The sequence below is a fragment of the Aedes aegypti genome, chromosome 3, assembly GCF_002204515.2.
Source record: "Aedes aegypti strain LVP_AGWG chromosome 3, AaegL5.0 Primary Assembly, whole genome shotgun sequence".
NCBI classification, from domain to species: domain Eukaryota; kingdom Metazoa; phylum Arthropoda; class Insecta; order Diptera; family Culicidae; genus Aedes; species Aedes aegypti.
Genome location: NC_035109.1, coordinates 230,583,016 through 230,654,145, shown reverse-complemented (window position 1 = coordinate 230,654,145; position 71,130 = coordinate 230,583,016). Strand labels below are relative to the sequence as shown.

Here is a 71,130-nt window from a genome sequence, read left to right as displayed (position 1 = left end):
ATAGATGCGGTCGAACAGGACGAGCAGGCAATAAGGGATTTGCTTGGACTTTCTTGACTCACGAGCAAGGGCGTTATTCTGGGGATATTATACGAGCCCTCGAGTTGTCCGGTGGCACAGTACCCGACGATTTACGTAGTTTATGGGATACATATAAAGCAGCCCAGGAAGCCGAAGGCAAAAAAGTACATACCGGAGGCGGGTTCAGTGGAAAAGGATTCAAGTTTGACGAGCAAGAAGCTGCCGCTGTTAATGAGCGCAAAAAGCTTCAGAAGGCTGCTCTTGGACTGCAAGATTCCGATGACGATGACGATCTGGAGCAAGACATTGACCAGCATATTGAGAGCATGTTTGCTACAAAACGCATCGTGAAGGAAGTTGAAGCTCCAGTTATCACACAATCAGTTTCTACACCAGCGCCAACGACAACAAATTCGGATAAATTAGAACTTGCTAAGCGATTGGCATCGCGTATCAATTTGCAGAAAAATCTCGGTCTAGAAGCTAAGGGCGCTACACAACAAGCTGCCGAAGCCATTCTCAAAGGCGGAACCACCCAGCAACTTATCACGGCTAAAACTGTTGCTGAGCAATTGGCTGCGAAGCTCAACACCAAACTCAACTATCAACCCAAGGATGAAGATGAATCACCCGTCGAAAGCAATGAAACTGTCTTCCGGAAATACGAGGAGGAGCTGGAGATTAATGATTTCCCACAACAAGCAAGATGGAAGGTCACTTCTAAGGTAACAATTTATGATTTTTTCTTGTGTATGACAGATTGCGTTACTTTGATTTATTTCTACTCTTCGCAGGAAGCGCTTGCCCAAATCTCCGAATACTCGGAAGCGGGTCTTACGGTGCGCGGTACGTACGTACCAACTGGTAAAACTCCCCCTGAAGGAGAGCGTAAGCTGTATCTGGCTATCGAGAGCTGTTCTGAGTTGGCAGTAACAAAGGCGAAGCGAGAAATCACCCGACTTATCAAGGAAGAACTGCTAAAACTGCAAGCTTCGTCGCATCATATAATTAACAAATCCAGATACAAGGTTTTGTAAAACAAGGCATATATTCCGGTTAATATAAAGTTTAGATACCTGCTTTGGAAATAATAAAAAAAAACTATTCCAACTTTCCCATGGTTTGTCTCAGTTATTTAGTTTTCCGAAATGAAATAAATAAGCAAAATTGTGTGACCAGATTTGAAGTTTTGCTCTGTGAGCCTGTCCAGCTTTCGCCACTTTCTAGGCACTGGGTTCGCCAGTGCCTGTAAATCGATGAGACCCTTTCTCTTTAAAGCTTTCTGTCAGTGACCATAGTGGTTTCTGCGTTCGTGTACATACACGTTACATGTCACCAACACTACTTAAAAATTGCTGGTTGAAAATATAAATAAAGATCAGCTGTTCCCAGCGAAATCAAATGGCAGTATTTTCAACCAGCAAATTTGCGCATGTGTTCGTGACACCGCTCGGCGAGAGCTCAATTGCACGACACTAAGTGACGACACCAAACCAAAATGTATTCCTCAAGAATATTCTTAAGAATAATACTCAACAGTTCTTGTTTACAGTATGGCTCTTTAGAATGCGGTAAAATCAATAAATGTACATAGAAGTCGCATTATAATGAGTAGACAGCAATTTTAAATCGGTATATCTCAAAATCCAGATTATTTCGAAACATGGGGTCTTCTGTAAAGTTGTTCTGGAAGTGGAGCGCTATCTGATGATACCTTAATTATTTCGGAATTTGACAGCTAGGTGGCATTAGTAGGCATGGAACTTTTACTTTTGTTCTGCAGATATTTCAGGATCCTGACCATTTAGAAGGATGACATCTTCGGCAAAGTTGTTCAGTAAGTTAAGGACTATCATTTGTGCTCATTCTGCGCGGCGTTAGTGATCATGAAACTTTTGTTTTGCTGATACTTCAGGATTCTGACATTTTAGAAAGATGATATTTTCGACAAAGTTGATGTGTACCTCAAGGACCATCATTATTTTAGCTTGCCTCGAACTTCAAGAATTAAACAAAGAATGGATTTGAGCTACTGAACAACTTTGCCGGAGATGCCATCTTTCTAAGTGGTCTAGATCCTGAGATCTGCCAAACCAATCAACCAACTCGATCAATGATAGCCCTTGAGCCACTGAACAACTTTGCCGAAGACGCTATTTTTCTAACTAGCGCCTGAATGGGATCTTTCTAACCATGAACCTGAATGGGATATTCGCAAAATCAAGCGTGTTGTACAAAGTACAACGCGCACTTGCGTAACAAAAATTCGCGCGACAACCGAAAGGTTAAGTGGTGTTATAGTTGGCTTCTAAACATTTTCACCGCCGAATGCAGATCAAATTACAATATACCGTAAAGTGCCGTAAAATTCCGCTTATTCGGTCCAGAACTTATCGAAATTAAAAAAAAAATATGCCTATGCCGCTCTCTGTATATGTTGGTAACACATCACATTTGCACTTAAAATTATCGGTAACAATGATTTTCATTTCGAAAATGCGCGGAATTATGGTATACCTACGGTGCACTGAATATGGCACTTAACGATAAATGTGATTCAATAAAAAAATATTCACCATTTTTTTTTTTTTAAATAAATCCATTTGGTTTATTCAGTTCACTTATCATAGCGTCATAAATATGTTTGCATGGTTTATATCATCTTTTGGTGGCACTCTAGAATGACTGATTTAGCTTCATATCGTCAGTGTGATAGACCAGCACATCCTTGAAGTACATGTTCTTGGTGAAGAAGTAGGTGAAGTTGATCTCGCGGTCGAAGGGGAATCCAAATGGCAAATCATCGATGTATTTCGAACCAGATCCAACTCCGCAACTGTACGAGTAGTCATAGGTGGAGAATTGTTCTACCTTAGGAGCGTAGTATGGTGTGACAATGAAGTAGAAGGTCATTTCAAATCCGCTAGGAAGACCCTTTGGTAGGAGCAGACGATCTGGGAATCCACAGTGAGCCTCAGACATATCTAGAACGAATTTGTCTTGTCCCTTGCATGCCATCATGACTTTCTTGTACAAGTCACTGTAAGTGGTTCGGTCGCGGACGCTCCAGTAGTAATCACGAGAGTTACGAACAATGGTATTTTTACCAACGACGAAGTCATACACGTATTGATCAACTTCTAAGAAGTATTTCTTCAGGTACTCCAGTTGCTTGAAGTCGTAGAATTTCGGTCCCATGTACATGCGGACCACACCTTTGCCAGCAAATTCGGAGAAGATGTCCATGGTGTATGTGAATGGCTTATGGTTGATTCGCTTCTGACGAGCGAAAATAGAGAAGTCGAAGAACTTGTCCGACGAGAAGCCCATTGGAATAGCGTTACTGATGTCAGCATCGAAGTACTCGAAATAGGTCATCAGTTTGTCAAACGCTACATTCTTGATTTCTACTCCCTTGAAGTTCAGCTCATCAAAAGTGTAGTATGGCAAGTAGCTCTTGAATTGCCAGTAGTAGCTCAGAATTCTGTAATACAGTTGATAGAAGAACGGATCACGCATCGATGTTTCGAAATGCATCAGTGCGCTTGGCCACACCTTTGAACCACTGTAGAAGTAATCCGATCCACTGTACATAAGACGGGCAAAGAACTCGATGTACTTGTAGTAATCCGTATCGTAGCTGTCTGGATTGGCGCTTACCAAATTTCCAAGATAGTCGATCGATTCTGGCTTACGGAAATCAATCTTAGTTCCATCATCCAGATACATGTATCCTTGGTCAATCACTTGTCTAATTCTGGCTTCATAGTCCTTAAGCTTGTCTAACTTGTAGTACTGATCTTTAGGGAGCGAATAGTAATCGTTGCGTCCGTAGAAAGGCAGTCCATTCCAGTAGCTAAGTTTTGGCGAATATCCGGTTTTGATTGGTTGATCCCAGCTGAATTCTTCGATTGGTCCCAAGAAGTTGGCTTGACGTTCCAGATAGTAACGGGCGATGAGTTGTTGGTACATGTACAAATACAGCTCTCCACGGCGATCCTTGAACAAGTTGAATTTGCTTTCTCCCACGAAGAATGGATAGTCCATCATGAAGTAGTAGTAGTAAGAGTTGAGACCAATATCTTCCGTGAAGTAGCTCAGTTTATCTTCTCCGAAATAGTCAATCGGATAGGTGGCGGTAAAGTTGGAGTACACTACATTGTATTTGCCATTGCTCACGAATCCGAACTTAGGTTCATATAATTTCTTGTACATTGCCTTGTGGACCATGTCGGTATTGAAGAAATAATATGGATAGATTTCGTAAATTGCAGGCAATACGATGCCCTTGAGGTCTGGACGATGGAAGGTGGCCATAGTCAAAGCGTAGATGAACATGCCTTCGTTGATATTTTCACGTGCCCAGATAACGTTCTTGTAGAAAGTTTCCCAATCAGCGGCGTTATAGAAGAAGTTGAACAAAAGATAGGTTTGTTTCATGTAATCCTCGTTGTAGATGGTGAAAATTTCGCCCTTTGGCAGGAAACCTAGCTTATAGTATTCGAAAAACTCGACAACCTCCTTGTAATTCTGTAATGTAATAAATTGAGATCAACTTTAAGACAGATGTTTGTTGAAAGTAAATTTAAAATAAAGTCTTACCGTGTATTTGGTTTCATTAAACACCCATGTCTTAGTATATGGCATATATTCCTCGAACGTGAGAGGTAGATGGATATTGCGGAACACTTCGAAGAAGAACTTCTGTTTCACCAGAAACTCCTTGTTAGCTGCAAAAATGTTTTATGTAATGGCATAACTTAGGCTTGGTTTTCGTAAGTGTGAAATTACATACCATATTTAAATCCTGTTACCGATTTTTCTACAGGAACGTAAGCTGCGCTGGTCAGTGCGACCAGGCACAGTGCAATCGCTGCAACCGTCAGTCTCATCTTGTTCTCTCCTGATCGAGCTCAACTGTGAGCATGTCCTTCTGATAGAACCGACAGTAGCTTTTATAGTGCATCCAATTTCGTATTATCAATTTCTTAATATGTTTTGAAAATGCGATAGATGAGCACCTGAATTTTTTTTTCTTCTTGTCCAGTACAATTGCAATTTTGATAACACGCGAGAGCGATTATCACTTTATTCTTTCGAGTCTCAATACCTTCGGTCGGTAGTGACTTATTGATGAACGCACTATCAAATTCGACAATTCTATAGCAGCAACATCAATTTAATATAACTATTTTTCCTGTGTAGCTAGAAGCACTTTAGATACAGTAGAAATCTCTTTTTAATTACTTAATTAGAATCATTTTAAACATTACATTCATTTCTTATGTCTAAGTGTTCTGGGTTAAGCAACACTATCATCCCAATTTGGTAAAACTAAATAATTTAGGTTAGGGATAAGCGGAGCATAGAGGCCCTCCATTATCTCCGTTTAGAATTGTATTTCCGAAGACAGTGGATTTCGATTTCCAATTCGGGGAAAGATCTTCTAATGTGAGAATTTTAAAAGTAATGGCTATCAGCATTCGTAATCTGGATGTTGGATGGATTCTGACAAATCGTTGAAAGTCCAAACTATCAAATTGTGGTAGAAAACCCATTAATTCTGAGTACCTTGTACTTTTTAATTCGGCCCTAATTCCTAAATTAGGGCGGAATTAAAAGGTACAAGGTACTTAAATCTACTTTTTGATTCTCTTTTCTGCTCAGAGGCTTCGAATACATTAAAAAACAGCCAATTTTTTTTTTTATTTTGATGTGTTTTAAATGGAAATTTAATTCGATCTCAAACGTGGAACTCGTGAGCCTTCAATATCACTGAACTTAACTACAGTTTAACAATAACTTTAAAGCAACAATTAGTGTTTCAGTATTGTCTTTAATTTTAAACAACCTCTTTGTTGAACAACTTCAAAACTAATTTTGCTAATCGTACTGTTTTGCGGAACTATTATACTTAAAATCCTGATGACATTATGATTTTAAAACAATAATTATTCCAAACACTCCTCAAATTGGGCTTCGTGGCCGTGCGGTTAGTGTTACCAAGCATTTAGCCGCATCGAGTCAAGGGGTGTGGATTCGACTCCCACTTCAGTCCGGAAAATTTCTCGTCAGGAACGTATTTCGACTATTCCACTGGGCGTTGCATGCTAGTCCGTTGTCTAGTGTAGTGCTTTCTTCAAAGGGCAAATCGTCCACTGGAAGCATTAACGTGTCGGTGTCTATTGAAAAAAAAAAAAAAAATCCGTGAGCACAAATCTACAGAACCGGATATATGTTCACGCTGAAAAATTGATAGTTTGACCATCACCAGCAAGTGACCAGAACAATCGATTAAGTTTTCTACTTGAACGGTTTTCTGGTTGTACAGATTTGTGCTCTTGAAATTTGAAGTGAGACTTCGATTCATCTTCACATTAAAAATATTTCATAGCTCAGTTGGGCCAGATAGCCGTAGCGGTAAACGCGCAGCTATTCAGCATGACCATGAGGGTCGTGGGTTCGAATCCCGCTGGTCGAGGAACTTTTCGTAAAGGAAATTTTCTCGATTCCCAGGGCATAGAGTATCTTCGTACCTGCCACACGATATACACATGCAAAAATGGTCAATCGGCAAAGAAAGCTCTCAGTTAATAACTGTGGAAGTGCCAATAAGAACACTAATCTGAGAAGCAGGCTTTGTCCCAGTTGGGACGTAACGCCAGAAAGAAGAAGAAGCTCAGTTGAGATATTTGATAGTATTTCGATTGATTGTTTTTCATTTATTTATGTAGCAGTCCATCATTTGAATATGATTAGCATGTTCCCATCCATATTGGTTTTATTATTGTTTAAAATGCATTAATGTAGACAACTTTTCTCGATTACTCAATGAAGGGGAAATGATATGTTAAATTCACATTTGTTAGCTATTAACTCAAGGTGATACATGTCGGAATCCAAACTGGCTGTCACAATGTTGAGCATGTGTCCATACTCACGATTTCAAGGGTACTTATCTGCAGAAATAATGAACGTACGAAGTCGATCTTTTTATTTTAAAATTTCTGCTAGTGCACAAAGCTAAAATAGAAATCGCAATGTCGAAGTGATGCTTTTTTCCAGAGATTTGTGCCTTCAAACTTTTGTGCATTATTCAATGTTAATTCCAAGCTGTTTCACAATAAATGTTTGATTATTCTAAAACTATCAGGGTTTTTAAAAGTTACAATTACAATTTGTGGATGATTTGTCATAGCAGTTTTTTTAACTGATTGATTTTTAACTTAGATCATTAAAAAATTACTAATTTCAAATAATATTGAGAAAAATGTAAGCAGTTTCATACGATTGGAATTATTAAATTAATTAATTAATGAATCGCGCGACAACCGAAAGCTAAACCTCCGGCTGCCGATCGATTGGTTACTGTTAGAACTAGCTTCTTATTGTATGCGATAAGCGCAATGTTTAACATTTCCGTTGCAAAAAATAACGTGGTACAAACAAGCTTCAATATCCTGGAAGTTTGATTCACAAAATTCTTTTTTTCAGAATAATCCAAATAATGCTGTTTCACCATGAAGCATCATATTCACTGCATTCTAATTTATCATGTTTTTTGGGGGATATACTGCTCAAAGAAATCAATACATTATAATGTGTATGTTATAACTTCAACTCGTATAATGTTTGAAAAAAATAATTAAAAAATAGACAAACTTACTAAATGAATTTCTTAGACAGTACATAGCGCAAATTTTTGTCGAAAAATAAGACTTGACTTTCAAACAAGCCAAGTTTTCTTCAAATGAATGACAGAATTTTAAATTGGTGCGAAATAATGTAACAATATCGACCATAGTTTTTTCGCATGAATACATTTATTGCAACTATGTTTTTCCAAGAAAACTTATTATTTCATAAATTATTTGATTAATTTTCAACAGATTTGAAGCAAATTTTTCAAAAAGCTTTTCGATATTCTTTATACAATTTTACTACAATTAAATTCTTTAGGAAATATTGAAGGGTTGCTTCATAATTTTTGAAACTCATTTGAAAATTAGTCAAGTAACATTGTGAAACTTGTTCATACTTTCAAAGCAAATTCCTTCTGATGGACATCCATTCTTTCTATTTTTTATTAGCAACTTGACTCCGGAATATGTTCCACAAAGTTGTTCAATTTCAGAAGTCACACAAATTTGCAGAACACACCAACTTTCCACGACTTACCGTTTTAGAATTAAATTAAAAAGTCTCTCGGTTACTTACTTTTGTCTTTGAACAACCCTCTGAAACTCTATGTAAAATGACTGCAATGTAATAATTCCCTTACAGGCAAAATTTCAATTTATTTGTAGTTTCATCCAAATTTCAGCCAATTCGGACAACCAGAAGCTGAGATACAGCATCCCAAACTTGGGCATTTTGTATGGAAAAACAGCATTTGGTTACTAACTTATATCACTGACTGTATGTTCATCTGATACTATGATGAAACTGTCGAGTTCATACAAAATATTATCAAAGATAATAAAAATACTTTCAGTAAAAAAATCATTTTTCTTTTATAAAAGACGAAGGAAAAAGAGTAAGAATTTTTGTAGTAAATCCTACATGGACTACTTAAGCTTTTCTCTGAGGTACATTGTCAACAAGTTTTAGAAATTCTACGCTATACACTGCCCACACTATTATGGGTCACCTAGTCATGATTATTAGTCACTCTGTTCCACATGCAATTCAAATGGAAATGACCCATGTTAGTGGGTGACCCATAATAGTGTGACCACTGTAATTCTTGAATTTTACGACAGGAATTTAGTTACTTTTTCCGAATTATATTTAAGCTGCAATTATTCAAAATATTATCAAAAAAGTTCTTTCATTTTTTTTGTATGTTTATTTTTTATTTTATTTTATCATTTGGAAAAATGGAGTTATTTCTTGAATCCGAAGGAATACTTGATGGAACTGTACCGCCCATAAAGTAGGCGTTGAGTAAATGGAATAATAAGTTTGCATTTTATGGCAGTATGGGAAGGAATTAAAATCTCTAAAAATCACCAAGAACTCAAAAGTGCTTATTTGAGGCTGAAATTATGTACAGCTAACATCACATATTGGGTGAATAATCAGAATATAATTCTGATAGAAATTTCATGGCTGTCATGTGTAATCTCCTTGTAACTGTTATGCGGTGGGTATTTCCGAATTTTCTAGAACAATCTAACATATTTGAGTAAGTTTATCATTTGATGACTCTCCACGATATTAATTCGAAATTGACTAAAATGTCGAATGTGACAAATATGCAGTTATGAGCAGTGTAACTCTGATTAAACATTTCTTTAGACAATTCCCAATCGTTAAAGAAAATTTAAAGAAAAAAATTTTCTGGAAAATGCTTAGATGCACCTCTGGTACTTTTTTCGGAAGAATCTTAGGGAAACAATAATATAATTCTCTAAGAACTCCCTGAACAAATTACTCGGGGAATCTTTGAGTATTTCCGCGGAAGAGTGAGAGAACAGTTGAACGTATTTCACTAGGAATTTCATAAGAATTTTAGAGCTCTTAATTGGGCATTTCTGAATAAAACTATTTTTGAGAGGATTTAGAAGAACTCGTGGAATGAATCCTTGCTTAGTGATCTTGGAGATATTTTTAGTGAGATTGGTGAGGAGTACTATTTTTTGGAGAAATCCTAAGTAATTCCTAAAAATCCTAAACAAATGATTAATGAACTAATGGGGAATTCTTTAAACTTACAATTGGAATTTATATGTAATAAGTACGTAGAGGACCTTCAAGGAGAAATCATTAGAAGAATTTCTAATGCATACAGTGAAGGGATTCTTCAAGAAATTTTTAAGCAATTGGATACATTGAGTAGTTTTCTGGTGAGCATGAGCATTGATGACCGTACAATTCTTAGTTGCTACTCCGTGATTGACCAGAATAATCGAAATTGTACAGGGAACCAATAGATGTAGCTTGGAAGTAGTATACCATCTTCAATGTACATTTTTAAGGACTTTGAAATTAGTAATGTCTATAACTGCGCCGACCACGTCCGTTTTACGGTCATCGGGGAAGGGAAGGAATGTTAGTGTGATATCCATTGTTACTAAAGACCGAGTATACCTCTGCATCTTCATGGTTGCCACAGGAAGGAGTTTTGTTAGTTGCTTAAAAGCTACATGATCAGGATTCACCTTCGTAAGTGATGCGATTCATGTAACCTCTGCTTAAAAAGTTATCTATCAATGCGTCGACATCTTAAACATCGAACTATTCAATGGCATGAATCTCGATTTTTTTTTAACATGAATGTGTTATTACAAGCATGAAACGAGCTCACCAGTTGGTAATCCATCCTCGACTGAACAGTCACAATCTTAGCATCAACACGCTTAAGCAGAAATACAAAATCACGCGAATGAAGTGCTAACTGAGAAAAAAACCGCTCCGAGCGCGAGAAAAATGAATCGGACAGCTTGGGCCTTTACAAAGCACTACCCAAGCGAACAAAGCTAACCGAAAAAACACTCCGAGAGCGCGAAAAACGAATCGAACGACTTGGGTCTTCGCAAAGCACTACCCAAGCAAACGAAACCAACCGAAAAAAAAAACACTCCGAGCGCGCGAAAAACGAATCGAACGGAGTAGGTCTTTGCAAAGCACTACCCAAGCTAACGGAGCCAACCGAAAAAACACTCCGAACACGCGAAAAACTAATCGAACGGCTTGAGCCTTCGCAAAGCACTCCATTTGAAACATTGTATCAGAATAACTTAATTTTAGTATGTTAGGACTATGCTCTATCAGCTTTTTCTTATAGTTTAATCTAGATCGAGAAATTTTCTGGTAAGATCAAAAAGTCTAGGAATGTTATTTCGTGGGAATTTAAGTTCTTAAAGAAAGCACTGAAAACTACAAGAATAATTCATGAAGAAATCCCCGTAGGAATTCTCAGAGGAATCTCTTCAAAGCACGTATTTTAATGCCTGAAAAGTTCGTGAAAGAATAACAAAGAACATTCTTTGTGATTTTTTTTTTCTAGAATTCTTGAAGACTTTCCTGAGAAAATTTGAGAGAGAATGGATTTTAGAGAAAGGAATTGGGTAGAATTTCAAGTAAACTCCAACTCCAATTTCTACAGGAATTATGTATAAAAAAAAGCAGAGTGAATTTTACAATAACAAAAGAAGAAAAAGATTGTGAAGAAATAAAGAAATACCGTAAACTCGGGTGAAATTGATCCCCGTGTCATCGAGCACAAATGTCAATGTAACCTGCAGTGAATGAACGTTGTTTGTCGTAACTATTGTTGAATTGTGTGTTGTAAATTTTGTTGTTGTTTATTTTCATAAAAATAATGTAAAATTTCATAATCATGTACGGTGTAGACCAGAAACATCCATACATTTCTAGTTCTAAACAAATATTTGAACAATTGAAACCTTGTCTGAAAATTCGTAAGGATGCTTAAAATATGTCCCCAAACCAGATTTCATCATCAAAATTCGTACTCATTTGCTCATTCGGTTGAAATTATTGTATTTCTGTTAGATATCAGGCGATTCTTTTTTTTTAAATATTATTCGCACAGTTGAAACCCGGAATTTCCGACACGCGAAAAACGGATTTTCGCCAAACCCATGCGTCGGAGTTACGACAAGCAAGGTGCGCTGTATATCACACCAGATCTGCTGTGCAGCGCACTATGCCCGACGTTAGGTTCAGCGCATAGATTTAGAGAAAAATCGGTTGTTCGCGGCTTTCAACTAGAGACGCGATACATTTTGGCGTTTTCCGCGTAATTCTTTAAATTTAATTATTCATTATTTCTATAAATGTTGTATTGTTATTGTCGCGCGCCCACCAAATCGGAACGCGCGTGTGGGACACGCGACGTGTGACTCGTTCCCGACATAACTGTCATAATGGCATGTGTGGCGCTGCATTCTTACGATGTTTATGAACACAGCGCACTATTCACATATTAGCTGCGACGCACGGGGCCCGAGAAAACAATAATAATAAATAAATGTTGGTCTTGATTTCTACCGGATACATAATATTGCAATCACATTAAAATTCAGGGAGCTCAAATTCAGTATGTAGAGTCGTTTCAAAAACTAACAACTAAAGCATTGACAAGTGATTAATTTCACCCCGACATGGGATCCCCGATTTTTTGTTTAAAATATTATTTTGAGCATAAGATTTGTTAGAAAATTTCTAATGAGCTAATGAGGTTCACTGTCGTAGGTACTTGTTTTCTTGCATTCAGTTGTTGGGTATTGTCAATATTATAGGAAAAACGTGAAAAATGATCAATTTCACCCGAAAATACGGTACCGAGTGTAATTCCAGAACGAATGCAATATCCGTTGCGGACTAAAACCTACGAATGGTGCTTTGTAAGATGTTTTGAATTAGCTTGATTGTTTGGAGAACCCACTTTCTCCAAGAAATCTTTCATGCTGGAGTCAACCTACGAAAATAATCTATGATGCTGGATTGAAGGACAGTTTGGACCATTTTCTATTTCAAACTGGTTTGTTACCAAGCCTCGATTTCGATAATGCGTTCATCAATATATTACCAATTCGAGGGAAAATAACACGTGATTATCGCTCTCGCGTGTTATCACAATTGCATTTGTGCTGGGCAAGAAGAAAAAATATTTCAGGTGCTCATCTATCGCATTTTAATAACATATTAAGAAATTGATAATGCAAAATTGAATGCACTATAAAAGCTACTGTCGGTTCTATCAGAAGGACATGCTCACAGTTGAGCTCGATCAGGAGAGAACAAGATGAGACTGACGGTTGCAGCGATTGCACTGTGCTTGGTCGTACTGACCAGCGCAGCTTACGTTCCTGTAGAAAAATCGGTAACAGGATTTAAATATGGTATGTAATTTCACACTCACGAAAACCAAGCCTAAGTTATGCCATTACATAAAACATTTTTGCAGCTGACAAGGAGTTTCTGGTGAAACAGAAGTTCTTCTTCGAAGTGTTCCGCAATATCCATCTACCTCTCACGTTCGAGGAATATATGCCATATACTAAGACATGGGTGTTTGATGAAACCAAATACACGGTAAGACTTTATTTTAAATATATTTTCAACAAACATCTGTCTTAAAGTTGATCTCAATTTATTACATTACAGAATTACAAGGAGGTTGTCGAGTTTTTCGAATACTATAAGCTAGGTTTCCTGCCAAAGGGCGAAATTTTCACCATCTACAACGAGGATTACATGAAACAAACCTATCTTTTGTTCAACTTCTTCTATAACGCCGCTGATTGGGAAACTTTCTACAAGAACGTTATCTGGGCACGTGAAAATATCAACGAAGGCATGTTCATCTACGCTTTGACTATGGCCACCTTCCATCGTCCAGACCTCAAGGGCATCGTATTGCCTGCAATTTACGAAATCTATCCATATTATTTCTTCAATACCGACATGGTCCACAAGGCAATGTACAAGAAATTATATGAACCTAAGTTCGGATTCGTGAGCAATGGCAAATACAATGTAGTGTACTCCAACTTTACCGCCACCTATCCGATTGACTATTTCGGAGAAGATAAACTGAGCTACTTCACGGAAGATATTGGTCTCAACTCTTACTACTACTACTTCATGATGGACTATCCATTCTTCGTGGGAGAAAGCAAATTCAACTTGTTCAAGGATCGCCGTGGAGAGCTGTATTTGTACATGTACCAACAACTCATCGCCCGTTACTATCTGGAACGTCAAGCCAACTTCTTGGGACCAATCGAAGAATTCAGCTGGGATCAACCAATCAAAACCGGATATTCGCCAAAACTTAGCTACTGGAATGGACTGCCTTTCTACGGACGCAACGATTACTATTCGCTCCCTAAAGATCAGTACTACAAGTTAGACAAGCTTAAGGACTATGAAGCCAGAATTAGACAAGTGATTGACCAAGGATACATGTATCTGGATGATGGAACTAAGATTGATTTCCGTAAGCCAGAATCGATCGACTATCTTGGAAATTTGGTAAGCGCCAATCCAGACAGCTACGATACGGATTACTACAAGTACATCGAGTTCTTTGCCCGTCTTATGTACAGTGGATCGGATTACTTCTACAGTGGTTCAAAGGTGTGGCCAAGCGCACTGATGCATTTCGAAACATCGATGCGTGATCCGTTCTTCTATCAACTGTATTACAGAATTCTGAGCTACTACTGGCAATTCAAGAGCTACTTGCCATACTACACTTTTGATGAGCTGAACTTCAAGGGAGTAGAAATCAAGAATGTAGCGTTTGACAAACTGATGACCTATTTCGAGTACTTCGATGCTGACATCAGTAACGCTATTCCAATGGGCTTCTCGTCGGACAAGTTCTTCGACTTCTCTGTTTTCGCTCGTCAGAAGCGAATCAACCATAAGCCTTTCACATAGTGGCTGCTTGGGCACGTCAGGAGTTAATCATCAATATTAACCTCCTTTTCCCGAGCAGCCTAGATAGCCGCGTAGTGTCGGTAGCGGTTGTTTCAACTGGCTAAGAATTAACACTACGGATTGCCTGTTCCGGTGGTAAAAGTCCACCTCACAGGTGACCCCTAATTTATGGTGTGATGCGTACCGTGCCTAAGAATGAATGGTTAGGGGGGTCTAAATAAAACCTAACCGCAAACGGAGCCTGTGGGGTACCAGGGCGCCCTCCACAGTATTGAGTCCTTCCTGTGCTACCCGGAGCAATGGTGCAGGTGACCTTGTGTTTCTCCGAGATAATCGGCTACCCTTCTTCAGTCTCTATCTTGAGGCTTAATAAGGGTGGGATTATGAATATGTTGACATTTAATTTAAATTATCACCTATATGGATTCGCATTATGCGTTTTACACAGTGTATTCTGTGCTCTTTCGCCTTTGGCGACTTTAAATAGATACCGATCTGGTTTTTTCGTTGCTGGTCTTTTTCGTGCTGAGATTGCAAAAAGCTTAATCCTGCCTAGTTTGGGTAGTGGCTACGGTTAGGTTAGCTCAGATCAATCTTCAGCATAAAAGAACAGCAACGATCAACCTTTGCAGACTCATGCAAAATGGTGCAGCCCAAGTGGCGCTAGTTCAAGAACCCTACTTTCGTAGAGGGAACTTCTATCTAGGTAACCTTGTGGACCCAGTTTTTGCTACTTTTAGCAAGCTTGAAATGGCAAACTCGCGCTCCATGCCCCGCGCATGCGTGCTCGTTAATAAAGCAATCGTTGCTACACTCATTTCTGAGTTAACTACCAGAGATGTATGTGCTGTCACAATCGATGTTTCTGTTGGTGACCTCAACAGGAAATACGTCTATTGTTCGGTATATTTACCACATGATGAACCATCCCCAACGGATGACTTCAAACGAGTTGTCGTACACTGCGTAACAAAAGGCCTTCCGCTGATTGTGGGCAGTGATGCCAATGCTCATCACATCATCTGGGGCAGCTCGGATATCAATTTGAGAGGCTCCAGTCTGATGGAATACTTAAGTAGTACAGACCTTGGATTACTTAACATAGGCAATCGCCCAACCTTCATGGTTTCTAATAGAGAAGAAGTGTTAGACATAACGCTCTGCTCGAATAGAATCAGTCACGAGTTGACGAATTGGCATGTATCAGATGAGGAATCATTATCTGATCATCGCTACATCTTCTTTGAACATTCAAATGTAACTGCGCAGACTTTGCGTTTTAGGAATCCCCGGTCAACAAACTGGGAACTCTACATTGAATTGGTTGCGACCAAATTTCATGGATATTCTCCGTCCATTGAAAATCCAAGTGATCTGGATGATGCCGTTGATACTACAACATCCTACATTATGGAAGCTTTTGAAGAAGCATGTCCTCTGCGGTCTGTAAAGACTACAAGAGGGACCCCATGGTGGAATTCCGATCTGACTAGACTCAGGAAACAATGTAGAAGGAGTTGGAACAGACGCCGTTCAGCTGGATCAGAGTCGTTCAAGTCAGCTCGCAAGGCTTACAAGAAGGCTCTTCGTTCTGCTGAACGATCCGGCTGGAAAAACCTTTGTACAAATGTTTCCAGTTTGAGTGAAGTCAGTCGGTTGAACAAAATTCTTGCAAAATCTAAGGATTTCCAAGTGAACGAAATTCGCTTACCTAATGGTGACTTTACTTCTTCCGATGAAGAAGTTTTAGAATGTTTATTCAATACACACTTCCCCGGATGTGTGGACATAGCATCTACGGATGAACCAAATGTCTTTTCATGTAGTTACGAGTCTCTGGCCTCGGCTCGCAGTATCGTAACTACTGAATCGATTCAATGGGCACTTAATAGTTTTGCTCCTTTCAAATCTCCAGGAGCGGATGGGATTTATCCTGTTCTGCTCCAAAAGGGATTTGAGTTTATCAAACATGTTTTGAAAAAGCTACTTGTAAGCAGTTTTGCTACCGGGTACATTCCCAAATCCTGGCGTGATATTACTGTAAAGTTTATCCCAAAAGGAGGACGTGCGTCGTATGAGGAAGCGAAGAGTTTTAGACCAATCAGTCTGACCTCTTTTCTTCTGAAATGTCTGGAACGGATTATCGATCATCACATCCGTGATGTTTATTTGGCAAACATGCCTCTTCATGTGAATCAACATGCTTACCAATCTGGAAAGTCCACTGTGACTCTTTTACACAAAGTTGTATACGATATCGAGAAAGCATTCGCTCAGAAGCAATCGTGCTTGGGTGTTTTCTTGGATATTGAGGGTGCCTTTGATAACGTGTCTTTCGATGCCATATTGGAAGCCGCACGAAACCATGGGCTACCTACAATGATTACCAATTGGATTCATCAAATGCTCAAAAACCGACATCTCTTCTCGACATTGCGTCAATCAGCGATTCGAAAATTGAGTGTTTGCGGATGCCCCCAAGGGGGAGTCTTGTCACCACTTTTGTGGAATCTCGTAGCAGATACGCTATTGAGGCAACTCAATAATTGCGGTTTTCCAACTTATGGATTTGCCGACGACTATCTAGCTCTGATAGTTGGTATGTGCATAAGCACCCTATTCGACCTGATGCAAAGTGCTCTTCAGGTAGTCGAGAGTTGGTGTCGCCAATATGGCCTTTCGGTTAACCCGAATAAAACATCTATTGTTCTTTTTACGGAAAGACGAAACCGCGATGGAATTCGACCTTTACGTCTTTTTGGCACTGAGATTAATGTGACTGATCAAGTAAAGTATGTCGGAGTCATTCTAGATTCCAAACTTTCATGGACACCTCACATTGATTTCAGAGTCAAAAAAGCTTGCATGGCCTTCGGTCAATGCCGGCGAACCTTTGGTAAAACTTGGGGCCTCAAACCCAAATATATCAAATGGATTTACACAACAGTTGTTCGACCAATATTGGCATATGGATGTCTTGTGTGGTGGCAAAAGGGCGAAGTGAGAACAATCCAATCAAAATTGGGCCATCTCCGAAGGATGTGCTTGATGGCGATGTCTGGTGCGTTCTCTACAACTCCCACAGCAGCGCTCGAGGCCCTTTTCGACGTTGCGCCACTACACATATATCTTAAACAAGAAGCACTTTCTTGCTCTTACCGTTTATGGGTACTGGATCTACTGGAGAAAAATCCAGTGAATCGTAGATCTACACACACTTCGTTGTTTCCACTTTTGGTGAATTGGGACAAAATTGTCCTTGCTCCAAGTGATCTCACAATTGCTTGTAACTTTCCTTACAGGACATTTACCACACAATTCCCTTCACGGGAAGAGTGGACGTCTGGCTATTTGGAAAGAAGTATATCAAACAATATAGTATGTTACACTGATGGCTCCCTTCTTGAAGGTAGAGCTGGTGCAGGAGTATATTCTCGTGAGCTAAGGCTGAATCAGTTTTACTCACTTGGTAGAAACTGCACCGTTTTTCAGGCGGAAATATTTGCTCTTATGTGTGGAGTGCAATCAGCACTTCAACAGCGCGTAATGGGTAAAGTCATATACTTCTGTTCAGATAGTCAGGCTGCTATAAAAGCTCTCGCTTCGGCCAACTCAAGGTCGAAGCTTGTTATCGCATGTCGAACTCAAATTGAGGAACTGAATTCAGTCAACTCTGTAAACCTTGTATGGGTACCTGGCCATTCTTCCATCGCTGGAAATGAATTGGCTGATGAGCTAGCTCGCGATGGAGCATCGCATGACTTCATTGGCCCTGAGCCGGCTATTCCAATTTCGAAGTGCTGGGTGAAGCTTCAGATAAACTCTTGGGCGGCAACTCAGCACAAGCAATATTGGAATAGTTTGGAGTCGTGTCGTCAAACAAAATTGTATATTACTGAGCCATCTCCAAAGGTGGCGAAGTATTTAACAAATCTGTCAAAGCAGAATTGCAGTCTCTTGGTCAGAGCGTTGACAGGCCACTGCCGACTCAACTATCACATGGCAAATATTCAGCGTGCTGACTCATTTGTGTGTGATAGTTGTGACTCCGATTATGGAACTTCGTATCGCCTGATATGTAACTGTCCAGTTTTTGCGCAAATGCGATTCCAATTACTTGGTAAACACTTATTAAGTGAAACTGAATACAGAAGCCTGAATCTTCAGGACATCCTGTTATTCTTAACCCGCTGTGGTAATGAGCTATAGGCTCTCTTTACGCTCACGCGTTTTGCAGTGCCCTTTTTAGGGCGCTGTTCGAACCCATTGTGGTATGGAGCTACATGCTCTCATTTCGCTTATGCGATCTTCCCTCTTCAAGGGACCCACTCCTATTTCCTCCCATCTTTCCCTTCCCTTTCCTCTCCCATCGGGTAGATGATGAAATAGGCTCAAATATGGCGATGGCACAAATCTCCCAACTGGTGGGGAACGTGCCTTTGGAGCCGGCCTTCTGATACCTGATATACACCATGGACATCTTCTCCGAATTTGCTGGCAAAGGTGTGGTCCGCATGTACATGGGCCCGAAATTCTACGACTTCAAGCAACTGCAGTACCTGAAGAAATACTTCTTTGAAGTTGATCAATACGTGTATGACTTCGTCGTTGGTAAAAATACCATTGTTCGTAACTCTCGTGATTACTACTGGAGCGTTCGCGACCGAACCACTTACAGTGATTTGTACAAGAAGGTCATGATGGCATACAAGGGACAAGACAAATTTGTTCTAGATATGTCTGAGGCTCACTGTGGATTCCCAGATCGTCTGCTCCTACCAAAGGGTCTTCCTAGCGGATTTGAAATGACCTTCTACTTCATTGTCACACCATACTACGCTCCTAAGGTAGAACAGTTCTCCACCTATGACTACTCGTACAGTTGCGGAGTTGGATCTGGTTCGAAATACATCGATGATTTGCCATTTGGATTCCCCTTCGACCGCGAGATCAACTTCACCTACTTCTTCACCAAGAACATGTACTTCAAGGATGTGCTGGTCTATCACACTGACGATATGAAGCTGAATTCGTCATTCTAAAGTGTCAACAAAAGACGATATAAACCATGCAAACATATTTATGACGCTATGATAAGTGAACTGAATAAACCAAACAGAATCATTTGAAAACATTTTTCTATTTATTTTTCAAATTCCTATATCACAATCACATTGCAATTTGTTCTTCAATTTGTCCTTTTGTTTGCTGGTAATGGCGAAACCAGTGAATCAGCTAAAGTCAGACTATAATATTGTACATAAAAAATGAAAACTGCGATCTCAGGAAGAATGTAACTAACCACATTTTCATTTTTGCTTTGTGTACTAGCAGGAAAACTCAAATAACGAGAAATGATTTGTAATTAATGGCTATTGATTCTACTTTGTGAGTAAGCGGTCATGACTGTAATAACAGCCCATCATGATCTGCAGTTGATTCATCATGATTTGTAGTTGTGCATCTTTCTATTGCATACATGTTCCTCTAAAAATATCTACATATGGGATGGTACACAAATTATGTCAAGCTGAATTTAAACTTTTTCGACCCCCCTTTGTTACGTTTTTTGTTTTTTTTTCATTGAAATCTTGTTCAACCACACCACAACAAGTAACATTAATATAAAAATCGTGTTTCTTTATGAACAAAAGGTATCAACACGCGCTAAACGCTCGTCTTTGCTTTTTATGTAATATGTTCATTAGACGGTTTCACAAAAATCTAAATGTCTGGGATTCAACCAGTCACCCCCTAGTCCTAATTACAATACTAAAACATACTACCAGACAAATTTTCATCCAATTTGGAGAAGATTAGGAGGTACCTCAAGTCGAATTTGTGTTTTTTTTTTACTATTTTATATATTCAAAAAATTCTAACGAGAATTTGGAAGAACGAAAATCAAAATTAATTCCACTAGTTGAACGTATTATTAGTACTTTACAACTTTTGGGAACACTGTATGCCGATTGGAGATGGTTTTGATCATCCCAGCCATGCTGTATGCTGTACCAATATGAACTAGCTGTTGTAATACCAGGATGGCATAATGGACGTTTCGCATAAAGCAGTTTCATACAAGAACAGGTAGCATTTTAAAGAAGGCATATTATTATGATTATGCCAAATGTCCATTATGCCAAACGTCCGTATGCGAAACGTCCTTATGCGAAACGTCTTTATGTGAAATGTCCCACCCCCGTACCAATAAGTTAGGGGGACATGGGGCAAGAAGGACACCCGGGGCAAAAGTGCCACCTCTAATTTCATGTAGTTCTAATCAATTTTTTGATGTTTAACGCAGGATAAGAATCAATTGAGTACTAATTGAGGGTTGTGTAAATATTACAGTTAAAAATGTTAAGTAGGGAGTCGATGCCGGTTATGGACCCTTTGCGTATTATGGACCCCCTACAGAAAAACATAAAATTAACACTCAAAGCAACTTTATTCCTAGGAAAATCCACCGGGGGAACTTCGATTTCATTGTTATTTATTTATTTATTTTATTTATTGTATACAGTCTTCGACATTAAAATAGTATCGTACAGACTATTTTTAAAAGCTAATCCTTAATCTAAACACATTTTTGGACAAATTAAAATCAAACAAGTGGTACACATCATTGAAACGCTGACAACAAACATCCAGAGGATTATGCTGGCCATATTGAGTCCGATGCATGGTCTGTCGGAAGAAATCGAATCTTCTAATCGATCGTCCCGGAGCGTTTATGCGTAGCCTTCCTAAGAGCTCGGAGCAATCAATATTATTGTTCAGGAGGTCGAAGATCAATAGTCGTTGTAGAAGTTCCCGTCTTTTTTGTAGAGTTGGCAATTTTATAAGTGCACATCGTTGTTCGTATGGAGGGAGATGCTGACCATCACGCCACGGAAGACGACGAAGAGCAAATCGCAGAAAACATTTCTGCACACGTTCTAGGCGAGCGATTTGGACGGAATGATATGGTGCCCAGACGGTGACGCCGTATTCTAATATACTGCGTACAAGCGAAACGTATAATGATTTCAGGCAAAATACAGTGCCCGAAATTCCTATAAGCGCATGACCATTTTTCACCGGCACATGTAGTATGAAAGTCCAATACTTCAATAAATCATCTCTGCTTTTAGGTATTCGGATAATATGATATTTCTACCAACTACTAAGACTTTTCTTTCAAACAGTTTGGAATGAAGAGGAAAAAACGGGATTTGAGTATGGAAATTCTTATAAGCGCACCTTTATTTTCAGATCATAAAAAAATCATATCACAAGAACACAACAACTTTAGTACTTGGTTTGTTTACCATTTTTCAGAATTGTTTCATAAATTCGTTTCGGCATTGAATCGACGAGGTTCTGCAGCATTGTCAAAGGAATTTTACGCCACTCCTCTCTAACAGCTGCTTCCAGCTCTCGAACTGATCCGAACTGCCGTCCTCCACTGTAAACCCGTCTTGCGAGGATTCCCCAAAGATTTTCGATTGGGTTTAGGTCCGGACTCCGCGCTGGCCAATCCATAACTGGGATGTCCCGCTCCAAAAACCATTGTTTGGAGGCCTTGCTGACTTGGATCGCAGCGTTATCTTGTTGAAAAACAAATTCGTTTTCCATCACATCCTCCGTAAATGGGATAAAAACACTGTCCAGAAGCTCAACATAGTTTTCGGACTTCATTCTGGTAGTAATTGTTGCAATCGGGGTTTTACCTCTACGTGAAAATGCAGCCCAGACCATCAAACTTCCTCCACCGAAATTTCTGCTCAGCTTCACTTGCGGATCCTTCCGAAGATCGTGCCAATAATACGCGCAGCAGTCAGGACCATCAAGATTAAACTTCTTCTCGTCGGAAAAAATCACGTTGTTCCATTCCCGCTTCCAAGACATATGGTTTCTGGCAAAATCCAGTCTTGCCTGAACATGCCTCGGAGTAAGGTTGGGTTTTTTGGCCTTTTTCGTGTACACCATGTGTCCAGATCCACGTAGTATTTGAGATACTCGCCTTGTTGTGATGGAAAGACCCAATTCCTTCTTAATACCGGATGAATCCAGCTCCCCGACTTCACCAAGCTGGATAATTCGGTTCCTCTCACGGTTGGTGATCTTGGAGTTGCCCTTGTTTTTCTTCCGGATGCCGTAATTCTCACCTTTCTTCAGGAAATTTCGCACGACCGTCTCTCCTCTACCGATCCTCTTGGCGATTGCACGGTTACTTTGGCCAACATCCTTCAATTCAAGGATTAATCTTCGCTCCGTTTCGTCCAAGAACTTTCCTTTCGGTATCTTGAAAACTGTCAACAAACAACACTGTGCACGAATCGCAAAACTTTCCGCACGCATCCGTTTACATCGGCAGCAAAAGAAAATGACAAGTTTTTGTAGTGTGAGTGAAGCAAACACAAATGGCGTTAGCTTGGACACTGTGCGCTTATAGGAATTTCCTGGCCAAAAAATGATATTTTTATTTCACAAAATCGAAAAATTATTAATTTTGACTGTCTTTCATACAACCAAGTGGAAATATAGTAAATATCATTTTAGTAACAGATCGTCAATGTTTTATGTAATAACTAGTCGCAAATGTTGAAAAATGCGTGTGCGCTTATAGGAATTTCGGGCACTGTACATCACGAAACGCTTGGGTATTACGTCTTATTATGCCCAAAACTGCAAATGCCTTTGCGGTTACAGAAGTAATATGCTGCGAGAATTTTAGCTTCACGTCGAGAATAACTCCCAGATCTTTAACGGCTGTGACTCTTTGAATTACGTTAGTGCCCATAGTGTATTCAAAAGTAGTTGTTGATTGCAACCGAGAGAATGTAATTGAGTTGCACTTCTTAATATTCACTTCCATCCCGTTTTCTCTGCACCACTTCAACAGTGCGTCTACATCCATTTGAAGTGCGCAGCAATCAACAAGTGACGTCACCACTCGGAAGAATTTTAAATCGTCTGCATACATCATCTTCGGGGATTTGATTGCGATCGATAGATCGAGAGCAAAGAGCACAAAAAGCAGCGGCCCTAGATGGCTGCCTTGCGGGACACCAGAAGCAACTGTGAAAGGAGCCGAGTTTGACGAACCAATTCTCACATATGCATTTCGACCCGTTAGATACGAGTAAATCCAATCGGTGAACCAAGTTGGAAACCCATATCGTTTCAGTTTCTCAACTGCGAGAGCGTGGGGGACACGGTCAAAAGCTTTCGAAAAGTCGACGATTTCATTGTTAGTCAGCAGTTTCAGGCAAAATATTTGGTTTGAAACGCATAAATACAGATATTTGAAAGGTTTTGTAAATGAAACCACACAAGAGGGTCCATAATACGCATTTCCAGGTGGGTCCATAATAGGCTCGTCGGCTGCGAGCCGGATTACATGGGAATCAAATGGAGGGTCCATAATACGCAACGTCGAATTTGTAAACAATCCTATTATGGACCCCGGGAGGGTCCATAATAGGCATTCGGACAACAGTTTTTCAAAAGCATATTTCGCTGGAAAAATCGAATGATTTTGTATGTTTCATAGAGGTACTATGAAGTAAAGACATTGAATTTGTTGTTAGACTCCACAAAACGTACATGCGCCTGAGATATCATTGCGGAAAAGCGTCTAGAATGAATTTCAGCTACTAAGGGGTCCATTACTAGTATTGAAACCCTACAAAAAATTAGAAAAATGTATTTAACTCACCAACGCAAAAAAATGCGAAATATTATAAGAATGTAAGACTGAAAAACAAGGTTTGACTCCCAATAAATACAAAACATATTTGTTTTTCCGCACAATATTGATGATTTTCAATTGTTTAATATAGCTGTGAGGATTTTTTTTCGAAAAAGTTCTTTTGACATTAAGTTTTACATACATAAAAACAGTATGTCTTATGGGGCAAGAGGGACACCGCAATTTTCTCATATAAAATCACATGAACTTTTATTTTTCTTGTTTAATATTGCATTAAATCAATGCTTCCTACTAAATAAAATCAAAATAAACCATCTTGGACATTCAAAATAGTTTCTGATTTTTTTTACTATTATTGTTACAGTCAAATAAGATGAGAACTAAATTAATTTCGTAAAATTACTTTTTAACTACAAGTCAACTTTTATCCCTCAGTTTTTATCTCTACTTACTCTAGAATTTATCAAGCTTACGGACAAAACCCTGAAGGACTGCAAGGCGATTATTGGCGAGGCTCGTTTGAAAGAGTCAAACCCCATTCTTCCACGGATCAAAGGACTACCGAAGATTCACAAACCAGGAAAGGAAATGCGAGAAATCATCTCGGCCGACGGATCCCCCACTCATAAACTGGCGAAATGGTTAGTCAAGGAATTTCAGAGTATGCCGAGTCCATTCCCCACTAGGTCAGTTAAAAACACCCAGGAGTTCTCCCAGAAACTATTAGAGTCAGGACACATCGAGGATGACGAGATGATGGTTTCTTTCGACGTAGCAGCTCTTTTCCCCAGCGTTCCAGTAAAGGATTCCCTAAATCTTCTCGAGGACTGGTTATTACCCCAAAGGACGGATTCAGCATGGAAAGGAAAGGTCAGGACATACATGAGGTTGGCAAGATTGTGCATGGACGAAAACTACTTTCAATTTCGAGGAAATTTCTACAAACAGACGAAAGGAGCCCCCATGGGAAACCCTCTCTCCCCGTTTTTGTGTGAACTATTCATGGCGAATTTTGAGGAAAATTTAAAGAAACAAGGAGTATTACCGGATAAATGGTGGAGATATGTCGACGACATTTTCAGCGTTATCAAGCGGAACGATCTGGCTAGAATTTTGGATACAATCAACAGCGTACACAAGGATATCAAGTTCACCCACGAGGAGGAGAAGGATGGAAAACTACCATTTTTGGATCTACTGGTCACCAGGGAAGAAAGTTCATCTTACAACTTCGAAATCTACAGGAAGCCTACAAACACCCAGCGAGTTATCCCTTACACATCGAATCATTCGTTCCAGCATAAGATGGCAGCGTTTCACCACATGATCCACAGGATGCAGACTCTACCCCTCAGCGAAAACGGAAAGACCAAGGAACTGGAATATATCTACGAGACGGCAAGGATCAACGGATACAAGGAAAGGACGATAAAAGCCATCATCGACAAAAAGGAAAGACAGCAAATTCGGAGTGCTTTGACGACACTAACCCCTATCACCGAACCCATGAAGAGAGTCTCCATCCCATACGACGTACACATCAGCAAACAGCTCCGCCCAAAGCTAAGGAATTTCGGAATCGATTTGGTATTTTCCAGCAGAGACAACCAACTTAGGACTTCGTTAGGCTCTACCAAGGATCCGGTAAACACACTAAACAAGGCTGGTGTTTACAAAATCAGCTGTTCCCACTGCAGCAAGGTCTACGTTGGTCAAACAAAGCGGTCTCTCGAGGTTAGATTCAAGGAACACTTAGCGGAAATAGGAAAAGCTCAGAAGACGATAGACAAGGGGATGACATACGATTTTAAATCTAAGGTGGCAGAACATATCTTTTCAGAAGGACATACAATTACGACGGCCAATATCAAAATTTTGAGAAATGTTTCTTCTCCTTGGAAACTGGATGTGGCGGAGAGTCTGGAAATTTGCAAACAGGTACCTACGACGCTACTCAACAGAGACAACGGCAACGGCAATACATGGCTATTCAACTTGGTACCTACTAATCGTTCCCGTGATGTACCTTTAAGCATTTAAAGTTTCAACAAAAGAGGGATGGAATGTACCTAAAAGCTCATAAATTTTAAGTTTACAAAAAAAAAATGGGTAGGGAATTACGTGTATACCTAGTGTTAATATATATTGTGTGCATACGATGGTTTTCTGCAAGTCGAGTCTAGTACACGACACTGAAGACGGCCTTACAGTTGAGGTCGAAATACGCGTATCTGTCAAAGGATACCTACTAATCTAGTGGAATTAAATGGTAAAGTACTAAATTCGGTTTTTTCATCTACTTAGAATTTATCGTTTAGGTGGGGAAATGATAATATACAAAATTTGTGGCATTTTGCTCTGGTGGTCTTCTTGCCCCATACGAGTGGCACTTTTGCCCCGTGCCTCGTTGAAAAACCTCATAAGAAGGGACATTTTCAAAAATCTCAAATCATCATGTAATTATTATATTTTTAAATCTATCGATAACATCATTTAGAACAAGAGGTGAGCTTGCCCCTACACTGGAATAATCTTCAAAAATTGTGCTAATCAACCATGATTTGAACCTATATATCTTAAGGTGTCCTTCTTGCCCCCAGCCCCCCTACATAGAATTTCCAATGTTGAAACATTGGAACAAATGTCAAATATAATAAATAATAATTTCAGGCAAAACCCGTTACAATCTTCTATTGAAACGATTAATGCGTTATATATTTAGGTTAAGTTAGGTTAAGTAAATTGAAAACGTTTTTTTTCTTCTCCTATATGCAGGTGAAATCAACTCACCTGTAAATAATCTGAACTGCTACGACAAATGAAATGTAATACAGTCACCCCACGCAGTTGAATCACCCACAATTTATGAATCAGCTGACTTCAAAAGACAAAATTATTATCAAACTTGTCACAAAACATCACAGAATTATTTTTACACATAGTTTCTTATCAGTAAAAATAATTCTGTGATGTTCTGTGACAAGTTTGATAATAATTTTGTCTTTTGAAATCAGCTGATTAATAAATTGTAGGTGATTCAACTGCGTGGGGTCACTGTATGTTGTTAATAAAATGGTAATAAAATCTTAAATTTGTTTTACCAAATTAGGATGATAGTGTTGTCTAATACAGAACACCTAGAAATAAGAAATGAATGTAATGTTTGGAATGATACTAATAAAGAAATTTAAAAAAAAAATCATATTTCTACAGAGGTAGGGTCGATGTACCAATAGCCGCATAGCTAAGAACAAAAATTCATATAATATCGAAAAATAACGCTATCGTCATTATTTTTCCATCATCTAAAAGCTTTTTATCTTGGTTTTGTGAGAAAAATATGAAAAATACGAAAACTCAAATGTTTGCATTTATTATCGCGTGTGCCACTATAGGAATACATGTGCCTATAATAGCTCTATTTCTAATTTCTGTTCCTATAGTAGCACTAGCATCACGGCGTTGGCAAAATACTTATCAAAACCGATTTTCACATAACTTTTATATTTTTCCTACAAAGTGTGGATCAAAAGCTTTCGTTTGATGTAAAAAAAGTTCTTAATTCATCAATTATTTTGTGAAATAATAAATAGTTTCTCTCAGTAGTGCTACTATACTGCCCATAACTGCATAACAGTCACATTCGACATTTTTGACAAATTGGAGTTAATGCCATGGAGAGTCATCAAATGATAAATACTTTCGATTAACTTACTAAAATCTGTGAGATTGTTCTAGAAAATTCGAAAAAAATACCAAGTTGTTTTGTCACATTGGCAATTGTAACCGCATAACAGTCACATTGAGATTATACATGAGCCAAACTGCCGTGAATCGCAAGTCAGTCCCATCTGCATTTTAGTCAAAATTGAGTTAAGTTCAGTTTTCAACATCTCTTCCAATGCTCTTTCAGCAGCATTAATTAAATGATATGATTTGTTCGGAAAAATAAGGAAAAAAACAGCAAGTCAAATTGTCCCATAATGAAAAGTAACCGCATATCAGTCCCACTACAGACTTTCGCACAGTGAAACACAAAAATGTAACGTGTTTTGATCATCTTTATATTTTTCTCGGAAAGATATCGTAGTGAAAAGCAAGTTGTGAAAGCTTCATTAAGATTGGAACATGTTACAATCCTCTGGAATTTTTTGAATATTCGTATGGAAAATGAGTTTCAAAACTTCTCAGATCATTTTCTCAATGCCTACTTTTTACAGATGGGACTGACTTGCGATTCACGGCAGCAAATAATGTAGTAGCAACGAAATTTCTATCAGAATTATTTTCTGACTATTCACCCAATATGCGATATGCGTTATACAAAATTTCAGCCTCAAATAAGCTCCTTTGAATTCATGATGATTTTTTGAAATTTCAGTTTCCTCGCATACTGCAGTAAAATGCAAACTTGGTATCCCATTTACTCAATGCCTACTTTTGTCGAATGTTACAAATATGCAGTTATGGGCAGTATAGGAACAATAGGTTTACTATAGGCGCAAGGGAGCTCAAATTTTAAGCAAAACTAATTATTTCGATCATTTTTTGAACAAAATCAAGCTGTGTATTAATGGTACTTAGATAAATAGATCCTGACCTTCATGTCAAAAAATGATTTTTTTAAATTTTTTTATTTATTTATTTTCGGCTTTTTTTTCTCTAGAAGAAAGGAAAAGCCCGTGGGAGTGTAGCTACTTTAAGCCACTTCTCCCATAGGCATAAAACCTTCTCATCTTTTCACAAAAAAAAGTATAATTCAATGATTTGAGCGATAACTGCACTTCCAATGAGCGTAGCTCTTTGAAGGAAAAAGGTTTATAGCAAAACGGCTGTAAAAAGCCACTAGTGCGACTATATGGGACTGTCCACTACGGGAACACCGACCCTACTAATGATTCATACACATCAACATCTAAAATTTATTTAAAACATACCAAATATGTACCTATTTTGTAAATATTGTATAATATAATACTTAATTTTAAATAGACCGAATAATGCAATTTTGCTCTAATGTTTCGCATTTAAAATGCCTATCTAAGAGTAACAATGATTCATTTTGCATTTCGTTGATTCAATTCACCGTTGATTGTTTCAATAATAAAAAAATAAACTGTCAGCAAAATACATAAAATAGATAGCATAGCATAGACTGACTGTACATGTTAATAGTTGCTACTCCGTGATTGATCGGAACTGGAACAAATTGCACTTCGATCAAAATGAATAACGGATGGTACTTTCCGCTTACTCTAGAAGTGCACATTTTAGCAGCTCTCAGGTTATTGATCAATAACGATGCCGGACAAGTCATAAGAGTCAGTTAGGATGGGGAAGGAATGTTAGTGCGTAATGATTGATGTTTCTAGAGACCGAGAATACCTCTGCATTTCCACAATCATCACGGGAAGGATGTTGATGAGCGAGGGAGGAATAATATCTGAAAGTCACCTTTGATCGGAAATAAGGAGAAAAAACTGTTATTTTTTTATTTCTTCAGAATTCAAGTCTGCATCGTTACTATGGCAAGAAATATTGTTCGTTTTGTTGACGAATAGAATGACGTGCAAGTTTTTAACGTGGGGAAATAAATATTCACACATCGGTTTACATGGCAGTTCAGCAGAAGCACGCACCTTGCATTCAATGCACAATCCAACAGTGTGTTTTACATGTGCGGTTACATGATGCACGCTCAAAAAAGCGTTCTGGAAAACGTGAACTGTCAAAAATACACCGTGAACTACCATGATTGGTCTCGAATACATGATCTAGTTCACGGTGTATTTTTGCTTGTTGACGAGTTGACGCCTGCTGTTCACGGATACGAGAACGGATTTTTTTCTGTGTGGTTTTGTTAGCTACGGCGTTATCAAATATATGGCAAACATGGTGTGAGAATAGTTTGGTGGGACCATATTTTTCAGGTGTGAGTCTATTGGAGGGCAGAATCCCCAATAATAAAAAAATAATTACATCTAAAAATATACAAGTAAAAAATGTTAAAATATTTTATTGCTTTTTGATATGTTTCTCCTTTATTCAATTAATATTCACCCAAATGATAAACTGTTACATCTTTGAAAATCATATTCTCAGTCTTGAAGTGATTTACGTCCAATTCACGATCAAAGGGAAACCCAAATGGTAGGTCATCGCTATATTTCGATCCTGATCCTGCTCCACAGCCCAGAGTGTACGTTGAATATTGAGGAACTTTTGCTGGGATATGTGGACTGATGATAATGAAAAATGATATATCGTACCCATTTGGAAGGCCTCTTGGTAGAAGCAAGCGGTCTGGCCAACCGCAATGTATCTCCGAGTAATCCAGTGCATAAGGCTCTTTTTGAAGTCCTCGCATAACTCGTTTGTATAAGTCAGTGTAAGTAGAGCGATCTCGAATGTTGTAGTAGAAATCTTCTGTGGAGCGGTTTATGACATTTTGACCTACTTCTAGTTGTACTACAAATTGATCCATTTCTACGTAATATTTTTTCACCAAACGAAGTTGCCGGAGATTTTGAAATTTTGGACCCATATACATACGAACAATACCTTTCTCGACAATGTTGGATTTAACATTCATCGTGTAATTGAACGGCTTGTGATTCAAACGTTTTTGTTTTGCAAAAATATTATAATCCCATGTACTTTTCTGTTCAGACTTTCTATGAGTTAATGGTATCCCATTACTGATGTCGGCCTCGAAGTATTCGAAGTACGTAACTAGCCTATCAATTGTGAGGCTTGTTATTTGAACACCATCATAGTTCAGTTCTTCAACGGAATACGGTGGAAGATAGTTTTTGAACTGCCAGTAAATACCAATCACTCGTTCAAGGTATTGATAATAAATTGGGTCTCGCATTGAAGTTTCATAATGCATCAAAGGTCCTGGCCACAAATCTTCGGTTTCCCCGTAGTAATCACCTTGTGCAAGTATCATTCGGACGAATACATCAAATGGTTTGAAATAGTCCAAATCAATACTGTCGATATTACCGTTAACCATATTGCCGATTACGTCTATCGCCTCAGCTGCTCGTAGATTGATATTGGTCCTATTAGCTTTAATGTAAAATCCTGAATCAATCGCGCGTTTGATTCTAAGTTCATGATCTTCTATAAGTTGGAGTTTCTTCGGATCGTATGATCTCATATTGTAATTATTTTCTCTTGGTCGAAACGGAATGCCATTCCAATAGCGTAGCATCGGGTAATATCCCGTTTTCAACGGAAATTCCCACGAAAGCTCTTCAATTTGTCCGAGTACATTTGACTGCCTTTCCAAATAGTAGCGTGCCAACAGTTGTTGGAGCATGTACAAGAATAACTCCCCGCGACGATCTTTGTTCAGTCCGAACTCATCACCTCCTAAGAAATATGGGTATTCAAGCATGTAATAGTAATAATACGCGTTCAGTCCGATATCTTCAGTAAAATACGCCATTTTGCCTTCTCCAAAGTTATTGGTAGAAAACTTGGACGTGTAGTTACTGATTGCTGCATTGCGTTCACGTTCTAAATAAAATCCATATTCCTCGTCAGACATCCTATGCACCATGGCATCGTGAATCAAATCTCCGTTGAAGAAAAAGTAAGGATCTAGTTCGTAGATAGCGGGCAGCTCCAATCCTTGTAGATCTGGTCGATGCAATACAGATAGTGTGAGAGCGAAAATGAACATGCCTTCATTGGTATTTTCTCGAGCCCAAATTACATTTTTTCGATAAGTATCCCAATCAATTGAGTTGTAGAAAAATGAGAACAACATTTGTGTTTGTTTGAGGTGCCAATAGTTGTAAATTGAAAACATTTCGCCTTTTGACAAAAACCCGTCTTGGAATAAGTCGAAGAATTCTGAAACTGAGCTGAAATTCTAAAGTTAAAGAATGATACTTATTTAAAATTGGGATTAGGATGAAATTTCAACCATTTACCTTATATTTGGAGGCATCTTCAATCCAAGCCTTCGAGAATGGAATATACTCTTCAAACTCTAACGGTTGATAAATGTTCCTCAGAATTTCGAACAGAAATTTTTGTTTATTGAGGAACTGGTCATCCGCTATAAAAAAACACCTTTTATCATTTAAATCTTGACAGAAGCTGGACTCTACTACTATACCATATCTACCGCTTTCAGCATAAGTTAGACAAACTTTTTTGTAACTTACAATACCCAATACAATAATAGCAAGTAAAAAACTGTTCTTCATTCTAAAAACTGCCTTCAACATCTCATGGCAACGGTTCAATGTGAAATAACGAAAAATTACCTTTACATCGCTCGTCTTTAACTATACGCTGATAAGAACTTGTGATAGGAACTGCTTATTCATCCCCAATATGCATACCAGCAGAAGTTCAAAAGGTGATGCATTTAGTGCAAACATCTTGTTGAAGTAGAATCTGGATTTTGCAGTGAAAGGCATGCATATCACGGGGCCTTTCTTATTGTTAGCTTATCGACGATGTGTACGGCGGCAGAGCTGAACGTGGATCATGAAAAATGTTTAACAAGCTCATCAACATATGACGATACCAAAATCTCCCAAATAGCGAAAACGTGTCTCTGGGACAACCTTTTGATGCCGGACAGTACTTTAGCAAGGCTAAAAACTGCTGGTCTACTTCTTCTTCTTTCTGGCGTTACGTCCCAACTGGGACATAGCCTGCTTCTCAGCTTAGTGTTCTTATGAGCACTTCCACAGTTATTAATTGAGAGCTTACTGTGCCATTGACCATTTTTGCATGCGTATATCGTGTGGCAGGTACGAATATACTCTATGTCCTGGGAATCGAGAAAATTTCCTTTACGAAAAGATCCTCGACCAGCGGGATTCGAACCCACGACCCTCAGCATGGTCATGCTGAATAGCTGCGCGTTTACCGCTACGGCTATCTGGGCCCCTGCTGGTCTAGCAAAACTGGTTATTAAGGTGACACGGGAGACCGTGTTATTTTTCCTATCTTTTGTCTCACTCTAACGATTAGCATCAAAACTTTGCAGAAGCAAATCTCTAGTTTTAGTCGTTTTAGTGAACCGATGAAAATTTAGGGGTCGTCCATAAATTATATAGCATTTTAGGGGGGAGGGGGGACTTCACGAATTTGTGACGATGTGTGACGAGGGGGAGGGAGGGGTCCCAAGTCCCAAGTAATGGACGTAGCATTTTGAATCATGTCGTTGATAAGAGTACGAAAATAAATATTGTGCTGAAAAAAATAAATGACAATCTGATATTTTTTTAAACTCCTTTGTTTTACTTATTAAACTTGGGTTATTCAATGATGATTCAGCTTGAAAACATCAATATGACAAAATTCAAAATTTATTAATTTATAACATTTGATACGGTAATCGCACAGATTTTAAGCTATCAATGGATATGTAAATATTCTTTTGTATTCAAGTCTAAACTAATTTGTTTTTATAAATAAACTAAGCATTTAATAAGTTAATTAAAAATAAATGCTTTATCGACTAGGAAAACATTGCTTTCCAATTTGTTAACAATAAATAAAATCCACCATTTTAGTTTTATTCACATTTTCTTTTTCTTCTTTCTGGCATTACGTCCCCACTGGGAGAGCCTGCTTCTCAGCTTAGTGTTCTTATGAGCACTTCCACAGTTATTAACTGAGAGCTTACTGTGCCAATGACCATTTTCGCATGCGTATATCGTGTGGCAGGTACGAAGATACTCTATCGAGAAGTCGAGAAAATTTCCAACCCGAAAAGATCCTCGACCGGTGGGGTTCGAACCCACGACCCTCAGCTTGGTCTTGCTGAATAGCTGCGCGTTTACCGCTACGGCTATCTGGGCCCCTCGCATTTTCTATCGAATCTTCATTTCTACAAAATAATACAATATGCTCATTTAGACAAATATTAACGTTACTATAGGGGATTTTTTTTATTACCGTACGGGACAGAAAAGGAAAAAAAAAATCCGCGAGTTTGGGCATAGATTTTCCAGCTTTTCTTTATGAATTTCCCTAACGGTGGAAAATTTTGTGGAAAACTTTTTCCAGTTCATATTTTTTATGGATTTTTGAGAAAATTTGCTTAAATTTTCATACATAAACTTTGTTTCTACGATGCTTCGTTCTTGAGTTATGATTTTTCAAAGTAACACTACAAGGGAAAACAAAAAATTTCCACCTGAGTTTTCCGGAAAAATAGGCGACCCTGAATTTTTCTCAATTTTTTTTTTTCATTTATATATCCATGAGCCCTGCCCTTTCATGAAAAAGTTTAATGAAAATCTGAGACCCTTTGGCCCAATTTGTACGATAATAAAAAAAAAATCCCCTATAGTAGAACAAGATATTTATGTATTGAATTATGCCTTCAATTTTGCTGGAGATATCTACTCAATGAACACATTGATTATTTTTTGATGGAATAGCCTCGATAATAATAAGGACATAAAATTTGAGTGTTCTCAAAATTGTCCTATTCAGCTTTCTAAATCACTCGGTAGTTCAGGGAAATGTCTTTTTTTATTATTTTTTTGTTTTATTATGAGTTATGTAAGAATATTTCAGTATGGTGAACAATAATGTAGTTTAGTTGAAATATTATAAAAGATGAATAATTTGTATAAAATTCGCTAAGATTATCTAAACATTCCAAATATTACAATTGTTACTTTTTCTCTGCCTGGTCACAGTTTGCTGAATGGATATGTACTTAAATATAAATGACGAAGATCCATTCTAAACTAAGGTATTTCTTTTATTCATATTCACTGTAATCAGTTTGTCAAGCACGAATAATAAAAAAATAACATAACAAAATTCCGGATGGATATATTATGAAATATATTTCACTCTTACTCATTACTGTTGGCTTTATCAATCCGCATTAAGGTTTTTACTTTTTATTTTCTAAATTTTCAGCTGTAAACTTTATTCAACAGCAGAATACTTCAAATTAAATTTAACTATATAAACCTATATATACAGGAAACCAAAATTATATCACCTTAATCAGTTTGTTTAAACCGTTTTCCAAAGGAATTTTGACCGCAACAGTATATCAAACTATTATTCCTCAGATTATCATGCGATTTTAAGGTTTTAGCCAGTTAATAATATCAATGGATTTTAATGTTTCGGTTTAGCCCAATCACTGCGGAAAACAAAGAAAAAATTAAAGGGGCGGGGGGGTGCTTTATATGCTACGTATTTTTCAAGGGGGGTATCAGAATTTGTGACGAAATGCTACGAGGGGGGAGGGGGGTGTAAAAAATCAGTGAAAAATGCTTTGTCATTTATGGACGGCCCCTTATTGGGTTGTGCACTACATGTATATAATTATAGTAATACATTTTCGCATTGATATATTGAGTGGTACTTGAGATTTGCTTCTTCAAATGGAGAGGGTGATTAAAACACCGTCCCGTGCGGCCTTAATATGGTGAATAACAGTCAGGTCTCCTATAAGACGCTTACTAAATAAGCAAAACATTTGGAAAATGTTTGGAGCAATCCCTGAGTTGATTCGTATATGAATGAGTTCATATGAAAATGGCTGGATAAATAACTGTAAAAATAGACGTTGGAATCTTTTTAAGAAGTACCAGGGAGCCCCTGGAACGAAGTTCTTAAAAAATGAGTTTCCACGCATAACTGCCCCGCTACCGTCACACAGTATTTCGATAGGCCGAAATCGTGAACTTAATTCAGTAGCACTCTTAAACGAGATTTTTCTGGAATGGTGTCTTCGGACGAAAATTTTCTAAAAATATGGCGCATATATTGGCGGTAACTGTTAGTTCGCAACTTTGCCGTAGGCAGCGCTGTAAAATTAAAATTTGTGAAATGACGATCTTTAAATATGGTGTCTTCGGCAAAGTTGTAGATAATTTAAATAAAAACAACTTTGGCAAAGACACCAAGTCTGTATCTAGTCACATTTCCAAAATATGGAGGTATTTTATGGACGACCCCCAAAAATCAGTTTTTCTTGAATATTTTCAAAATGTGAGGTTTTCGGTAGCAACTTTGTTCTACAAAATTGTGTAAACAGTCAAAATGAATCATTTTCTCGAAGACACTAAGCTTCTAAAATGCAAGGGAAAGGAATTATAATAATTTAAGTGCAAATATCAGTCACTTTTCGGGGTCGTTTATTTTTGCGGGTGGCAAGTGGTGGCAGATGAAACCCATTGGGATTGAAAATATATCATGATTATTCACGAGTATCCCTTTCAGTTACCGGGATTTGTAAAAAAAAAAGTGCGACGCACATTGTGACCAAATATGAGATCTGTTCAGTGCGCATAGTACCATCGTGCTGTGCGTACACGAATTCTCTCTGCTCTTGGAAGTTTTTTAAAAACTACCTAAGGTAAGTACTTTTCAGTGCTACAAAAACAGTACTTTTCATTGCTAAAATAAAAAACGGTACTTTTCGGTGCTACTAAAACAGTACTTTTCAGTACTATTTCTTCTGCTATTGATCCCTTTACGATCCTTGTTTGGACCCGTGCCTTCGATTTTTCGTTGGACCCGTTGGCGAAAGCTAGCGGTGGTAATCCTTCTTGGACACCGTCTTGGGAAAAAAAAACCTTTCGAAGGTCACGTCTTCTTTCGTTTATTCAGTAAACATGGTTGCAACAACAAATCTCTGAATTCACAACTTCCTTCCAAAAAAGTGGGGTTTAAAACTGTCACTAGACGTGGTAAGAATGGAAGGAAGAACGTTTCTCCGGAATGCGAACTTTCTTCCAAGGGTGAAATGAATAATAATGATAATTGTATCGAAATGAGCAATCAGTTCGATGCTCTAGACAAATTTTCCGAACACCAAATCGAAGCAGCCTCTAGCCCAGGCTGCTTGATTCAAGTGGGGAAGCAAAAAGTGCCGCCTATCGTGGTCAGTTGTTCCGAATTTGGGGGATTTAGGCAGGAGATCTTGAACTACATTAGGGGAATCAAGGTTTCCTTCCAAATCGCAAAGAAAGGAGACTGTCGCGCTTTGCCGGAAACTCTTAAAGATCGCGAACTTCTTCTCAAACATCTTGAAGAGAAGGAGCACAACTTTTTTACTTATGACGACAAAACTGAACGTTTGTCCAAAGTCGTCTTGAAAGGTCTCTCAAGTGACTATAAGTCACCTGAAGAGATCAAAAATGGAATAAATGATTTACTTGGATTTTCCCCAGTCCAAGTAGTCATTATGAAAAAGAGAACCCAATCTGGCACTGTGTGGGGAACGGGCTTTCTCAAGAATATTATTTAGTTCACTTTAACAAAAAAGAACTAAATAATATTAAAGCTTTAGAAAAAGCAAAACTTATGTTCGATGTCCGTGTGACGTGGGAACATTTCCAGAAACCTGGAGGAAATTACCAGAACCCCACTCAGTGCGTCGGTGCCAAAAGTGGGGTCATGGTACAAAAAAATTGTCGCATGGATGCTAAATGCATGATTTGCGGAGGTTCTTCTCACGCTAACGACGTCTGTCCAGTGAAGGAAGATACCACCAAGTTTATATGCTCAAATTGCTGGAACAATCATAAGTCCAATTTTTGGAATTGCCCTTCATGCAAGAGAGTCATTGAGGCTCGTGCCAGACAGATGAAAGATAATATCCGTTACGATAACGGTCGTTTCCGGAATTTGTCTGGTAGAGTATCGAACAATGCTCATTTTTCAGTTAACGATCGCTTGATCATGAATCATACCCATCAGGAAGATCATAATCATGCTCATTCACAAACTAATTTTAAATTTAGAATGTATCTACCCACGGAAAATCCTTTGCCGATTTTTTTTCCTCATCCTTTGCCGATATCGTAGCAGGTAATTTGAACTCCTCTCGTATTCGTACTATGAGTACCCATTCTACTTGTTACAAATCAAATGGGAAAACCCTACCGCCACAGGTCCTACTCCGCTTCTTCGTGATGATGATGATGATATGGTTCTACCATCTATTGTAGCAAGGCATCTGCCTATAGCACTGGAATAATCTGAAAAGCGATTTGATCAAGATTGTACTTTTGTTTGTGAGCAGTCAGTCTTCTGTATGAAGGGCCAAAAACGGATGTGCGGACCCACAAGCAGGGCTGTGCATTTTCGAAAGCATTTTGTGAAACACGAAGGCTTGGTTGTGTCGTCTCGATGGCGACGAACAACTGCGTCGCTTCGTTTTTCGTTCCACACTCATTCGTTTCGTTATCCGAATTGAAAGCAACGAACAAGAAAGGTGAAATAAAAGAGTAAGAATTTCGTTTCACTTAATTTCATTGAAATCTATCAAAATGTTTCAAATTGCATTTTACCTATTTTTTGCAGTGTAATTATGTAACTTGTTGAGTAATTAATTAAGATAGAGATACTATACGGGCCACCTCGTCGTTCATTTGAATTAATCAGCTCCTAAAGTTAGAGACTACCGATTGAAAGACCAGCTCGCTGCGGTGAGGCTCCGATTTATGACGCGCGACGCATAAGCAGCACGAAAGAGATGAGAGACTACGCTTGCTGCGATGAAAGGAAAGGTTCGTCGGATTGAAACGAAACAGTAGAGTTTCAACTGAAAGGCAAGCTTGAGTCATTCAGTTGGGGACTGAAAATGCTTTCAATGAAATGAAAATGTACGGCCCTGCCCACAAGCATAGACACCCGCGGCAGGGGAAAAGAATCTCCTTCCAGAAGAAAGTTTTCACGAACAACTGTAAAATCAAGCCCTCGATTAACAGAATACTCCCAATAGATGAGGTCGAAGAGCCCGCCCTCAATCCACGAAATGTTTACAACAGAGAGGAGGCAGTCCCAGGCTCCCTGTCCAGATCGCTTCAATCGGGTGCGTCCGCGAGTACAGTCTCAAATTGCTGAGTCATAAATTATTCATGACAAATGAAATTTTGTATGATGCTGTGAAATTGATTTAGGAATATAAGAAGTCATAAATAAAGTCGGAAATATTTCTCTTTTAACTCTTTTCCACTAATTTGATGGCCCTGAAAAGGGCCGATGGCTTTGTTAGCTAAATTTGAGCAAGTTATTTGCTTATACGACGAACCAGCTGAATGTTTCGTGGCTGGAAACGTTGCTCACTCTTGAAATCTTGAGCGATTTCACTAGTCCAACGCTCGATTAGCAGCTCATCGGACCAGCAACTCAGGGGGCTTCTGGTATTTGTTCCTAACGGGATTGCTTCTTGACCACCAATGATGATTTTATCACGAGTCGAAATCTTGAAGCGCGGGTCAACAGCTTCTCGGCCGATGAAATTTGCGGCGGCGATGACGATGGCTGGGTGAACGCAAACAAGCGGTGAACCACAAAGCGAGAATGACTCGCCCGACCCTGTTCACAGTTCGACCGCAAATTCTCCTGTGAACTGCTTCCTCTTCTTTTGGCGGCGGCAGCGGTGATGTGATGGCTTTAGCTTCGAACGGCATCTTCTCTCGCTCGCTCGACAGTTTGATTTGAGCGAAGCAAGACAAACGGGGGCGTCCTTCGCTATCGATATCGGTGCCTGAGAAGCTCGCCTGGTCAGAGCAAGCCAATCTGTTGCCTGCTGAGATGCGAGCCAATCGGAGAGTGAAAAGCAAATGACATCAAATTTTCTCTAGCACCCCTATGTATAGATTTACTTGAAATCAACGTTCTCTTTTAAAACAGTTATTAAACTATTTGGAGAGGTATGTGGGATTCAGAAAGTAAACGACATGAACCTTTGATGTCTTGTCTTTCGATTGAGGTGCTAATCAAGAAATTTCGTTAAGCCAGCGAAAAGTTATAAACGTTTAAAATATTTCATGCCAACGTAACGCTCTTGGTTTTGAAATTCTAATTTCACTCCTGTATAGAGAAGAAAGACGTAATTCTACGTCCAAATTGCCAGAGGTTCCCCGTTGACCTCTATAAAAAAATCTGAACACAGACCTTGTTTCGCGGTCTTCGGCAATATTGCCGAAGACCGCGAAACAATACGACACTTGTGAAAAAAGTTATTCAATGAAAACCTATTGGCAAGGCGACGTTGATTAACACGTAAAGGAATAAATAATAACAAAATCGTGCAAAATTACCGAATAGTCTATGCTCAGTAACTTTTTTCACAACCATCGGATTGCTTTGCGGTCTTGGGTAATGTTGTTCATCGAAGAAATACCTATCGAGATCTGTGTTCAGAATTTTATAGAGATCAATGGGCGACTTCTGACGATTTTTCTTTGCAAAAGTAAATTTTCCCATAGTAAATCCCATACAAATTTTGAACGGCTGGTGCTAAAATATAGTTTCACCGATCGAACTGAAATTTTGCACAGTTGTTATGGGACCTAAATGCAATCCAAAAAGTGGACTGGAGCGAGAATCTAAATTTTTCATATGACCGTGTCCCAGGCTAGTGGACGGCCCCATGCCACTTTTTAGTGTCACACGGAATTTCCACGCTTAAGGTGAAACCAAATCCAAATTTAATAATATACCAAAACTATGGAGGTATAAAAATTGACTGCAAACAATGAAACCTGTGCGCAACTAACTCAACAAAAGTAAAATTTTAGAAAACATTCGCAATAATGTTGATTGCTTAGAAAGTATTTAGGTAGTATTTAACTGACAATTCAAATACTTAATACAACATCGCACCACAATGGGCTGGCAATAGAAAATAGTTCTATATTATTGACATTTTTGCGCATTTATGCAATACCAATACCACCGAAATTGCATAAACGACTTAAAACTTACATGTGGAGTGTATAAATATGCGGCAAATGAGTAAATAAACAATTTTATTCATTGTCACGTCAAAGTTGACCAAAACGAAACGTATCCCGTGCATAAATTTGAGTGCTATATTTTAGCTAAAAATAGTGCTCAAACCGCATCTTTTCCTGCTTCATAAAGGTGTAGATACCAAAAATGATCTTAACTGTCGTGGATTGGTACGTAAGCTTATTTATCTATATTTAGAGAGAGTGTGTCATAGGTCGTCAGCTGAAAACCACGTCAGTTTTGCGAAATAAATCATAACGTTAGATTGTAGGAATTGTTCCGAGTCCTAGTTCTGTGTAGACAACGCGCCAGAATGCAAATTCCGTACATGAAGGTGGCGATTTATTCGCTTACGTTTTTGACCTACGCATACACGGGATATGGATCGAATATGCTGGCCAGTTTACGCGACGCAATCATAGCGGCCGAGGCCGTGTTCGGAGATGTACTCAAAAACGTGGTTCACGTAGCGAAGAAGTTCAAAGTGGTCCACGAAGTGTTCGATGCAGCGGTAGACGAGAATTGCATTTTCAAATGTCCGGGAGGTGAGTCAAACGCTATGTATCTGTTATCTCTATCTTATATCATAATTTTAATAATGTTTTTTTTCTGGCTATCCCAGAACCACAACTTACAATACAATTGGTTTACAATCGTTGATTTTTTAAATGGTTCTACTATAGGGCGCAGCAGATTTTTTAAATCTTTTTAAAGGCCAAATTTCGGGAGTTGTTCTAAATTCAAACCACACAAAAAAATTAAGATTTAAGGTTTTAAACAAAATAAATATCAAAACTGTCATAAACGACTTAAATTTTTTGAATTATTTATTAGATTTTTAAATAATTAAATATGACCGTTGAATAAGTTTACATAGCTTTGTTATATTTTTCAACCAATCGATTCTATCAGAACATTTTCTAATGAATTGAAATTTATTCGATGAAAATATTGCTAATTGCTTTTGACGTGCAAATCCAGTCTAACTGGACTTCAAATGCGGTAATACAATGTAATTAGTATACTTAGCAACCATGACCCATTAGAGTGATGCAAATTTTGAAATGTTTGCTCCCCTATGCTTAAACGATTTTAATTATAGTAAATAGCATCTTCCCAAAGTTTAAAGTGATTCGGAAAAAAATTGACTGTGCACACGCCATTTGAAGTTTATATGGAGATTACTATGGAAAATGCCAATCTTTTGTGTTCAGCCCTCTATCTCTTCGTCATGATATTTTATGAAAAAGTGAACAGATTCTTCTAATGTGGAATCCTCCCAGCTACAACTTTGCCGAAGACCACTTTTTGATTGGACCTCAGGATAAATTGTTATTCATCATCATAAAGTTGGTTTGCATGTAGCATGCTTCACCAACTGTTCGGCAGGCAACAGTGGTGCTCCTGGCGGAAAGAATAGATCAGAGTAATCCAGGCTACTATGTTCTACAGCAAAAAAGCAGTGTTGCTCTGAAAGCAATTGAATGATCATCTCAGCATGATTTACACTTTGTTATCAAAAATAACAAATTATCCTTACGTCCCATCGAAATGTGGTCTTCGGCAAAGTTGTAGATGGGAAGTTTTCACATAAGATGAGTGTGTTTACTTTTCCATACATTATTTTGACGAGCAGTTAGAGGACTGAACACGAAAGATTTGCCTTTTTCATAGTAATTTCCATATAAACTATATATATTTATATATATATATATATATTTCATCATAATTGACATCGTTTAAGCATAGGGGAGCAAAAACTTCAAAATTTGCATCAGTCTAATGACCCATATCACCGCTAACCTAGCATAGAAAATCAATCTTCAACTTCGCCTTCCTTGTTAAAAATCTTACCGCGTTTAGTGTTCCCGCATTTGATATTTGCGTTTCAGAGAATAACGGGCGGACCCAAATGTCCGGGCACAAGCGGAATATCAAAACAGCCAAAACGGAAGTAACACAGTAAAATTTAAACCAGCAGCTGCTTTGGTAGTCAGACTATGAAACCAAGACTGACGTGGTGTTACTATCGGACCCAGGATTCTACTGTATAACACAGAAGAGGGGCAGAAAAGCGTTCGAATTACCGCGAGAGTACCTCAAGATTCAACCCTGGGCCCGCTTTTATGCAATGCGATGTACGATGACGAACTGAGGCTGCCTTTTCCGCCTGGTGTTAAGATTGTTGGCTTCGCCGACGATATCACCCTAGTGGTCTATGGCGAATCGATGAAGGAAGTAGAGTTGACAGCGGCGCACTCTATCTAACTAGCACTGGCCCGTCACAAGACTGAGGTGGTGGTGGTCAACAACCGCAAGTCCGAGCAACGGGCGCTTATCTCGGTAGGTGATTGCACCATAGAGTCCAAGCGATTCCTTAGGCATCTTGGGGTAATGATCGATGACAAGCTCAGCTTCGCTAGCCACGTTGAATATGCCTGTAAAAGGGCATCTACGGCTATAGCGGCGCATTCGAGGATGATGTCTAACAGCTCTGCTGTAATTGCCAGCAAACGCAAGCTACTGGCAAGCGTGGCGCTATCCATACTAAGGTATGGAGGACCAATCTGGTCAAAAGCGATCAGAACGAGCAGAAGCCTAAAGCGTTTGGAAAGCACGTACATGATAATGTGATTAAGAGTAGCAAGTGCATACCGGACGGTATCTAAAGAGACGGCTGTCACTCACATTATGTCGACCAAGAGTTGGCTGCAGAGGATTAGTCCCTTGTTACACCCTGCCGAGGCTGGTCCCTTGTAACTTTGTTTAAGTCGGCTAGGAGAAGCAGTTTTCTGCTACACGTGTTGTGCTATATGCACTGGCCCCTCCCCGAAGAAATACCGTAAGGTGGTTTCGGGGAGATAAGAGTCTGAGGCCAAGGGTCATGTCGATGCACTGTACACCACTTGCGCAATTCAAAAAGAATTTCTCAAGTACAGTGCATGGGCTTGTTTTAGCGGGTCGTCGTTGGTACATCATCCCCGCATTTCCTGAGCTACCTTCTCAGGGAATATGTTTGCAGATTTTCAAATGGATTGTTTTTTTTTTTTCAATTTAATTATTTATCAGTGTTTTCATATTATAGAAACTTTACCTGGAAGTACGAATGAGTTGGAACACTGAAATATCGTGATTATGACGTCAACATCTGCCTGAAATGTATTGATCGTGGAATGTCGCTCCGAAATTTAACTATTTGCGAAGAATTAAAATAATCACTGTTTCAGTACACCTTTGGGGAGACTGAATAGGCTTCATGGCAATGGGGATGAGACTTTGAAGACAATTTGAGGGAAAAAATAGAAAATTTATGTAAACTTGACGTTGTGTTTACATATTTTTTCTCATAGCTCTTCAATGTTTTGGTATAATCGTTCTTTAAGTGAGTTTATTATACTTGTGAAACATCTTAGATATCTTTTCATCTTGTTTGCATCGTATTTCATCAATATTCTTCAGCTGTGAATGGTTTTGCAACCATATTATCAAAAACAAGTTATTTCAATTACAGTGACCCAATGTCACCATCTCTAAGGGGTGAGATTGGGTCATTTTTCATTCACTTGTGGTGCCACTGTGAATAAATAATTTTCTTAAATTTTTTTGAACAGTTGTTAATGTACTATCAAAGTACATACAAACCAAATTTGAAGTTTATTGGAGTTAAATTGCGATAATTATTCAATAAATAATTCGTACACATTCCTTTTTGACCCATTGTCACCCCCAACGACGGTATCTGAAATGTTTTATTCGCGGCTTATGCGATGTCATGAAATATTTAAGATTACAAACTTTACACGATTTACGGGGAGAAATACGCAGTTAAGTGAATACCCCTAATAAGATTGCACGCCGCAAACTTATTACGGAGTGATAGTTGACAGATTAAGAATTTTTCGCTCTATTATGCAATAATGGCTGAAAAATCTCAGAAATCTCTTACCTATCGTAATGTTCTCAATGGCCTCAAAGGTTTACGCATGAGTTTAAAACGTAAATTAACGTTTTTTTTTCAGTAAAATATATAAATTATTTTCACTTACCCCATTTACCCACTTGCCCCGCGGTACCTTATGAGAAGATTTTTTCAGCTTGGCGATATAGCGTCTTTTTCAGATATGGTACTTAGTTACTTTCTAGTCTGAATCTTATTCTCTGATACATGCTAAAACTAACCAAAAGTATTTAATAAGATCAAGTAACGACAGGTAACGACTAGCGACACTAACAACCAAAATTACTCTTTCAGATGTAACACCGTCCAAGAACAAGTTCTACATCCCACAATCTGATGGATGCGGTTCTTTGGGTTTGAAAATCGACTCCGAATACCTTCCGGCAGCTGAAATGGAAACATGTTGTAATGCTCACGACATTTGTTACGACACCTGTCTCAGTGATAAGGAACTTTGCGATTTGGACTTCAAACGCTGTCTCTACAAGTATTGCGACGAATATGAGAAGAACGTGGTGGGCGACATAGTCGTCAAAGGTATGTGGGCTATACATTTTTGCATACCTCCGCTATGTATGGCTTTCTATTGTAGGTTGTAAAGCAGCAGCGAAAATGCTGTTCACAGGAACGTTAACCTTAGGATGTAAATCCTATCTAGATTCGCAGGCCAGGTCCTGCTATTGCCCGGTGGGAAAAGCTGATAAGGCGTATGAAAAGTCAGACAAGACGTACGACAAATCGGATAAGGCGTACGAAAAATCCGATAAGTATTATGACAAGGGTTATAAGGATAAGGGTAAGGACAAAAACAATGGCAAATACGGTTGGAAACAGGATTTGTAATTTGAGGTTGTGCCATTGATCAGTTTACGATAATATGAGAATGTGTTGACATATTCAGTTAGTAACCTGACCAGTAAAATAAAGTTTTAATTCTAATCTTGTTGTCTTTTATTCGAATTGATGCCAAATAGCCAAGGGAATAGGAAGGAGTGTGGTGTTAATCTTCATGGAAAAACACAATCACCAATGCTTGATTTTTTTTTTCAAATCCATTAGAAAGATACTAATAGGGCCAAGCATGGGTTTGAAGACAACATGATACTCTGTTTGGGACCTTCCTTAGCCGAGTGGTTAGAATCCGAGGCTACAAAGCAATGCCATGCTGAAGGTGTCTGGTTTCGATTCCCGGTCGGTCCAAGATATTTTCATAATAGAAATTTCCTTAATTTCCCTGGGAATATAGTATAATCGTACCTGCCACACGATATACGAATGCGAAAATGGCAACTTTGGCAAAGAAAGCTCTCAGTTAACAACTGAAGAAGTGCTCATAAGAACACTAAGCTGAGAAGCAGGCTCTGTGCCAGTGGGGACATTATGCCAAGAAGAAGATGATGATAGTCTGTTTGATTTGGGGATTGTTGGTTAATGGACGACTAAAATCTTGAGCCTGGAATTCAACAGTCCTGGGACAGGATAGAACTCTCTATAAGCATTTGCTGAAAAGGGTTTTGTACATGAGGAGTTCTACTGCTAAAAATTTGAACAGTAGATGGGATTTGCTCAAAATACCTAATAGCATTTAAAGTACTCATATTCCAAGCATTTGGTTCAATTATTACTTACTATTTTCATTACAACAATACCAAGATAAGTGTTTGGTACTTGATATTTTGAAAAGAAAATGGTGATATCTCTTCAATTCAAATACATTACACATAATGATAGTCTTAAGCTTTTATTTCGTGTTTCTAAACATTCGTGCCATTGTTGTAATATAACCGTCGAAAATATATAGAGACATTCAATCACTCAACGAACAACTTGTTGGATCACCCTATAATAACAGTTTTTCTAACCGTCCATCGGAGTACATCTTTTTAATGTCGGTTCCCCCGCCGACAAAATTCCCGTTTATGAATACTCTTGGTACCTGGAAGCAATAAAACGAAGAATGAGTTATAATTTACGTTGTAAACCAAAGTATGTGTATATGGTGGTTAGTAAAGAAAAGACCATAGTGGGGTCAAATTAAATTACTTTTTTTATATTTTTATAATATTCTTTTCGCTTTTGCTAGTAAACTCCTTCTTGTTAACTTCTACTGAGTAGATAAATCGGATGAAAAAGGTTATAAACAGATAAATTATTCCAGTTGTGCTGATCAGAGGCATAGCATGGCTGTTAGGCGTCTTAATGGAGCCTCCATTCTTTGGCATAATGTTTAAGGCAATGATGTTTGTATAAAACGTAGGTACAAGAAAAAAAATGTATAACAGATTGGTGATGCAAATGTTTGGTGAAAAAAATAAATATGAAAAGCTCACAATGCAAAGCAATACAAAGCTTCGTCTACTATGCTGTTATTTCTTCATCTAACATATCTGGTGATTTCTTCCAACGATTTCATTCGTATTCTGAAAGATCAGAATAAGACCAAAATGTAAAGGTAATTAGGATTTATGAAAAATCACACTTTAAGGTCAGAGTTGTCAAATTCCAAAGACTACCACCACAATGAACTCCTTGCTTTTTATTCGCATTTTAGGAGCACAAATGTCATCATCCACAAGACCAACAAAGCATAAATTATAGACTGTTAACGACTGAGTGTTTTCAATATAAACTTTAGCGACCTAATGCCTGAAAAAGAGGCCATACTGAAATCAACAAAACAAAAAGACAGCAAACAAATACAGTGTTCACACTGTAATCCATATGAAACTCAAATGAAAATGACTCATTAAGCTACTTCAAGAACCAACAAAATTTGAAAATCCAATCTCCCATAGCTGTCTTTTCATCCTTATGCCCAAAGTAGAGTTTCAGTTTTTTCGGTGGGGATTTGAATGTGGCCCAAAGATAATGTAGGTTTATATGGAAATTTATATAGAGAATTTTTGAAAAATATTAGCAATAAGTTAGGGGCTGTCCATTAATTATGTAAGGGTTTATGGGGGGACCTTATTTTGAGTTATGCTTATTTTGATGAAATTGGTAATGATCCTTATCTTCTACATTATTACTTTGACCTCAAACATGAAAAGTTTTAAAAAGCTATAAATAGTTTTCCAAATAATACGATTAAAATATGCTTTTTTATCGTCGGTCAAAAATACTCCGAGGCAACATGGGCACCCTCATGAAAAGATGAAATTCTCTAAGGAAAACTTTGATTTTTCATTGCTTGTAATATCTGAAAATATTATCTTACTAACTGCATCTTGCCATCAAGTAGGCTGTTGGAAAACGCAACGGATCGTCCCATACAAAATGACAGTTCCGTTCACGCTCGTTTTTCCTACATTCCCGGTGAATATCCTGGGATTTTTATACACACAAACACGTCGGAACCCTTGATAAACAAAACGAAGAAAGATTAATTCAAATCCGTTGACCCGTTCGTAAGCCATTTCGTGACATACAAACACCATTCCTTTTTTATTTATGTAGATATTTCTGATGGTATTTATCCTCATTTATTTTTTAAGCTTTTATCAAAAAATAAATAACTTTTGATAAATTGCTAAATTTTACTTCGAAAAACGATTAAATTTGTTGTTTGTTAATTGTATAAAAAAACTAATTTTGTAAAAATCAGATACCATAAGTCAAGCCCACAGCTAAATGTGGTTCTATAATTTCACACTTTTACTTAATCAGGGTGTCTACTTAGTTACAGAAATGAAATTCCCTGATATTTTCAGGTTTTTTCCATTAGCATTAGCATTAAGCAATTCGCACAAATTCGTAGGTGGTACAGTCTTAGACCGTTGTATGAGGGTTGCCTCCTTCCCGTCCGTTACCAAAGTCAAAGATTTGGGAATAACCCTTGACTCTTAGACAAGATTGACGCATCCTCCAACAGTCGAGAGCTGTCCACGTCCTTGCTGAGGAATGGGCGTGCTTGGGCTTTCGGAAACACACTGCCCAGCAATTACGAAAAACCGAAAATTAATTATTCCGGCGACGCACAAACCGAACACGCTTACTTGGGCTTTCGGAAGCATACTGCCCTGATATTTTCAGGTTTTCCAGGATATAAAAAATAATTCCAGGTTCAAAAAATTTTCCAAAATACATAAATGATTGATGGCTTTTTTTAATTTAAGATGACGAAACATATAAATAAAAAAATATGCAACGTTTAATTTCGAAGTATTTTTCACTTCAACAGAAAAAATGTCTGGTTGTTCTAAATGTGTAAACAACTTGAGAAAAAAAAGTGATTTGGTTTTAATTTTCACGAAAACCAAGAATGCTTATTAAATATACTGAAAATGTCTTTAATCATCTAAGTCAGATATAAAGAAAACACTCCATTTAAACATAAAAAAAGTATTTCTCTTAAAATGGGATTCAGATTTATTGAAATCCCAGAAAATTGGAGAAATCAAGGCTGGGAAGGACCGTTTTTGGGAATAACAGCTTATAAGGTCTCTTACCAGAAAAAAAAAAACAAGAAGAAGGGAACCACGACCATATCATTTGAACAGACATTTTTTTTAACAATATTTCTAAGTCATTTTATGAAATTCTTCGTAACATTACGACAAGTATAACAGCTAGTGTTGCAGTAGATTTTTTCACATATTACTCCAAAGATCTCTAGGAGTTTGATTTGTGATTTTTTCAAACTTTCTAAGTAATTTTTCCAAGTAGTTCGTTTTAGATGCCTTCATCTGTTTTTTTTTTCTTCGATTTAGATCATTTTATCTGGATGATTCTAAGGATCAGTATATCTTCATGAATGTAATCTGGATTATTTTAAAGATCAGGAATCCCTTCAATGTGTGTTTCATTTTTCAAGGTAGTTCCAAGTTCTCCAGAAATCTTTGTGTTGATCTAGGATATTCGAGTGTAAGGATTTTAACTGTGATTTTTTATCCTTTCGCTGAAATCACAAAATCACAGTTTTGCGGAAATTTATTAATTGATTTCCTTATGACTCTCCTTCTGTGTAGAGCATTTCCAAGAATTCAAAATCCCAAAATCCAAATAAATTGTTTTTCCAATTATCCATCAAAGGATGTCTCCAGGGAAATGTAAAGGAAATTTTTCAGATTTTCTTGGAAATTGTTTTGTATGAACGAAAATTGCGAAGAACTTCTAAAGAAAAATTTATTTCTAATAAAGCTTGTGTGAGTTCTAATTGTGCCTTGAAGCATTTTTACGATGATCTCTGAAAGAACTCCTGGATTCGTGTTGAAACTTTTTCTATGATTTGCTTAATAAATTTCTTAATAATTAAAATCTCTGAATAATGTCTTACAGGACTTTTTTTTAAGAAATTCGAACCGAATCCCTGAAGAAATGTATGTGTAAGATATCGGGAAAATAGGGAGTTTATGTGCAAATGATCGGAGAAATCAAAATCTTACGTTGAAAATTATTCGAAAAATGCTTGAACCGCAGCAATAATATTTTGATGAACTGCTGGAGAAATACCGAAACAAATTTCTTGAGAAACTTAATGAGGAATACCGTCGAATTTATTGAGATTTTTTTGAAAAAGTTTATAATAGATTTCATCGAATAATGCCTGAAGGAATTTTTGTTTGACACATATCCAGAGAGTAATAGTATGATTAATTTTTAAAATTATTCTTATAGAAATCTCTGAAATAAATGAAAAAATCAACGTAGGAATTATTTTATGGTTCCTTAAAAAATGTCAAAACGATTATTTTTTATATTCAAAAACTCTGGAATACACCTTTGTGTGAGAAACCCTGTAAAATTACGGGAGGTCTCCTAGAAGTTGCAACTGGAAAAAAATGTTGAAAAAAACATCTGGAGGAAATCTTGGGATAATCGCCTCAAGATTTTTTTAGAACAATCTTTGTGAAAATTACTGAAGGTAATAGCGTTGGAGCGCTCTAGAATTGTCTGGACCAAAATTTGAAGAAGTTTCTCTAAGCATCCCTTGTGAAATCTTTGGTAGCATCCCTGAAGGAGTACCTGAAAGTATTTCAGAAGAAATCTCTAGACTTCCTGACGAATTCCTCGGGATCTAAAAAACAATATATTGAAGAAATTGTAGAATAGTCGCGTTCTGAAAACTTCTCTGGAGCCTCTAGATTTTTGCACCAGATTAAGTCAAAAAAGTGACTTTCGAGAATATATTGATTAAAATGGTCAAATCTTATATGAAAGTGTAAATTTTTGAACTACTGTGTATTTGATTTGTTGTGTTGTTGTTGATTTTTCAGTTGAAATTTAATGCCATCATATATCATATCATTCATCCATATTCCAAATATATTTTTGAAAAACTTCGGTAGGAACGACACAAACAAGGGGTGCTCATCTTGCCCCATCTTTCCCTACAAACTCATCATCTCACAGTGAAATCTCATTTTTCAACAATGATAAAGGAAGCTTTTTTATAATAACGGTAGAATAGAAGATATTTAAAATTAGATTTTCAAACTTTTTTGAATTTTGAACCGCTCTAATGACTCATAATATAGTAACAACTTTATCAGAAAATACTTCAAGATTTCTTTATAAGGATTACTTACCGAATCCGACCAGACATTTCTCTGAGGGCACATCTAAGAATTTCTGAGATTTCTCGTGGCATTACACCAGATAGGGGAACTTATACAATGTGTGATAATTCTCCAAATGTGTTTTAGCGGGAAGTCGTCTTAAAATTATCAGTAAGATGCACTTTTAACGTGAAATCAATCCATGCAGATTTGAGGCCGATTAGGCTTTAAAACCCCAAGACAAGAGCATCTTTAACAGTGTTTCAAATCGTATGGCAAGTTACAAAAATTATATAACTCGTCTTACGATTTGTAATGCTGCTGAAGATGTCCTGAGAAAACAAAGCTATTGAGGATACTATAAGTTACAGTATAACACTCTAAGTATATTTTAGATATTAGGATTTTTCCAGGAATCACACAGTGATTCTTCAATGGGTTTTCATAAGATTTCTTCAGAATTATCGTTTAGGGCTTAATCATCAATTCAACCAGTATCTATCTCTTATTTTTTCAGTAAGTCCTCGAAGATTTTTGTTTTGTTATTACTCAATGAATTTATTCGAAGATGTACGAGTAAACTAGCTAAATAATCCCTACGAATATTACGTAACACTAAACAGTCTCCCCCACGTAACAAAGTTTTTGAACAATTTGAACTTTTTGAATGGACCAAAATTATACGGTAGACACTGTCCTCCCCTAAGGAGGGTCCGTGGCGTAGTTGGCTACCCGTCTTGGGTTTAAAACATTTTGTCTAAAAAAAATTTGAAACTTCTATTGGTAGAAAAGAGAATTTTCCAAAACCATTACCATTGCCAATACTGAATGGAAGTGAAAGATTGATAACAGAGGCATTGTCCTATTAGAAAACCGCAGGGTTCAGCATCGCGCGTAACCAATATGTGAACTGATAAGATCATATGAATGAACTCAAACATTTTGCGGCTTTGCGTTTGTCTTATCGCTCTAGTTTTACTCCAAAGTAGGTATTATGGGTTCCATTTAAGAATAAAAGAAAATAATTATATTTATTGATAACACTAACCACTTGAGCATGTTTAAGAACCTTGCTATCGATAGACTCATACGTAGGGGAATGTGAGGATTTCTTGAGCGGGTTTTGATTTCAGGGTATGATTTCCATAATCATCGGTAGACCTTTGGAAGATCTTGAGTAACAACTGGAGAAATTGGTGGAAGGATCTGTGGAAAAATCTTTGGATAAAATCCACAAATAGTCTCTGAAAATTACTAGAGTTAGTTTCGTTTAAGTTTCCAAGCATTTCCTAGAGCAAATTCTGGAGAAATTCCTCTAAGCCTTTCTTGTTAAATCGCTGGAAAAAATCGGGACTAGCTCCTAGCAAAATTGGTTTAGGAATGGTTGGAAGAATTCCTGGAGGTATCCCTAGAGGAGTACCTAACAGTATTCCAGAAAAAAATCTCTGGAGAAATGAATAACAGAATTTTTGAAGTTTTTTCTAGATGAATCTGAAAAATAAATTCCAGAAGAACCTGAAGTTTTTCTGAAGCCTTTGCAATTTTCCATTAGGATCCTCATCAAGCATAAAAAGCAAAATAGTGACGTTGGAGCCCATTTTGGTTAAAAAGAGACTTCTTTAGAGAGTTCTCAATATAAAAAAACAGAGATTTTTCAGAGACTTGCATCAAAATAGAGAACAAGTCTCTAAAAGATACCTTCTACCAATGTGTAAAAATATCAGCCATTCAATTGTCGCACTGTTGTATTCCTAACGTCACAAGTGGAAAACATAGCTCGCTTATCGTCAGCGTGGTGATTCTTGTGGTCATCAACCGAGCAACAGCCGAAAGATGAATTATAAAAACATCAAGATGAGGCATCATTTTGCTCATCTCTGCTGAATAAGGCAAAGCTATCAATGAATGTGTGATCAATACTGATAAAAGCATATAATGTCAGTCCGAAAAAAAGGTGTTAATAATGATTGTAATTCGATGCAAAATATTGTTTATATAGTTTAAAAACTCACCGTTCTGGCACCTGTTAAATTTCCGAGTACCACCTGGATTTCATCGCCATCATTCCTTTGATCCAGTTCATAGCAGGCAACTGGTTGATTGAGCTTCTTGAAAGGCTGCAAAATAATTAAGAGACATGTTACGGTATTAGTTGCGTGTGTCGCTAATAACTATACTTGATTGAACGCTAAAAAATAGTGTAAGTGAGATATTGTCATGCGATTTCTGATAGATTAGTCACAAAGCAAGATCAGTGGTTTTCAACCTGTTTTGTTCCATGAACCCCTTTTGATTTTTTTTTACAAACACTATGCCTTCGTCGAAAAACGGTGTTTTTTGTGAATTTTAATGTGAAGATGTATCAAAGCCGAACCTTGGATTTTCAAGAGCACAAATCCAGATAATCAACAGTTCACGCTGGTGGTGACCAACTGATAAAATTTTCAGTGCGAATGGTTATCTGGTTCTCTAGAATCGTGCTTTTGAAAATTCTTGGTTTGGCTTCGATTCGACTATTTAGCTGTAGAGTTTTCATTGATTGTTTATTAGACTGAAATTCTTGCTCCCCTATGGTCAATTATTATGAAAATCATTCTCCCAAAATTTTAAGTGACGTGGAAAAAAATTGGTTCTGTACACACCATTTGAAGTTTATATGGAAATTACTATGGAAAACGCAAAACTTTTGTGCTCAGTCCTCTAACTGTTCGTCATAATAATCTATGGAAAAGTGAACAAATTCTTCTCATGTGAAATCTTCTCAGCTACAACTTTACCGAAGAACATATTTCAATCTAGGACATTTCAATAGGACGTAAGGATAATTTGTTGTTCTGGAGAACCAAACATCCGTTTAAGCTAAAAACCTAATCGATTGATCACTAGCTGGTGGTGACCAATCGATTAAGTTTTCAGCGCAATCGGGAGTTCGGTTCTCCAGATTTGTGCTCTTGAAAATTCGAGGTTTGGCTTCACGTTAACAATCAGCTGTAATTAATTGAAAGCAAAACCCAATACTCTGAAATTTAAGGAGCAAATACTTATTGACCTTAAACCTAACTTATTGTATAAGGAAAGCCTAACTTATTGTATAAGGAAAATATATAAAAGCTTAGTAATGGTTTTCGTTGCATTTTTTTTTTAATTTTCTCAAGGGTGTCCGTGTTCCTAACTCTGCGCATTCATTTTTGCAATGTTCCTTATTCTGTGCATTATTGTAACTAACTCTGCGTACATGATAAATACTGTATAACAGATGAAGTATTTCAATAAAAGCATTGAAAAACTTCGACTTGTTCTTCATTTTTTGCTTTATACGGCTTTACGTCTCCAATGGAACGTGGCATGTCTTTAACATAGAAGTTTACTAAGTGAAATGAATTTTATGTGTAATTCAATCCGTGATAGTTACTGTTACTGAACGCCATTAGGTGTAATGGCCAATGACTACAGTCAACACAAATTTAAAAATTTGGTGTGGACAAAAGATGTCCAAATTGTGTGAGGTGACACGAGTCGAATGAGGTGACATTTGTCGACTCGCTCCCATTTGATTAGCATTAGTCGTCTCACGTCACTCGCGGTGAGAGCCAGTCGTCTCGACTCACACGCCGCGCAGAATAAGCACGAATATCAACTTATGGATGGTTGACTGTATGTCGAATATAACGTTTTATAACTGCTGCGCATAGTAAGGGACATAGTTGAAAAATGGTTCCTTACTATAAAGAAAAATAAAAATGTGAAGAAAATATAAGTTGCACTTATACGCAGGGTTAGGGACAGTCACGATAGAATGGTCCATGGATCTATGCACGAGTTCATTATCTGACGTTTTAGCGGTGCCGTGTTATTTATGTGACCATGGAAACCAGTGAATTTGGCACCGCTCAAACACTCGTGCATCGGTCCATGGTTATCTAACTGGATATCGAGTAAGGGAGAGTTGACTGTATATTGTTTGAAAGTAACACAAAGATGTGAGAAACGAAAATTTTCAAAAGTTCAAAAACTGCAGTGTTAAACGTTTGACTCATTTTCTCAGAATATGAAAAATGCCACTCTGACTTTACGCCGACCATTTATGTCTTTTTCTATGAGTTTATAACATGTCTATTGATTCATTATCATATTAAGGCTGCGTTTCTGATAAATTTCCAAGAATTTATGCGGTTTTCAAGGGATGCTTAGTCTACCCCATTATTGGCGGAACTTCCCGATCACTTCTATAATATTTCTGTGAAGTCCCAAAACACTAGAATGATTCGATTTTAATATTTTTGAAATATCAAAATATAAACACAAAATTTAAGTGACATTTTCTCCAGGTTGAAACCCACTGCGTTAGTTTCTTCGATCAAAAATCTAAGTAATCGGATCTTAATCTTGGCACTTTGAATCACTTCGGCAGGGTATTTTTTTAAAAGCTCATATTTGGCAACAATAACCATAATAAAGAAGTGCTTTTTATTTCAGAAATTTAGACAACAAATATCGAATTATTCGACCGTGAAACCCTTCACGCCAAATTGAATCCTGGAGGTGCCCAAGTGGTTCTTTACCCTATTTCCACGGTGACACATCATGCACAACAAAGTGATTATGTGTGTATCCTGATTTTTTTTTGCAAAAAATAAAGACGATGGGATGAAACGTAAACCTTTATATTGATTCTTACCTCTTTGGCCATTGTGCAGTACGGACAATAGGTCTTGGAAAAAATGACCACCTTGTCTTTGGCGATGGCGCTCTTCACGAATTCGGCTACAGGTCCACTCATATTGGCAGGAGGAGATCTACTGACGAAAGAACCCATCTTGTGCAAAAAAAAAAGAACTGCGAGCACTTGGTATATAATCGTACCGTGTTTGTATGTGTGGAAGAGGCCAATCCACTTGTCCAGTGCCGCTAATGGTAGTCCAGGAGGAAGTGGTTTTGTGAGAACGAACGGTGAGATCAGTTCTCTGCTAGCCGATCCAAAGTGTAAATAAAAAGAAAGTACATAGCCTACATAACGGGACTTGTCGTAAAAGTCATATGTATATAAACATCGCGGTAACTGTCAACAAAACCTCGCAAAATTTGGCGAAAAAAAGGCCGACATCCTGGTGAGCCAAACCATTACACCGCGTCCGTTATACCGCCCGACTAACGTTTTCGTTCAAGTGTGTGCCAGAGTGGATCTAGATAAGAGTGGCGTCAATGTCAAAATTGGAACAGCGGTGAACTGTCATTTCCATACAAATCCGTGTTCCAATCGAGCAGGAGACCTGTCAAAACTGGAACATGACGTCAGAGTGGATCTAGATAAGAGTGGCGTCAATGTCAAAATTGGAACAGCGGTGAACTGTCATTTCCATACAAATCCGTGTTCCAATCGAGCAGGAGACCTGTCAAAACTGGAACATGACGTCACTCTTGTTTACAGGCACTCTACATGACGTCACTCTTGTTTACAGGCACTCTAGTGTGTGCTACATGGAGAAATCAGACTACCCAAAAAGAATAAGTTCTTTAAACTCAAATTTCGATAAGGGCTATATATTTCATAACGCTAAAATTGGGTCCTAAAATTTTTAAATCATATTAAACTTTAATTTAAAATTTGGATCCATAAATGAACCTTGACACTTGAGATCATGTTTGACGTTCGCTTAGTCGACAAAAATACCACAGGGGTTCAACTTTTTAACACCGGGGTTGTTCTTTTTTGACATTTTGGAAGGGACACGGAAAACAAAATACACCCAAAATTTGAGTTTAAACCAAGAGGTGTGACAAAATTTAAAAAAACTTAAAAAAATGTTTTTCGGGCTTAAATCATCGGAAAACATTAGAAAATTGAGTAAACATATGTTTTTGACCTAAACTTAAGCGTTTGGCACTAAAATTGGGACACACGCTAACTCGGAAATACCCATTAATGGGTACTTTCGTACCCATTTCCAACTAAAGTGGTTTAACTCATTAAATGAGTAAAGGCGATTTACTCATTAAAGAGTATTCGGCAGCAACTTCAAAACATGGGTATTTTTTACTCTTGATTGGTTGCAAATAAATGGGTAAAAAAACCTCATCTTTTTTTCGATTTCGCTCTTTATTCAAATGGAGTTTTTCATTAAATTATTAAACCAAATTATCAAACGCACGCAAATGAAACAATGCATATATTTTATTTGAAATATTATGTTTATACATTATCATAATCATAATTTTATGAATTGCGTGAAATGCATCATTATCTAATGATGATGATATTACTTAACAAACAATCCTAAATACAAATCTTTTGAACTCGTTATTAATTGCTTCGGTTCAAAAGCCAGTATCCTGGAGAAAGTGGCCAATATATTGGCCTTTTGAAGCGTAGCTTGCGACACATTCATGAATTATCAAGTTTTAAGTTTTAAGTATTCAAAATATTGGTAACAAACTAATCGGATTTCAACACTTCACTTCATAAAAGAAAGAAGAGTGTAGAAAAAATCATAAGTAAAGTGAGCAAACTCCGGTAAACTCTAATATGCTTTTTATCTTGTGATTATAAGATTATTCTAAAAAGTTAAATGGTATTTGCTCGCCTTTCTAGTGATTTTTAGTACTTTTTTTGTATAGTGAAGTGTTAGTTGTTTATTCATACTCCAATAATTCATCCGAAGTGAAAGTGAAGCATTATATTGGTAGTTCTGAAACCTAGCTTTCCATCTTAAACTTCATGAATTTTGAAAACGAAACCATAGATTTAACTCTCAAGAGAATTATTGAAGTATAAGATATCATTTTCATATTATTTTTCGGAAGAATTGCTAGGGGTATCCAGTTGTTTATATTTTATGAATCTACGTTAAAGTTTGAACCAGAAACCAAAGTTTTATAATTGTCCGTGCCCTGGAACTATTTCAATAGCACGTATGAAAATCTCTTTTGAATCAACCACCCTCCTCCCTAAATTTAACTCAGACAAGATTTAATAATTAATAATATCAATCTAAAGATATTTAGGCGCAATAAATTGTGAAATAATACGAAAAATGTAATCTTTCGAACAAGCTACAAAACACTGCAAAATTTTCATCACTAAACAACCCCATTCTTGGAGAAATGTTGAGTAAAATCAGTTTGAACATTGGGTTGGAATTTCCTACACTGAGATTAAATCTCCATTATATTTTATGTGCAAAAATCAGATAAAACGGCTTTGAGGGTCTCAAACTTTGATCTATGTGCAACATTTAAAAACTATTAGATTCCAATAAAATGTACTGCCATTTCATATAGTATCCACTTGCTCTGCAGTGTAATGCCAATGTCACACATTTAGGATTTGAATGCGTACAATTATATTTCAATACGTGGGACGAACGTGGTTCAATGCGGTACAACGAACAGAAAAAAAAAAACTTTTGGGAAAATCCACTGATCGGTTTTCAGTTTCCAAAGGTCTTGTACTTGTCTTGTAATTTAATGTAATTTCATTATACATCAGTTTCTAAACAGGAAGTGGGGCGATACATCGCCTAAAATGACAGTGATTACAGGCGCAAGGATATTCATTAAACTGTAAGTTCATATTTACCATGATTGAAATCAGAACTCTGGGATGGTACACAAATTATGTCACGCTAAATTTCAACTTTTTTGTGACCACACATAAAATATAAATGCAAGATCATAGGAATTGAACTGCATCTACCCTTCTATTGTAGTTGCATTGCACATAAAAAATAAGAGTAACCGAATTCCTGGTTCTATCTGCATTGTCATTATAATTTATGTGCAAAGCTTGATTGCAAAAATCTATGTGCGCAGCACATAAAAACTAGAGTGGGATTATTCTCAGTGTAACGAGATTTTTATGAGAAACTGGAAACATAGTTTTTCTAACAATGTTGTAAAGGAATTTTCGCCCTTCCTTGATCTGAATCTAGATTTCAGTAAAAATGGTTTTAAATTAAAAATTTGCTTCAAAAGATTTTTATTTTAGATTTATTGCTAAAACCTAAAACCTAAACCTAGTGCATACTTTCGGGCATTTAATCATTAGCCTTTGAATGAAAACTAGTGCTCGGTCGAAATTTGATGATCAGCGCCTATAAGTAGCAATCCTTCATGAAGAATGGTACCACTCACAAGCGTCCCAACTGGGTCTTCGGATTCGGATCAAATACAACTGAGAAAATGCACCGTCTTACTTGAAGGAAATATTTAAGGGTCTTTTTAGTCTTATGGTAACGTCCGCGGATATACAGCAAAGCCATGCTGTACTTGGTTTGAATTTTGAATTTCCGTGGGCATAAGCTATCAGCGTTCTTGTCACACGATATAAGAAATGCAAAATTTATTTATACATTAGAAAGCAATGTTGAAATATTTGTCGAATTTTGTTCAATGATTGATTGATGATTGATTAAATGTTTGATTTATGATTAAGATTATGATAACTGAATGAAATTGGCGATCTTTATGATTATGATTAATGATTAATGATTAAAACATTAAAATGCAATGATTATGATTAGTGATTAATGATTAACATTTTTGATTAATCATAATCATTAATCATTAATCATGATTAAATTTATGATTTATCATTAACGCTCTGCGTCAAAGTATCGTGCGTATTATGTACCCATGATTGGTAAACGAATGGAAACTTCTTTATGTGGATTAAGTACCCTTTTTATGACATTTGAAAAATACCCTTTTTCTGACAATAGGGTCCTAAAGCCCTGTCCCAATTTTAGTGTCAAAGGCTTAAGTTTAGGCCAATAACACATGTTTACTCAATTTTCTAATGTTTTCCGTTGGTTTGAGTCCAAAAAAACATTTTTTTTGATTTTGTCACACTCCTTGGCTTAAACTCAAATTTTGGGTGTATTTTGTTTTCCGTGTCCCTTCCGAAATGTCAGATAGGAACAACCCTAGTGGTAAAACTAAAACCCCTGTGGTGTTTTTGTCGACTAAGCGAACGTCAAACATGATCACAAGTGTCAAGGTTCATTTATGGACCCAATTTTTAAATTAAAGTTTAAACATGATATAGCCGTCATTTGAGCGGGAAATATTGCTAAAGTAGTTGCAGTAAGATGCTCTTTAGTGTTATTGAATAAAAACAAGATTTCATTAAAAATTTTGGGACCCAATTCAGTACTGGTTATGAAAATGGGTACATGGAACCCATTTAATGGGTATGTCCAAGTTAGCATGCAGGGCTTTAGGACCCTACACGCTAAGATCAGATTACCTAAAAATGGGTAGTTGAATGACCCATTTATGGATTTTAGATCTAGTACTCATAATATGGGTAAAATATACCTATAAAAATTGGTAAAATTCACTCGTATTGTTAGTGAACTGTCTTTACCCAAATATGGGTAATTGCCTTTACCCATATTTGGATGAAAAAAAAAAAAAAATTCAGCAATCAGTGTGAGTCGTTTATGAAGTATACTTATAATCCATATTGGAGTAGCTTTCTTCAAAATATATCTAAGTTCGTGGGACGGAAAATTGTGTTTTTTACTGAAAGTAAGTAAAACAGGACCATATATATTGTAGAATATAAAGTTACCATTGATTCTACTTTTTTCATTTATTCAAGGCGAAAGCAGCACAAGAAGAACTTCACATAGCAACCATCTTAAACTTATTGTTGGAAAACTTTCTAACGTAAAGACCTGGAACCAGTGACCAGTGGAGCAACTCATATTACCACGGATATTGGAATGTGCGTACAAAATTGAGCAGGTTATAATGTGTGACATAGAAGTGGATTAATATTCAAACATATTTTGAGTTCATGTTTCTGTGTAGATCCTTATTTATATTGTTTTCAATTTATTCTCTTAATAAAGCTAGATCATAATGGTTTTGATTTATTATAACTTATTTATTATTTCAATCAAAAACGGTGCAGTATATTTTCAGAGAAAAAGGGAAAACAAGTACTCATATTTGGGTATTTTTTCTTGCGAACAATTATTGTATTTTTTGGTAAAATCCAGAATGCGATCGCAGTTCTGTTTAGAGCTGCGAACTTATTTACACAGTTAGAGAAAATTGCTCAGAACAAAGTATAAAAACTCTCTTGATTTCTTACACCACATGCATCAAAATAAATGAGACTTCACAAAGATTATCAATATTACTTGCCAAATTAGAGTAACACACATCATAATTGATAAAAATAAAACAGTTTTCAGTAAAATTTCGACGTCAGATATATTAATTTCACCAGCTGTATAACATTTCATTGAAGTTCGTTAATAATGACTTAGTGTGTATGAGGTCAGTTTAGCCGCTTATTTACATCTGTCAAAGCCGCCCGGAGTCGTCACAGCCGCCGTCCCATTGTTTCGACTTTGACATTAGCTTCGCATTCAGAAAACTTCGCATCGCGTGAGCAGGTGCGAATACGGTTTAGTGCTGCGAAGTCAATACCCATTGATAGGTATCAGTCGTTAACCCATTTATTAGTAAAGTCACTTTACCCATAAAATGAGTGTGTTCACTTTTCGACGATTATGGGTAAACTTTACTCATATTTGGGTAAACTGATCTTAGCGTGTATTGATACGCGAGAAGTTTTTTGAGTAGAACCGCGTTTCCGTGTAGACGTCATTTTCCGGCTCAAATTCAGTTTTTGGGTCATTATGAGAAACGTCAAGAAGTCGCCTACACGCACACACCTTCAGAAAAATTCATTCATCAGTAGTTGACGACGACACGACGGCAGATTAGAAAATCTTTTTTTTTTCTCGCGGCGTCCATTAGTCGGCAAGGTTGGTTATGCGAAAGTCGATTCAGTAAAGTGGCAACAGCATACAAAAGTGTCGTTTTATTTCACAGCAAAGTGTGTACATTTTGTAGTTAGAGGTAAGTACTTTGGATTTAGTTTGTGAAAACTTCGATTCCAGTCGAATACGTACCAAAATCCGACGCGAGCAAAAAGTTGTACCTCGTTTCGGGGCAGGGTGCTGTAATACGCGTCAGATTTGATCGGCCATTTTCATTTTTTAATGGGGTGTAAAAAGGTTTCACTAATTTGTCAAGGTAGAAATCCTATTAAAATGATTTTATTGCTTTTAGACTTAGTTTAGTATGTAAGATAGCAAAGAAAAAAGTGTTATCGTTGTTGTATGTTTATATCCCCCTAGAGATTGGCCATAGCAAAATCGTGTGTATCGCCGAAAGAAATCAGAACCGGAACGAGTTGAAGTTGACGCGTCAAAATGCCGGCTTCCGGGACATTCAAACTGTTCATCGGCAACGTCGACGAAAAGACTCAGCCATCCGATTTGCGGCCGCTCTTTGAAAAGTACGGAACCGTAGTCGAGTGTGACGTGGTGAAGAATTACGGTTTCGTGCACATGGAAAACGAGGATCAGGGCCGAGATGCGATTCAGAATCTGGACGGGTACGTGGTCAATGGTAAAGCAATCAAGGTGGAAGCGGCCAGGAATCGTCGCGCGCCGAACGCAAACACGACCAAGATATTCGTGGGCAATTTGACCGACGTTACACGCGCTCCGCAAGTTCGCGAACTGTTTCAGAAGTACGGTACCGTCGTCGAGTGTGATATCGTGCGGAACTACGGTTTTGTCCATCTGGATCCGACCGGCGATGTTAACGAGGCAATCCGTGAACTCAACGGTATGATGGTGGACGGACAACCGATGAAGGTACAGGTGTCCACCAGCCGGGTTCGACCGAAGCCCGGTATGGGGGATCCGGAGATGTGCTACCGGTGTGGCCGCTCTGGCCACTGGTCCAAGGAGTGCCCGCGTCTGCTCTGGTCCGAAAGTAGATTCCGCGATCGACCGATGTATGCCAGGGATCCGTATCCACCGCCGCCGCCGCCACCGTTCCTCCGCGATCGCATTATGGATGGATTTAGGGTAACACACTTCTGTTTTACCAATATGCCTCTTTTTTCGAATCTACATTTTTTACAGTTTTTTTTTCTCGCTGTTGTCCGCGGCAAGGATTGGAAATGGATTTCGATTGTTGGATTAGGTCTTAGGGGGGTTATCATATTCCGAGGATTTTTTTTCGGTTTCGTTGAGGTCCTAAACAAAAGGGAAAACTTTAGGCGCTATCGTTTGCGTTTGCAATTGGGCTTATTCTACGAGTGGGAGAGGTGAAAAATCTCGGTCTCGTATTGGCACGGTGACAAAATTCAAATCAAATTAAATGACACGTCGTGTAGGGGAGAAATTGTGTATTAGGCATTTCACGGCGAAATTATCTCTCCTTCACTCTTCAACAAAACTTGAAAACAACGGTGCCAGTACTTGGCAAGAATTTTCAGGTGGTGATTTAAAGATGGCGCAAAGACAATGTTGGTTTATATGAAAATAACTATGGAGAAATTTTGAGATATGTTCCAAACACGCTAGTACTGTAATGTAAGTACAAACTCATCATTCCATGGTAAAAACTCATTCTTCAAACCATAATAAAGAAATTTGCTGAAGAGAGAAATTCAATCCGATAGATAGCAGAAGAGATATTCATGAGTTTGTTTGCTATTATTTAGCTTAAGGCGCATAAGAAAATGGCACAAAAGTCAGAACTGAAAAAGCAGTTTTCTCCTATTAATACAACAAATTAATGAAAATAAAAACACACAGCCTTTTTATTTGGCAAATAAGAGAGCTGTGTGTTTTTATTTTTTCAGTTTTGACTTTTGCACCATTTTTACTTAGGCCTTAATATGGGATTATAGTCCTGCGAACATGCACAAAAATCCCAAACAACGGGCCCTATTCCGGATTTCACTCACGGTGACAAGTAGGTGAAGTGATCACTTTCCTATTACGGATATCACCTAAGTGAGAAAATGTGGAGAAGTTCATCGCAAGTGATAGATCGCATGAACACGAGCTATTACGAATGGCACGCTACCCGGCGAAGATTGACAAAAGCAATCACTTGAAGTGGAAACTTTTCACCTCCGTTCGGGAAGGTGAAGAGTTGTCACGTAAAAAAGAACAAGTTTAAAACAGCTTTTTTATGCTTTTTGTTTAACAAATCTTATGTTTTTGTTATTCGTGGAAGCAGAACACTATATTTAGTTCCGATTTGCTGTTAAAAAGTAATGTATTGGCCTTTATTTTTTTGTTGGAAAGTGAGGCAAGAATCGAACAACACAATTTTTCCGCTCGCTATACGCAAAGGAAAGAAAGGTCAACTCAAACGGGAGTCGCTGTTGAAAATTTCTGCTTATTGACAGAAATCTCGTGAACATTTTTGTAATTGCAAATTAGACAATAGATGTGGGCCTATACATGTAAAAAAAATGTAGTGGAATAATAACTACGTAGTTGGAGCTACTGGAGGAGGCTCAAAACCATAATTTGTTTCATTGTTAACTTCAAATTTCTTGACCGAAAGGATCATGATAATTTCAACAAAGAGCTATATTTCAATTTACATTTCTTCTCAACTGGGTACTGCCATTAAGGAAAAATTAAATCATTGAACAATTCTGAATAGATTTGAATTTCACCCGCATCGAGATAAGCGATTACTTTTCTGTTCAGCAGTAAAACAGCCTTTTTTCAATAAACTCACAGATAAAAAGTTTATTGAAAAAAAAAGGACTACAACGAATCATTGTATATGAAAATCGAAAGATGTGGATTTTATCTCTTCTATCCAACTTTAAAAAAGTTTCTGATTTAAAATAATAAAATTAGCATAGTTTTAGTTGTTGTTTACAAAGTATTGAGCTAGATCTTCTGCCGATAAGCGCTCCGTACTTTAAAAAGAACATTTAATATTTTAAACGTGATGGACAATTAAAAGCTGATAAATTGATCTATCTCGAAATGTATTCAAGATTCCCTATAATTGAAGTCCTGTTTGCGTTCACCACTATTTAAAATACATTAAAGTATTTAGTAGTCGACAAAACCCTTTTTCTAATTCTCTACCAAACCAGTAAATCCTTGCCTATGAAATTCAAAACGCATCCCACGCTTGTAGGAACACAAATGCAATTCTTGTTAGACTTATCTCATGTTCTACATAATGAATTAAAACTGTTAAGTCATTCGAATTATTGATTATAATTTGGATAATCTGATTGAAATTAAATAGTTCATATCCGCGTGAAAGTTTCAAATCTACTTTCAAAATCGCACCAAACAAACCTGTATTTTAATCTTTATGTAATTATCGATACATTGATTCAAAATTGAACAATTCTTATCAGGCAAATAATAAACGAAGACATTTCTATTACCTTATCATGTTCAAAAACCATTCAACGCAACTAGTGACTATTCGTGGCATCTCACTATAAAAAAAGCTATTATGAATACCACTTCACTGCAGTTGTCACTCCACTGAGTTCATTTTCAATCCCTTCACCGTCTGTGACAACGGGAATAGAGCAAAACAAGTGAAGTGACTGGAAGGTGAAGTGTAAGTGAGCGTGAAAGTGATATTCAGAATAGAACCCAACATTAGCTCAAAACGGATTTGTTTCTTCAGCAATATCCTTCATAAAGGTTTGAAGAATGAGTTTTCAATATGAGATGATAATCACCATCTAGAAAGCTGAAAATTTCACAGAACACTATTTTTATGGTAAGGATGGTAAAGAGCATATGAGAGATTGGATTATCAAACATTTTTAAAATTTTAATTGCCCTATTGTACGGCTCCCGATCAGTGTTGTGAAAAACTAAATTTGGCATAACTCACGCTTGAGATTTTTCATGGGTGAGTTGTCAATCACGCAACTCAGCAGTCAAAAAATCATGGAAGAGTTGACTCACCATTTTAACTCATTGTCTCGTGTTTTCACGTTTTTACTCACACATGGCAATAATTTCTTGTTAGTCTGGTAAAATTATAGTAATCATTTCTAACGTTAACAACAACATTCGGGGTTCAAGAGTTTTTGACGGGTTTTGCGACTGAATCATTTTTTACGGTTTGAGTTGATTGAGTGATTTTGTACCAAAATCTCAAGCGTGAGATTTGCAGCAGATCGATAATGAGTTTGCTCTCACGAGAAAGCGTATTGATTGAGATTTGAGTGTGAGTCTATTAACACTGCTCCTGATGTATTTTTGAAAGCCATTTTCTCTAAGTTGGCCAAATCTGGTGCTTCTACCCTGGTTTAATCTTCTAACAGCTAGTTCCCTTGTACGGACTTAGCGAATTTAGTGTTCAATCATAGAGGCCAACTCAAAATTAACCCATCTACCGGCAGCTTCATTTTTCACCACTATAAAATATGGGATAACTTTTTGTTTCTCATATTTTTCCTCTTTTTGCACCATTTTTCCCAAGACCTCAAAAAACTCTTCTAGTTTAAGAATCCGCGTCGATAATCATATTTGGTGATCTAGTTTTGAAGATATTCCGATGTTCCTTGGGGGACCGACATTCTCCATATAAAATGTCTGGCGGCTATTTTGTTTGTGGTCAATTTATCAAAAAATAAAATAAAATGTGTACTGTACAATGATTATTTGGCATGTAGCTACTCTGAAAAAAATCATACAAATCGATTCAGTATTCTTGGAGAAATATGAAAATTACGATATGAGGTTTTTTAGAGTTCCCTGGCCACGATCACAGGGTTTGACGGTGCCAAAGTAGAAGGTGCACCATAATAATACCCGTCTGTGAAACATATCACCTTCCCAATACTTTGGCACACCTCTAACGGTTCATGATTTATCATGAAACGGCTGCATTCAGGCGGAGGATCTGTTAATATGTTTCGGCATATTATCAGGTCCTCTTCGAACGGAGGGACCGCCAAGGCTCATTAGTTACTTATAAATCAGTGCTGGTTGTTGATGGTTCAGTTCGTTTACCACGAGCTGTAGCATCCTTTGTACTATCAGTAATGGTTATTAAGTTTCGAAGCTAACGTGTGATCAATCGTTTTATAATTCAACATAAGAATGGGTGTTTGGTGGAACTGCGCGTAACGCTTGTTGTTATTAAATTTAGTGATTGTGTTGGTGCTAATAGTGTGTTTATAATTTTATTTTTCTATCTTTATTAACGAGATTTTTAGCCCTGGGCTAGTTCATCTCGGGACCAACGGCTTTACTTCCCTTCCGAAGGAAGTCGTCACAGAATTTTTAGTGACTATCTCGGGGATGGGATTCGATCCCAGGTCCTCGGCGTGAGAGGCGTGTGTTCTAACCACTACACCAGGTCCGTCCCCATGATTGTTTATACCGGCGCAACATCTCGAAATTTTAATGCGTGATAAATCTTGTTGATCCATCTTTAACTTCTTTTCACAAACGACTTAGATAAAATTTATTAGTGTTTATAATAATATCTATGGTGATGAAAATTTGAAAAAGAAATTGGAAGTGATTCTGATAGTTTTGTTAGAAATATAATAATGATGATGTATAATGATGTGAACTCTACTAATTTAATAAAGGCTATAATACATTTTACAATAATTTCTCTGAATATAAATATTATTGCCTAGTTTTTCAAGCTTGCATGATAAAGTGTTAATAATGACAGCGAGTGCAGAAAAATGGATCGAAGTGATTTTGTGTTACTGTAACTCTGTTGATAGTGCTAAATTGTAGTTTGAATAGTAATGACTCTACAGCAACAAAAATAATGAAACATTTAAATTGAATATCTTTTAATTACTTGGTAATGCTAACAGATGGTAAATGCTAATAACAATTAATTTATATGAAAATGGTGTGATGTGAAAAGTGATATAATGGAAAGTATATCTGAAGTGTATTACGAAAGTTGATGAGTGATAATCGGTGATAAACGTGATAGTGTCGAAAATAAAAGTGACGATAGTGAGTGATGAAATGAAATGGGGAATGAGGACCTTTGAATAAAACTATTTCGTTCTTCACTTTAACCACTCTAGTAGCATTACAGGCCTTATCATAGTTTGATAGTAGTCTAAAGTACTAGACTGCAAAACTACGGTAAGGGCTGATTGCTGCTAGGGTACACAGTGACCATTTGAGCAACATTGCTTAGGAACGTCTGTGTGATGAACGCAATAGAGGCTTATAAAAGCAAATGCTGGGAAGGAGCTTAGGGCAGATTAAGAGTGCCAGTACTACCCCTCCTATCGCTACCGACAAAAAAAAAAAAAAAAAGAAATATGAAAATTACGATATGAGGTTTTTTAGAGTTTTCAAGACTATATTTGTGATACCAGAAACATAAATGCTCATTACTCAAAGATGGCTGCAACAAATTGCTTCATTTTTTCACTACAAACTCGCATTAATGTATCATTCCGAGCAGTGAATATCCGAATACGATAAAAATTCTGTAGCATGAGATATTTACATGGGTTATGGCTACGCGTCGGTGCCCCAAGGAATTTTGGAATATCTTCGGATTCGTAGATTCTAAAACTAGAAGGGTTTTTTGAGAGCTTGTGAAAAAATGATGAAAAAATATTGAGAAACAAAAAAGTTATCGCGATTTAAATATTTTTTAGCGGTAAAAATGAAGCTGCCGGTAGAGGGATTAATGCAGATTTTCACACAAAATGCGAAAGTTTTAAAATTAAAGTTTGAATGTTTGTAGAACTTCACTTGTAGAATAAGCCCACATGTTATAACTCTTCTTAATTCACCAAAAGCCAAGTATTATATTCGCCCAAGAAATTTCTTGACATAATGGGTTAAGGAAATTTCTACAGCGTGCATCCTTTGGAATGTAATATCTTTTAAAATGGGGTGTATTTTGGGTGTATTTTGTTTTCCTTCCGAAATGTCAGGTAGGAATAACTCCAGTGTTAAAACTAAAACCTCTGTGGTGTTTTGTCGACTAAGCGAACGTCAAACATGATCACAAGTGTCAAAGTTCATTTATGGACCAAATTTTTAAATTAAAATTTAAATATGATATAGCCGTTATTGCTAAAGTAATTACAAAAACATGCTCTTTCTTGTTATTAAATAAAAACAAGATTTTATTAATAATTTTAGGACCCAATTTCTGACGTAATTATTGGTCGGCTCCTAATAATGTCAAATATAAGGATGATCACTAATTTTAAAAGAATAAGAATGCTTAAGTAGGCTTAAATCGAGCTCATCCTTTGGGCGCTTATCTTGCCTCGCCTAATATTTTATGTTACTAGAAATCCAAATAAATGATAAAATCAAGATTGGTTCAATTTGTCCCGTATTCTTAAAATGTACCCATTTTACTGTAATCAATTTCAAAACAGCATAAGAAATCCATTTCCAACCTACAAATTTTGCATCATTCGGTTTTTGTTACTATCGCTTTTAGTTTTAAATAACACAATCATAACGGGGTGAAACGTGTAAGTAATAAATTCACAACATTTGAAACTTTCGGCAGCGTTGTGCTTAAAAATTCGTATCTTTTCCTTATCCTGTTCAATGTAGTGTGTTTTCACCCGTCGGTTTAATATTTTTCCCCAGCTTAATTATTACTGTTCAAAAATGAAACCTTGTTCCTAAATATTTACCGACAGTGATTTTGATTAAACATCACTCGAATATTCATGGTCAGATTGCTAATAAATCCTTACTTTTATCTCCCAGGATACCTTTGACTATTACGACCGGTACGATGACCCCAGAGATCTGTTTGAGCGCCGCTACGGAATCCGTGGACGCGACTTTCCCCCCCTGAGAAGCCGCGAGCCGATGCCACCGATTCCTCCATTGATGCGTCGCAGTGCTGTGGAAAGCAGCCGCAGCAGCAACTATGATTCCATATTCAGTCGTCGCACACCGCCGCCACCGAGTCGCAACGGAAGCAGCATCAGCCGCTTCGGAGTCTATGAGGACTTTAGCCGGGACTCGTTCGACGATCGGCGACAAGGATTGCGGGGACCTTCACCCACCCATCGGTACGCTCCATACTGAGACGAGTTGCACCCCATTGGAAGCATCAGCAACGGGCGTTTACTTCGGCCCAATACATACTTCTACGAGACACGCTGAGAAAGCTTGAATAAAAACTTGATGTTCGCGGCACAGATTATGTAGCAAAGTATCATCAAATAGGTAGCGGTACACGTATCTATAATTTGTGTTCTTATCCTTTCTTTAAATTAAGCGTCATTTGAATCACGGAAACAACGCAATATTGGAATCTTATTTTCAAACACGTAATCTATACGATGCTGTAGCATCAACTGTATGATCAACTATTTAAAAACACTATAAGTTAGGTTTTACAAGTCTTATCGGACTTAAGCAGTTTTAATGTTCTTTCATAATGAAAGAATAAGTTTAATTCAAAATTCGTGTATCCAGTCAAAAAACGTTATTTCAAACTAAAAAAGTTACTTAGAAATAAATCCAGGACTAAAAACAAAACTTATAATGCAGGAAATGATTTATGATTGTTTTCCTAAATATTGATAAACAATAAACAGATATCACTACTAAAACATAATATGTACCGGCATGATCTTTCACGAAACAGTTGTCCGAAATTTCTTCTACTTCTTGGCAATACGTCCACTTTCGAGCTTAGTTTTCAGCATTCATCTCAAAAAGTATACTTGATTGGAGTGGGCATCGAATCCATACGAAGAAGAATTGCATACCGTGTGGGACCGAAATCCGTACACCTAAGCACTAAGCCAAATAAAAACCTCTGTTAAAAATATTAATATGTGTAAAAGACAATTGATTACTATTTTCCTATTACTTTCACATCTTTTAATACATAATTAATCCCAAAATGAGCCTGAAGTTGAGTAGAAAGGCGGCATCCACAAATTACGTAACGCTCTAGGGGAAGGGGGGAGT

General features: G+C 37.4%; 7 protein-coding genes across 10 annotated transcripts in view; 4 read left to right on the top strand and 3 right to left on the bottom strand.

The window, feature by feature from the left end:
- LOC5579050 (probable ATP-dependent RNA helicase DDX46) overlaps positions 1-1,136 on the top strand; it is an 11,151-nt gene extending 10,015 nt beyond the window's left edge. Inside the window, exons 4-5 of the mRNA XM_001657198.2 lie at positions 5-746; positions 816-1,136. Of these exons, the coding sequence (XP_001657248.1) occupies positions 5-746; positions 816-1,058 (985 nt within the window). The 3' untranslated portion in view covers positions 1,059-1,136. The remainder of the gene's footprint in view (positions 1-4; positions 747-815) is intronic.
- A 1,470-nt stretch (positions 1,137-2,606) lies between these two features.
- Positions 2,607-4,963, bottom strand: LOC5579049 (hexamerin-1.1). Its single transcript, XM_001657197.2, has 3 exons — positions 4,817-4,963; positions 4,624-4,751; positions 2,607-4,551 (listed from the first exon to the last, which is right to left on the bottom strand). Exons 1-3 carry the CDS (start codon positions 4,911-4,913, stop codon positions 2,698-2,700), a joined length of 2,079 nt encoding a protein of 692 aa, XP_001657247.2. The 5' UTR covers positions 4,914-4,963; the 3' UTR covers positions 2,607-2,697.
- Positions 4,964-12,776: 7,813 nt separating this feature from the next.
- Positions 12,777-19,573, top strand: LOC5579048 (hexamerin-1.1). The gene is made up of 4 exons (XM_021853389.1): positions 12,777-12,893; positions 12,959-13,086; positions 13,159-14,435; positions 18,905-19,573. The coding sequence occupies exons 1-4, from the start codon at positions 12,797-12,799 to the stop codon at positions 19,479-19,481; spliced, it is 2,079 nt and encodes a 692-aa protein (XP_021709081.1). The 5' UTR covers positions 12,777-12,796; the 3' UTR covers positions 19,482-19,573.
- A 10,571-nt stretch (positions 19,574-30,144) lies between these two features.
- Positions 30,145-32,541, bottom strand: LOC5579047 (hexamerin-1.1). The gene is made up of 3 exons (XM_021852532.1): positions 32,274-32,541; positions 32,086-32,213; positions 30,145-32,024 (listed from the first exon to the last, which is right to left on the bottom strand). The coding sequence occupies exons 1-3, from the start codon at positions 32,383-32,385 to the stop codon at positions 30,189-30,191; spliced, it is 2,076 nt and encodes a 691-aa protein (XP_021708224.1). The 5' UTR covers positions 32,386-32,541; the 3' UTR covers positions 30,145-30,188.
- Positions 32,542-40,908: 8,367 nt separating this feature from the next.
- LOC5579046 (group XIIB secretory phospholipase A2-like protein) lies at positions 40,909-45,794 on the top strand. 2 transcript variants are annotated; one of them, XM_001657191.2, is made up of 4 exons: positions 40,909-41,067; positions 41,162-41,442; positions 45,150-45,392; positions 45,448-45,794. In XM_001657191.2, exons 2-4 carry the CDS (start codon positions 41,211-41,213, stop codon positions 45,696-45,698), a joined length of 726 nt encoding a protein of 241 aa, XP_001657241.1. In that variant the 5' UTR covers positions 40,909-41,067; positions 41,162-41,210; the 3' UTR covers positions 45,699-45,794. The 2 variants fall into 2 exon arrangements, with proteins under 2 accessions (XP_001657241.1, XP_001657243.1); XM_001657193.2 differs by having other exon boundaries at positions 40,909-41,442.
- A 783-nt stretch (positions 45,795-46,577) lies between these two features.
- On the bottom strand, positions 46,578-56,442 carry LOC5579045 (glutaredoxin-C4). Of its 3 annotated transcripts, none has more exons than XM_001657189.2 (4): positions 56,216-56,442; positions 56,031-56,148; positions 53,365-53,469; positions 46,578-46,791 (listed from the first exon to the last, which is right to left on the bottom strand). In XM_001657189.2, the coding sequence occupies exons 2-4, from the start codon at positions 56,130-56,132 to the stop codon at positions 46,696-46,698; spliced, it is 303 nt and encodes a 100-aa protein (XP_001657239.1). In that variant the 5' UTR covers positions 56,133-56,148; positions 56,216-56,442; the 3' UTR covers positions 46,578-46,695. The 3 variants fall into 3 exon arrangements, with proteins under 3 accessions (XP_001657239.1, XP_021710056.1, XP_011493105.1); XM_021854364.1 differs by having other exon boundaries at positions 56,031-56,151; positions 56,216-56,377; XM_011494803.2 differs by having other exon boundaries at positions 56,031-56,382.
- Positions 56,443-62,050: 5,608 nt separating this feature from the next.
- On the top strand, positions 62,051-70,771 carry LOC5579044 (RNA-binding protein lark). Its single transcript, XM_001657187.2, has 3 exons — positions 62,051-62,227; positions 62,509-63,249; positions 69,910-70,771. Exons 2-3 carry the CDS (start codon positions 62,584-62,586, stop codon positions 70,234-70,236), a joined length of 993 nt encoding a protein of 330 aa, XP_001657237.1. The 5' UTR covers positions 62,051-62,227; positions 62,509-62,583; the 3' UTR covers positions 70,237-70,771.
- The last annotated feature ends 359 nt before the right edge of the window (positions 70,772-71,130 follow it).

Coding starts and splice junctions, on each gene's coding strand:
- LOC5579049 (XM_001657197.2), bottom strand. CDS start 4,913: ATGAGACTGACGGTTGCAGCGATTGCACTGTGCCTGGTCGCACTGACC. Junction 4,752..4,816: donor GGTAACAGGATTTAAATATG/GTATGTAATTTC, acceptor ACATTTTTGCAG/CTAACAAGGAGTTTCTGGTG. Junction 4,552..4,623: donor TTAATGAAACCAAATACACG/GTAAGACTTTAT, acceptor ATTACATTACAG/AATTACAAGGAGGTTGTCGA.
- LOC5579048 (XM_021853389.1), top strand. CDS start 12,797: ATGAGACTGACGGTTGCAGCGATTGCACTGTGCTTGGTCGTACTGACC. Junction 13,087..13,158: donor TTGATGAAACCAAATACACG/GTAAGACTTTAT, acceptor ATTACATTACAG/AATTACAAGGAGGTTGTCGA. Junction 14,436..18,904: donor ATCAACCATAAGCCTTTCAC/ATAGTGGCTGCT, acceptor CTGATACCTGAT/ATACACCATGGACATCTTCT.
- LOC5579047 (XM_021852532.1), bottom strand. CDS start 32,385: ATGTTGAAGGCAGTTTTTAGAATGAAGAACAGTTTTTTACTTGCTATT. Junction 32,214..32,273: donor TGCTGAAAGCGGTAGATATG/GTATAGTAGTAG, acceptor GTTTTTTTATAG/CGGATGACCAGTTCCTCAAT. Junction 32,025..32,085: donor AAGATGCCTCCAAATATAAG/GTAAATGGTTGA, acceptor CTTTAACTTTAG/AATTTCAGCTCAGTTTCAGA.
- LOC5579046 (XM_001657191.2), top strand. CDS start 41,211: ATGCAAATTCCGTACATGAAGGTGGCGATTTATTCGCTTACGTTTTTG. Junction 41,443..45,149: donor CATTTTCAAATGTCCGGGAG/GTGAGTCAAACG, acceptor TTACTCTTTCAG/ATGTAACACCGTCCAAGAAC. Junction 45,393..45,447: donor GGGCGACATAGTCGTCAAAG/GTATGTGGGCTA, acceptor TTTCTATTGTAG/GTTGTAAAGCAGCAGCGAAA.
- LOC5579045 (XM_011494803.2), bottom strand. CDS start 56,168: ATGGGTTCTTTCGTCAGTAGATCTCCTCCTGCCAATATGAGTGGACCT. Junction 53,470..56,030: donor ACTGCACAATGGCCAAAGAG/GTAAGAATCAAT, acceptor ATTATTTTGCAG/CCTTTCAAGAAGCTCAATCA. Junction 46,792..53,364: donor ATTTAACAGGTGCCAGAACG/GTGAGTTTTTAA, acceptor TATTGCTTCCAG/GTACCAAGAGTATTCATAAA.
- LOC5579044 (XM_001657187.2), top strand. CDS start 62,584: ATGCCGGCTTCCGGGACATTCAAACTGTTCATCGGCAACGTCGACGAA. Junction 63,250..69,909: donor GCATTATGGATGGATTTAGG/GTAACACACTTC, acceptor TTTATCTCCCAG/GATACCTTTGACTATTACGA.